This window comes from Malania oleifera, chromosome 11 (assembly GCF_029873635.1).
Source record: "Malania oleifera isolate guangnan ecotype guangnan chromosome 11, ASM2987363v1, whole genome shotgun sequence".
Classification (NCBI taxonomy): Eukaryota; Viridiplantae; Streptophyta; class Magnoliopsida; order Santalales; family Ximeniaceae; genus Malania; species Malania oleifera.
In genome coordinates this window covers 37208175-37280263 of record NC_080427.1, presented here as the reverse complement: position 1 = coordinate 37280263, position 72089 = coordinate 37208175, and the positions used below count along the sequence as shown (strand labels likewise).

General features: G+C 35.6%; 1 protein-coding gene across 6 annotated transcripts; it reads right to left on the bottom strand.

Annotated features, from left to right (window-relative positions):
- Positions 1-19123: 19123 nt before the first annotated feature.
- Positions 19124-53628, bottom strand: LOC131167350 (uncharacterized). 6 transcript variants are annotated; one of them, XR_009140102.1, is made up of 7 exons: positions 53530-53627; positions 53225-53352; positions 51371-51426; positions 51101-51179; positions 41863-41963; positions 36859-36913; positions 19518-19583 (listed from the first exon to the last, which is right to left on the bottom strand). XR_009140102.1 is itself a non-coding variant. In XM_058126130.1 (6 exons), the coding sequence occupies exons 1-6, from the start codon at positions 53591-53593 to the stop codon at positions 19573-19575; spliced, it is 393 nt and encodes a 130-aa protein (XP_057982113.1). In that variant the 5' UTR covers positions 53594-53627; the 3' UTR covers positions 19124-19572. The 6 variants fall into 6 exon arrangements, 2 of the variants coding, with proteins under 2 accessions (XP_057982113.1, XP_057982114.1); XR_009140103.1 differs by lacking the exon at positions 19518-19583 and adding an exon at positions 37299-37356 and having other exon boundaries at positions 36862-36913; positions 53225-53310; positions 53530-53623; XM_058126130.1 differs by lacking the exon at positions 41863-41963 and having other exon boundaries at positions 19124-19583.
- Between the last annotated feature and the right edge of the window lie 18461 nt (positions 53629-72089).

The following is a 72089-nucleotide window of genomic DNA, read 5'->3' as shown; positions in this document are numbered from 1 at the left end:
GAGGCCATAGACTTCATCGACGACATTGCATTTCGGAAGAGAAAAACAAAAAGGGGGAGTTTCAGGGCTTCGTCAACAAATCCCCTGTATTTGTTGACGAAGGCTTAAGAGAATTCGTCGACAAACACAGGGGGCACGTTGATGAAAAAAATACCAAGAGAGGTTCTGAGGCAGCCTGAATTTCATCGACGAACACAGGGTTTCGTCGACGAAATTTGTGAAGGATTCGTCGACGAAGGTCGGGCTCGTTGACGAAATCCTATTTTATAAGAATGAAAAATCCGAGAGAAATATCATTTTTTTACGAAACCTCTCTCTCTCTCTCTCTCTCTCTCTCTCTCTCTCTCTCTCTCTCTCTCTCTACGGTTCTCTCTCCCTTCTCTCTACGTTTCCAACCCCACCAGTCGTCAAATCGACGATCTGAAGTCACCACAACGCTCCTTGCGGAATTCTCTCCAAATTTGCTGGAGCGGATAGTGGGAGAAAGCTAGTTGGAAATCATCCCAAAGTTGAGGTAAGGTTTTTTAAGTCATATTTGGTCTTGCGCTAGTTAGAAGAAATGTTGTGCGCATGAAAATACTGAAGTTTAATACTAGAGGTTTTCAGTTTTAGAGTATTGGTCGGGGAACCCCTCAGGTGTTAAACTTGAATGCGTTTGGGTGAAAACTTTCTACTCAATATGCGGGTTTTTGACAGTTGAGGAAAATATTGTATGCTTAGAAATACAGAACTTTAATTCTGGAATTTTTCATTTTCAGGGTGTTGAGTTAGGAACCCTGCAGGTACGGGGCAATTTTATTAGGGGCTTTCCAGGAATCAGGTAAGGGGATAAACTAAGCTAGTATTGTTTTGGAAAATGTTATATATATATGTAGTTATCATTTGATTTATGGAAAATGTATATGATTATATATATATATATATGTGTGTGTGTGTGTGTGTGTGTGTGTGTGTGTCTTATATTTGCAAAATATTGTGAAAAGATCGTATGGGGAATGTGGATGAGATGAATTTTTTTTATGATGGAAAACCGGCGTACGGGCCGAGATGTTTTACATATATATATATATATATGGATGTGATTTGTCGACGTACGGGCCGTGCTATGTGATTTGCCGGCGTACGGGCCGTGCTATGTGATTTGTCGGCGTACGGGCCGTGCTATGTGGTTTGCCAGCGTACGGGTTGTGCTATGTGATTTGCCGACATACGGGCCGTGCTATGTGGTTTGCCAGCGTACAGGCTGTGCTATGTGATTTGCTGGCGTATGAGCCATGCTATGTGGTTTGCCAGCTTACAGGCTGTGCTATGTGATTTGTCGGCATACGAGCCGTGCTATGTTAAAATGTGTAATACCGGCATATGGGTCGATGATTTTCACGGTACACACACACACACACACACACACACACATATATATATATATATATGTGTAAATGATATGATCGATGTGAAAATGATTGATATAAGATATTTATGTATCACGATTTTAGTATATGTATATGATATCCGAACCTGGTTGGCTTGGTTTAGGTTAGCACTTGCACGGTACCGTTGCTATGTGTCCATGGTCCTCGTGATCATGATATCTGTGTTAACGCCGCTATACGGAGTGGTGTAAGATTAGATGGTCGATGTGGTTATGTTCGAGGAGTGTGCTGTTATTGCCCCTGGTGTATGGACCAGTTTGGGTAGACCCATCGGACCTACAGACTAGACTATTGACTTGGCAATGGTCGGCCAACCATTGTCAGGTCCCGCCTTTGGGCCACACAACCCAGTCATGTGGAGGTAATACATGACAATAGCCAGCTAACCTACCAGGATAGTTTTATGTTATTATTATTATTATGACATGAGTTAAGATATATATATATATATGTTTTCCCAGACTTGATGAAACAATACTAAATGTGTTATATATGATATATGTTGAACACAAATTGCTTATGTTGCCACACACTATTATTAGTTTATTTCCTTTACTGAGAGGTGTCTCACCCCTAAATTTCATTAACTTTTCAGGAGCCCAGGATAGGAGAGCGGGAAAAGCCCCGCAGAATTAGTATTGTTTATCTGCCCTCTACGAAGGGTAAGTTTTGATAGGGACAGTTAGATTTTGAGAGAATTGTCCATAGATTTATTTTTGGGTCGTATACACTAAGAGTTAGTGGTTGTAGTACTCTGGTATATTGTATTGCACATTATGATGAGATGTATATGATTTTATACTTTCTGCTGCGTAGGCTTTTTCTGTATATTCTAATGTATCCCTAGTACCCACGGGTCCAGGTGGATTGTGGCCTGCAGTGTTCGGAAATGAGATGTGTGTGGTAATTATTATAATATATATATATATATATATATATATATATGTGGAAAATGAGCAGGTCATGACAAAAATTCTAGGATTGTTGCTTTGAAAGAAACGATCCTCAAGATCTAGCCATACATCACAAGGGCATTCATGATAGATTAGATTGTGAACAATGGATTTATCAATGGAGTTGAAGACCCATGATAAGATTATATCACTGCAACGTTCTCACAATTTAGTTTTTGCAGATGATGACATTGGTTTGGGGAGGGTACCATTAATGAAACCAAACTTATTTTTGGCATTCAAGGCCATTTTCATGGCTCTCTTCCAAGTAGGATAGTTGTCACCATCGAGAAAGGTGGAGATTAGGTTGACATCTGGTGTGATGACCCAAAAATATATATACGATTAAAGCATAGTAATAATAATAATAATAAATTAATAAAAATGGTCATTAAGTTAATATCAATACAGAAGTGTTTTTCTGTAGTATCCTTGATTCCATGTTTGATGTCTAAGAAAGACCTTATCTTAGCAAGTGCTCAGAGACCATTGCGGCTTAGTCGTTTCCTAGAGGTCAGTTTGGTCAAAATGGAATTTCATAAGATAAACATGATAGATACTATTTGTACACGTAAATAAGTACATATACATAAAATAATAATTTGATAGACATAATTTGTAAAAATACACGGTAAAATAATAATAATAATATAGGTATCCTATATGGGGCCCACAAGACTGTGCGGGGTCCTTAAGACTATGTGGGACCCACATGAGTCCCGAAGTTGTGTAGTAAGTCCCGAAACTATGTAGGGCTCATAAAATCGTGTGAGAACTAATGCAGTTACGCAGGACCCACTTGGGTCTCGAAGTTGTGTGGGGTCCACATGAGTTTTCAAATTTTGAATTTAATTTAAAAAAAAAAATACTAAAACATGGCTTAAAAATAATAGTAATGATAATAATAAAAAAATAATAATAATGATTTTAAAAAATTCAAAAAAAATAAAATAATTAATTAGTTAATTAATTAATTAAGTAATTAATTAAAAATTAATTAAATGGGAGTGGTGGCAAGTACCCCCACATGACTTTCATTCCTATCCCATACCTAACTCATGTCTAATCTATCTCATGTCAATTCCTTAATTTTAAAAAATTATAATTTCACCCCTTTCCCCACACTTTTACAAATTCAATTTTCTTCTCCAAAATTTTTCTATAAATAGGAAGCTCTCAACTTTCATTTTTTACAAAAAATTTTCAAAAAAAGAAATGGATTAGCGAGTGAAAAAATTAGTGGTGGAGGGAGAATTTTTGCTATAATTAAAATTCTTACTCACCCACTCTTTCCGATATCATTTTTTAGAGATATTCGTTATGATCATAGCACAAGGTTAAATAAGAGGTAAGTAAATTTGATTATGTTAAATTTTTATTTAAAATTCATACTTGAATTTATTTGTAAGTAAATTTTGATTATATTAGTTAATTTTATAAAATTCTTTTGAGTTTATTTTTACGCATATTTAATTATACTAGTTTTATCTTTAATATACTTGCATTTATTTTTGAATTAATAAATGTTCTAAACCCTATTTTACATCGTTAAATTCTATTCAAGAAAATATTTTTAATATGAAAATTGTGTGGCATGAGTTTATTTATACGTTACATATTTCACGAAAATATGAGTAAAAATAAAATGTTCATGATATTATTTTTATTATAGAAATTATATAATAAAAATATTTTTAAAACCTCTTATGGCTCAGACGATACAAAAAATTACGAATGCTCGGTACCACAGTTTAAAGTTTAAACAGATCAGAGTGCACCTACACTGTTTACAAAGTGATTTTATATGGTAGTGGATTTCTCTTGAGTGCACACCTAGGTCGGACCAGGGTTTAATAGAGAAAATCTCACTTAATGATGATATACGTTGATTTAGTTTGGCCGACCAACTAGTTAAATCCGGTCTTCGAACAGTACAATCGAGTCATGGGGGTAAACATGACTTACGATTAACAAGCCTATGAGTGATTTTTACAGTATATGTATATACATATTTAATTACGTATACAGAATTATTAATGATTTGAAGGTAAAGTATAAGTTTATATGAATATAATCATTATTGTACCTAAATGTTGATCTAAAGGAAACGTATAAACAAAATATATATATATATATATATATATATATATATATACATATATATATGTATATAATTAAAAATTATAATTATAGTTTTTAAAGTTAAAAGTTTAATTTAACAGTTATAGTATATGATGATAAACTTTTACTGTTATAGTTGATGAAAAAATTTTTATGCAGAAATTTTTAAATTCATATTTATTTTAAAAGTATTTTTTGAAGTTGTAGTATTAAATATTATTTTACAAAATTATGAAAACTCATTTTGACCACACACTAATAATAATCTTATTTACTTACTGAGTGTCATCTCACCCCAATCATTATTTTACATTTTAGATCATTTTGAAGAGTGTATCAGAAATCTGACGTAACAAGTGTATAGGCGAGAATAGAAAGAGTAGAGTAGAATAAAAAAATTAGCATAATACAATTTAGAATATGTTTGTATATTTTAAAATTTTAGAAATTTGCATTTTAATAGTTGAGACGTATTTGTAATAAAGCTAATTAGTGCTCTGGTAATAAAAATAATTTAGATTTATTTGCGTCCACTAAAAAATTTATATGTAGGAACCCACTTAGATTCGGGTCCTTACAATTGGTATCAGAGAATAAGATATAGATTCTGCATACTATAGCATATATATTTTACCAGAGTTTAGACATAAAACATGATTTGGATAGGATTGGGTAGTTTAGGATATTTCTTTTAATTTGTTTTATTATAATACATTAATAATAAATTTATAATTTTAAAATAACATTTTATCATTGTTTAAGAATGTATCCTAAAGATAGTAACATTGGAGTAAATGAGATTAACGTGAATACTCCCAAGGAAAGGTAAACAATCATATATTCTCTAAGAAAAATGGTAGTATTATTGAAATCACTTTAATTAAGTTAAATATGTTATTTATGTTTGTAGAAACACGTACCCATATTGATGACTCATAATTAATTGCTAGATCATATGCATTAATAATTTAAAATTTTCATATATATATATATATATATATATATAATATCTAAGATTTATTTATTTTTGTTGTTATTATTTTCACCAAAAATATAAAAAGTAGCACATTAGACCCTACTGGGTTTGGAGGTGCTACACATACAAATGGATATGAACAAACAGTTTATTCTGAAATATGGATTTATCCAAAATTTCTTTGCATGTGTAACTTGAATATGAATATGTAATTTTACATTACATATTCAGTTATCATCAAAACATTCAAGCTTAATTTAGAAATATATATTTTGACGAAATCTTTAATTTTAGTTTTGTATTAATTTATAAGGAATTAAATATAATTTAAATGTTACTGTATTATATTTAAATTCAAAAAAAAAATCTCTTAGCATGTGCAAGTTAAATATGAATATATATATTTATTGCATATTTAATTCCCATCTAGTATCCAAGTTTGATTTAGTATATATATATATATTCATTGCATATTCAATTCCCATCAAGTATCCAAGTTTGATTTAGGAGTACAAATTTTGACGGAATCTTTAATTTTTATTTTGTATAAATTTATAAAAGTTAATACAACTTAAATTTTACTATATTATATATATATATATATATATATATAATTTATATAGTTAAAAAAAAAAACCTCATGGGTGGAAATCATTGGTTATAGCTCACTTAACCCCGAAGTAAGGTCAGAGCATAAGACCACTTGGGCATAGTGGGGACTCAAACCTGTAATCACATGGATGCACGACCGGTTCCTTACCACTTAGCCACCCACCCAAGTGGTGACTTGAGTATGAAATTAATTATATTTAAAACATTAATAAAATGTAGAAACATGAACAGAGCCTTAAGTCCACAAATTTTGCAATACGCGTTACTTGCTCGATTTCCACAGCACGCGTCACTCTCTCTCGATTTTCGTAACACATATCGCACTCCCTCGATTTTTGCAGTCGCTCGATATCGATGACACGCGTGGCTCTCTCTTGACTCTCGCGGCACACGTCGCTCTCCTCTCGATTTTTGCAAAACGCATCGCTCTCTCTCGATTCTCACGGCACACGTCGCTCTCCCTCGATTTTTGCAAAACGCATCACTCGATATCCAAGACACGCGTCGCTCTCTCTCGATTCTCATAGCACACGCTGCTCTCCCTCGTTTTTTGAAAAATGCATCGCTTGATATTCGTGACACGCTCCGCTTTCCCTCGATTCTCGCGATACACATTGCTCTCCCTCGATCTTTGCAAAACGCGTTGCTCAATATCTGTGACACGCGTCGTTCTCTCTCGATTCTCGCGACACACATCACTCTCTCTTGATTTTCACAACATACGGTCATTCCCCTACAAAAAGGGTCTGCCCTCCTCGAACTCTAAGTATCACTGCTTTCTATCATCTTGAACAACCACATTTCGATTTGTAGAGATTAGCTCTTCCTAACTTTTCTCTTGGTTGTCTCATTACTCAAAAATATTGCCAAATCACCCAACTTCCCAAGTTGCTGAGAGCAACACTAGATCACCAGTCCAAAGATGGAAACCCAGCAAGGCACAATTGGAGATTTTAGAGGAGGCCTTCTGCAGCAGTCAAGGAGAACTCCCTTCTATGGAGCGGGCTATCTTGCTTGCAGCACGACTCCGACGGTATGGTCTAATCGAGCCAAGAAATGTATGCTTTTGGTTTGAAAACCGTAGGCGTAAGCGAGGATCAATTGAAGAAGCCACTATTTCAACTATTGCCCTACCAATTATCCATCTTACCTCCTTCGCCACTACCACCCCAAGCAGTGGCCCTGCCATTTTCCCAACCATTTGTATCCTCATCCCTATCGACAATATTCCGTCTATGAAACTGACAACTAACATCACACCAATGAACCATAACCCTTACAATGGCAGCATCGCAGTCACCACACTAAGGGTTTGTGATAATGCTGACCTACTCCACTATTGCCAAGAGATCCAAAATGCATTGAGACTCATGTATGGGTCACCAATGACTCGTTATGAGCATCCCCACCAAAGGCCACAAGAGGAAGAGGGCAGCTTTTCCTCCCTTGCCAAACAAACGGGTGTTCTGTCCCTTTTTCTGACCCAAGCCGACGACATTACAAGAGATCAACTCTGCCAAGAAAGAACTCAGGCAGTTAGCAGTGACACCGCTAGCAGTTCGATAGATGTTGACGTTGAGTTAAGGCTCTAAAGGCCATATTTCATTTCATTTTGTTTTATATATATATTTTTAATTTATAGGACATGTATAATACACACACACACACACACACACACACACACACACACACACACACATATATATATATATATATATATATATATATATATAATTATCCTTTTCCTCATCTTCTAAATTTCTTTTCCATTTCAACCTTTATTAGACTGACGATTCACACTTCAGTTCTCAAAACAAAATATTTTGTCAAATTGACTCTCAATATATTCTAAGACTTAGCCAAATCGTTCATTAATTTACTCTTTCAAATAGCGCAACCAATTAAAGCATAATAATAATAATAATAATAATAATAATAATAATAATAATAATAATAATAATAATAAAAATAAAAATGGTCATTAAGTTAATGTCAATACAGAAGTGTTTTTCTGTAGTATCCTTGATTTCATGTTTGATGTATAAGAAAGACCTTGTCTTAACGAGTGCTCAAAGACCATTTTGGCTCAGTCGCTCATCGGCCTGGTCATAATGAAATTTCATACGAGAAACATGATAGACACTGTTTGTACACGTAAATAAGTACATATACATAAAATAATATTTTGACAAACATAATTTGTAGAAATACATGGTAAAATAATAATAATAATATAGGTATCCTATGTGGGGCCCACATAAGTCTCGAAACTATGTAATACTCATAAAATCGTGTGAGAACTAATGGAGTTACGTAGGACCCACTTGGGTCTCGAAGTTGTGTGCCCCAAATGAGTTTTCAAAATTCAAATTTAATTTTTTTAAAAAAATATTAAAACATGGCTTAAAAATAATAGCAATGATAATAAGAATAATAAGAATAATGATTTAAAAAATAAAAAAATTAATTAATTAATTAGTTAATTAATTAATTAAGTAATTAATTAAATGGGAGTAGTGGCAAGCACTCCCACATGACCTCCATCCCTATCACATACCTAACACATGCCTAACTCATCCCATGCCTAGGCCTGGCAAAACGGGCGGGCGGGCCGGGTTTCGACGAGTCACTAACGAGCCGGGTCATAAACGGGTCGATGTTAAACGGATCACACACATGCCAACCTTAACCCATCCGTTTATTAAACGAGCAGGTAACGGGTCACCCGTTTATTAAACGGGCAGGTAACGGGTCACCCGTTTAAAAATATATAATTTTTTTATTTTAAAATTTTTTAAAATTTCATATAAAGTGACATTTTTTTTTATAAAAAAACTGCATTTTATTTAAAAAAAAAAAAAACTCCACAACTCCACCTCTTGTCGGCTGCCGGCTGGTCCTCTGCGGAGCTGGGGGGAGGGGGTGAGATTGACGCATGTGGAGAAGTGGTCTATGGAGCTTGGGGGGGGGGGGGTTGATGCTTGTGGCAGTGGTCTGTGGCGCCTGGAGGAGACAATGACTCAATCTGCTCAAGGTGTGGAGTGGTCCGAGTGGATTGTTCGCAGGAGACGACAACTAGCAAGTCAGGCACGGTGGCATGTAGCAGCGCACCAGTCACTAGAGGAGAGGAAAGACTGCCGGACTGGAGAGGAGAGCTGGAGAGGATTGACTGAGAATCTGAGAGATGGAGAGAGTGAGAGCTGAGAGTTGAGAGCCAAGAGGTCAAAGACAACCCAAACGGCTAGTCGCCAGATGAGGAGATTGGAGACTGGAGTGGACTGTGGAGAGGCGCAGCGCGGGTTAGGGACTTGGGGTTACTGGGTTAGGGAGTTGGGAAGGGGAACTTTACATAGCCTTAGGGTTTTTTTTTTTTTTTAAGTGTGTGTGGTTGTGAAGTGTGAACCGTGGGGGTGACTGGTGAGGCGTGTGAGAAGAAGGAAGAAGCACTGAACTGAAATTAACGGGTCACCCGCTGGGTGACCCGCCCAAACCCACTTAACCCATTTATAAACGGGTTAACCCGTGACCCACCCAATTATTAAATGGGTTAACTTTCTTAAACCCGGACCCATTTGAAATGGGTGGGTCCGAATGACCCAACGGGTTATGACCTGTTTTGCCAAGCCTACCCATGCCCTTTCCTTAATTTTAAAAAATTATAATTTCACCCCTCTCCCCATACTTTTGTAAATTCGATTTTCTTCCCCAAAATTTTCTTATAAATAGAAAGCTCTCAACCTTCATTTTTCACAAAAAAATTCCAAAGGAAAAGAAGGTTTAGTGAGTGAAAGAATTAGTGATGGAGGGAAAATTTTTGCTATAATTAAAATTCTCACTCACCCACTCTTTCCGATTTCATTTTAGAGATATTCGTTGTGATCGTAGTACAAGGTTAAATAAGAGGTAAGTAAATTTGATTATATTAGATTTTTATTTAAAATTCATACTTGAATTTATTTGTAAGTAAATTTTGATTATGTTAGTTAGTTTCATAAAATTCTCTTGAAGTTATTTTTACGCATATTTAATTATACTAGTTTTATCTTTAATATACTTGCATTTATTTTTGAGTTAAAAAATGTTTTAAATCCCTCGGGTCTTTTACATCATTAATTTCTATTCAAGAAAATATTTTTAACATGAAAATTGTGTGGCATGAGTTTATTTATACGTTACATATTTCACGAAAATATAAGTAAAGATTACATGAGTTGATTTTTTTTTATGTTGCGTATTTCACGAAAATATGAGTAAAAATGAAATTTTCATGATATTATTTTTATTATAGAAATTATATAATAAAAATGTTTTTAAAACCCCTTATGGCTTTGATTGTTAGAGATGGAATCAGAAGATAGCCAGGAGACAGTTGGAGACGCGTTGCTGAGTCAGAAAACGCGTGGTGCTTTTATTCTCCATTAATCTCTCAGTTTTAACTTCCAATCTATATTGATTTTATTTAATTATCATTTAACTTCCAAGCCCTATAAATAGAGGGCTGTGGAAGATGTAAAAAATAGCACAGAGAGAGTGCAGAAGTATGAGAAGCTCAGAGATAGCTGAGACGAAGAAGGGAGGAAGAGAGAAAGAGAGAATTGTAATATTTTTCGGCGAGATAGTGAATTCTTGGTGTGTGCTCTGTGAACGTAGGTCGTTATTGACCGAACCACATTAAAATTTTGGTGTCACTTTGATTTGGATGCTCACAGGTTCCTAACAAGTGGTATCAAAGCCCGGTTGGAGCGGAAAAGCCAGTTTGGAAGTGATCCCAAAATTCAGCGCTCTGTCCAGTAGATCAAAACTGTGTTTTGAGGCCACCATCCCATTTAGCTCAACGAGATGAAGAGAAGGGTGCAATCCAGAGCTCGAAAAGAGTTCTGTAGAAGTTACACGCGCCCCCACGCGTCTTGTTGGAGCAAGACGCCTCTCCACACGCCGCACGTGTCTTCTTCACCCGATCCGCCTCTCCCCAATTTAGTTTGATAACTGACCCGACCTAGAAAGTGACTCAGACCCGAATGAACCCGAGATCCTATCCCCAACTCACCGCATAGAACTGGCCACGTTAGCGCTGCTGCGTCAGCTGCCACGCCAGTTGGGCCACGTCAGCAGAAGTGTGCCACGTTGGTAGAGGCGCCACGTCAGCGGCGACGTCATCAGTGGCCCCATCCCTACCACGTCAGTGCCACATCATCAGGTGGGTCCCACCTCTGCCATGCCATCGTGCCACGTCAGCAGGTGCACACGTTAGCAAGTTTGACCAGGTTTGACTAAAACTTTGACTGAGCTTTTGGAGTCATTTTGGGTCCGTTTTTCAAGCGACTTGAACCATTACTAGATTTTTTTGATCGTTCTGGATCCAATCGCACTATCCATTTAAGCTAATTTCATCTTTAGATCAGCGAATCGAGATGTCGAATGAAAAGAGCTCAAAAATCAAAATATTCAACGGAAACAATTTCAGTTTTTGGAAGATGCAGATAGAAGATTATTTGTTTGGGAAAGAATTACACTTACCGTTGAAGGGTAAGCCAACATCCATGAATGAGGACGAGTGGGAGTTGCTTGATCGAAAAGCCCGCAGAGCCATCAGAATGACGTTGTCGAAATCTGTGGCGTTCAGTATCAAGCATATAACATCCACCAAGTCTCTGATGGATGCGCTCTCTAATATGTACGAGCAGCTTTCAGCTGCAAATAAGGTACATCTCATGAAAAGACTATTTACGATGAACATGTCCGCAGGTGAGAGTTTCAGCAGGCATTTGAATAACTTCAATGAGTTGTCTAATCAACTTGCCTCAGTTGGGATAACATATGATAATGAGATTCGGGCTCTACTGATTCTCAGTCAGTTGCCTGAAAATTGGAATGTTGTCGTCACTGCCATCAGTAGCTTCGCAGGAAAATCGAAACTTGTATACGATGAGGTCGTCAGCATGATTTTGACAGAGGAAATAAGAATGCAGCCAAACCATAGCTCCAATTCGAGTTCAACCTTGAACATGGAGAGTCGAGGCAGAGGAAACAGGCATAGACGATCAAACAACCGCGGCAGATCTAGGCCTAAGTGGTCTAAATCCGAAAATCCCAGAGGTACTCAGGACATAGGTTCCCAGAGCACAAAAGTTATTGAGTGCTGGAACTATGGAAAGACTGGTCATTACAAGAACCAGTGCAGGAGTCAGAAGAAAGAATTCGAGATGAGCGCAAAGACAGAAGCAAATATTGCTTCCAAGAATGATAAGATGTTGATAAGCTCTTGGGAAAGCAAGCAGGAGTCTTGAGTCTTAGACTCTGGAGCCTCATTTCATGCCACATGCTGCAAAGATTGCCTAGAGGAGTACACACCAGGTAATTTTGGTAAGGTATACCTTGGCAACGATCAATCTTGCGACGTAATCGGCAAGGGAGTTGTGAAGATCAATATAAACAGGTCAGTATGGTAGCTAAAGGATGTCAGGTATATTCTAGACCTAAGAAAGAATTTGATCTCAGTGGGTCAGCTGGCAGATGAGGGATGCATGACGAAATTCATTGGTGATGAATGGAAAGTTTCAAAGGGTGTACTAACGATTGCGCGAGGTAAGAAAAGCGAAACACTTTTTCTAACCTCAAATGCCTCAATGTCTATTTCAGTTGCTGCAGGAAATGACGACAGCAACATGTGGCACCAACGACTTGGTCACATGAGCGAGAAGGGACTCAGGGTGATGCACTCAAAAGAAAAATTGAGTGGTCTACAGTCAGTGCAGGTTGACATGTGTGAGGATTGTATAGTCAGGAAACAGAAGAGGATTAGTTTCCAGATAAACACCCATGCCCCAAAGAAAAAGAAACTAGAACTAGTCCACTCAGAATGTGTTGGGACACATCAGCAGAATACCGAGAATCCTCAGGTGGAGGAACCAGTGGAGCAGATCGTCGCACCACCATTTCCTACTCCAACTGCGGAGCTTAGGAGATCTACTCGGTCACATATACCAGACAGAAGGTATTTTGATTACTTACTTCCTACAGATGAAGGAGAGCCTGAATGCTATGATGAAGCATGTCAGGTGGCAGATACGAGCAAGTGGGAGCTTGCAATGAAGGATGAGATGAAGTCCCTCACCTCCAACAGAATGTGGAAGTTGCCCAAAGGCCTTCACAACAAGTTGGTGTACAAAATCGAAGATGAGCATGACGGCTCCAGGAGGTACAAGCCTCGATTGGTAGTCAAAGGCTTTAAGCAAAAGGAAGGGATTGACTACACTGACATTTTTACACCAGTTGTGAAGATGACAGCCATTATATTAGCCCGCAGGAGTCGAGTAGACAGGAAGATGGTGACTACAGAGAAACTGAAGTTGTGTTCAACTTCAGTTGGTCTTCATGCTTGAAGACACATATTATGAGCACATCATTTATTCATGATGCTCTGGTTAAGGAGGTGTCTCTGTCTCCAAGTGGGAGATTGTTAGAGATGGAGCCAGAAGACAGCTAGGAGACAGCTGGAGACGCGTTGCTGAGTCAAAAAACGCGTGGTGCTTTTATTCTCTATTAATCTCTTAGTTTTAACTTCCAATCTGTATTAATTTATTTAATTATTATTGAACTTCCAAGCCCTATAAATAGAGTGCTGTGGAAGATGTAAAAAATAGCATAGAGAGAGTGCAAAAGTGTGAGAAACTGAGAGAGAGCTGAGAGGAAGAAGGGAGGAAGAGAGAGAGAGAAAGAGAATTGTAATATTTTCCGGCGAGATAGTGAATTCTTGGTGTGTGCTCCATGGACGTAGGTCGTTATTGACCGAACCACGTTAAAATTTTGGTGTTACTTTGATCTGGATGCTCACAGGTTCCTAACATAGACGATACCAAAAATTACGAATGCTCAATAGCATAGCTTAAAGTTTAAACGGATCAGAGTGCACCCACACTGTTTACAAAGTGGTTTTATATGTTAGTGGATTTTTCGTGAGTGCACACCTGGGTCGGACCAGGGTTTAATAAGGAAAATCTCACTTAATGATGATATACGTTAATTTAGTTTGGCCGGCCAACCAGTTAAGTCCAGTCTTCAGACCGCACAACCCAGTCATGGGGGTAAACATGACTTACGATTAATAGGCCTAAAGGTTATTTTTACAGTATATGTATATACATATTTATTTACGTGTACAGAGTTATTGATGATTTGAAGGTAAAGTATAAGTTTATATAAACATGACCATTATTGTGCCTAAATGATGATTTAAAGGAAACGTATAAGGAAAAATATATATATGTATATAATTAAAAATTATAATTACAGTTTTTAAAGTTAAAAGTTTAATTTAACAGTTATAGTATATGATTATAAAATTTTACTGTTGTAGTTGATGACAAAAGTTTTTATGCAGAAATTTTTAAATTTATATTTATTTTAAAAGAATTTTTTTTGAAGTTATAGTATTAAATATTATTTTACAAAATTATAAAAACTCATTTTGGTCATACACTAATAATAATTTTATTTACTTACTAAGTGTCGTCTTACCCCAATAATTATTTTATATTTCAAATTATTTTGAAGAGTGTACCAGAAATCTGACGTAACAAGTGCATGAGTGTGAATAGAAAGAGCAGAGTAGAATAAAAAATTTGCATAATACAATTTAGAATATGTTTGTGTATTTTAGAATTTTAAAAATTTACATTTTAATAGTTGAGACATATATTTGTAATAAAACTAATTAGTGCTCTAATAATAAAAATAATTTAAATTTATTTGCATCCGCTAAATAATTTATATGTAGGAACCCACTTAGGTTCGGATCCTTACACTTGAGTTATCAGCAGAATGGAGAAAATATGCAGAAGATGCATCCGGAATTGATGGGGATGTTGGATTGGAGGAGGAGACCTCTAGAGATGTGATATTGGACATGATTGCAAAAACAAAAAAAAAGTTCAATCGGTGTTGAAAAAAAAGGTATACATTACCTCTCTCATACCATGTCAAAGTTGAAGAAGGACTCTTTTTTATATCAAATATTCAATGTTACAGTTTGTATATAATACATGAGAAAAGGAACAAAATTCCCAAAATAATTCCAAGAATAATACTTAAATATCTGCTAACTAAGAATAATGCCTAAATATCTGCTCTAATAACTGTACAATAATGGATTGATGGAAGGTGAAGATATTCCTCTAATATTTATTACTTATAAATTATTTATAAAATCAAAATCAGGGACACGAATTATGAAATAAGTAATGCATAACTAATTATATTGTTCATGACCGTTAACTTTCGACTTACTACTTATGATTCGGGTTTTTATTGAAATAATTATCCACCTCCTATTTAGATAAAAAAAAATGTTTTGGTTGAAAAAAAAATAATTTTTTTAATTATATTTTCTTTTCATGTCAAATATTATTAAATTTGAAAAGTTGTTTTCACATGACTACAAATTTTAAAATATCAAATACCAATAACATATAAAATTAAGAGTTTATACTCTAAATCCTAAAACCCTAAACCCAAGTTCAAAGATTTAGGAAGCATTTTACTCTATTTTTTTTTTTAATTTTCCCTTGACAAATCAAGTGTAAAAAAGTAAATTTTTTTTTTTGGTTCCGTTCTCTAATATTTTTAATGCTAATAATATAGGATAGGAAAATCTGTTGCGTGGAGTAGTAGGAGAGCTTGAACGAAATAAGTTTGGCCTTTTATTTTTCTAATCAAAGTATAATACGGACCCTTTTTGTGTACACAAAATCTTTTATGGTAAGACTAAGATATTTTACTTAATTAAGGTAAGTTTTGCAATTTAAAAATTATATCAGTTAATAAATTGTGTATGAGTTGTCTTAATTTTGTACTTCCAATTCCTATCTTACCTTTCTTACTATATTAGATTTACATTAATTATAATTAAAAAATCTCATCTGTAGTTCACATAATAAAATAGTGTGAGAACAAAATAGATATTATCTAAGAATTTGATATGTAGTTAATATAAGATTAAATTTTATCCTATTGCAAGTGCACTAAAAATAATTAGTTTTAAAATAATTATTTTCAATTTACTGTTGGATTTATTAGACAATAAAATGTGTTTGGGACTGAAGATTTTAGGTTTTGAATTTTGATTTGCGTAAATTTAGACAAAATTCAGTAATATTTTATATTAAACTTGTTTAAATTTACGTAAATTTAAATTAAAAACCTTGAATTAATTTCAAGCTCCTAGAAGGAAAATTTTTGAACACAAGGTTAAATATGGGATTCATACTTTTGTTGTATATGCATTTACAAGAACGGGTTAATCTTAGTAAGTATATTTATGTGAATATCTTTTTAAAATCTAAGAACATTTATGGACATTAAAGCTTCTTCTTCAAATAGAAATATTTGCATAATGAAAAATAAGAAAATACATATCGAAGTATGGTATGCAGCAATTATGGAAATATTTTTCACAAATAATAATAATAAATATGACTTTCAAATCTAACTCTATATATAATTCCAACAAATTCAAAACTCATGCTCACAAGCAATTTTTTGTTTGAGGAATTCAAAGGTAAGAAAATGATTAGCACTACAGTGTTGAAGTTTTTGGCGTCTATGGTGGATGGTTCGCTCGTTCTAGGGGACTTCAATTACAAAGAGTTTTGCTTCGAGTTAAAGGACGACAAGAAGGTCTTTGCTTATGGCAAGTCGCTCCAATTCACTTAAAGTGTTCAACAATGACAACATGTAACAAACTAGAATAAGTATTGCAAGTAGTCCTTTTCTCTTAGTTTTACTATGCTTTACTAGAAATTTGTTGTAAGATCTTTTTCAATTAACAGTGATGTGGGATCTCGTGATTGATTGAACTTTTCACATTTCAACAAATTGCAGAGCCCAACATTGCTGTGAAATTTTCTTGTGGTTGATCTCTGTTGATGAAGAGATCTTTCTTTCTCTGCTAATTCAAGTACTTTCTTGTTTTGTATGAGTTTGGTTTGTGCTCATCGGCTCAATTAAGGAATGGAGTTGGTTTGGATCTGGAATCTTAATTTTGCTAAGCTATGAACCAAACAAAAAGATAAATAAAATAAACAACACATTGATCTGACATGTATTAGAATGTATGATTATAATTTTTTTTTTTTTTTTGTGAAATTGATTGTATTAACAGTTTCTTAGTTTTTAATGTAGGAGTGAATTTTAAATCTTGAGTCTGAATTTTTGTGAACTTTGATGGAATTTTTTTCAATAAATCAAGGTGGCGGATCAGTCCAAGGAATAAAATACATATCAATTCCATTTTTATAATTTTGAAAAAATTCTTAATATGTGATTTCTTTCAAGTCGTGTTTGGGAGTATGGATTTCAGACATTGAATTTCGATCCGGACAAATTTCAATATAATTTTATAATACATCTTATCTAAATCTAATATAACTTCAAATTCAAGATCTTTTCAAACACAGAGTGAAAAAAAATATCAATAAGTTTATTGTACTTTCTCAATTTTGATTAGCTAGCTACGTACCTAATATATGTATATAGTTGTTATTTTTTATTCACTTAATGCTCAATTAATAATTTTGTTGCAATTTTAAATAAACTAAATATTTATTTATTTGCAACTTGCTTCTAAGTTTATAATTTTATTTTAAAAAATTGTCTTTGAAAATAAGGTCTTATCTTTTAAAAGGTTGACTCCTAGAACTAACATAAAAATCCATTATATTATATTTGTTTCGCAAAATGTTTATTCCTAATAATAGAATAGAATAAGTTGCGAATATAATGAGAATAAATTATATAGAAAATAATACTTCGTATAAAAGTCTTTTTTTTTTTTTTGGTCAATCCGAGGATAACTCCTAAACTACACAATAACAAAGGTTCATTTTTCATTCCACATTCCTCACACCCTTATCCCGATTCGAACTTGAAACTTCTAGTATGGAAATTCTAATATTTAAAATAAGACTAGATGACAATACAATTGATGACACATTTGAATGAGTAGTGAATAAATGAAAACCTTTACCTTGCATTTGAGAGCATAGATTCCGATATTTGAATTTGAATTTGTAAAATTTTGAATAAAATTTAGTATAAGTTGTGTTGAATTTTTTTTTCAAATTCAATCTCCAAAATTCATGCTCTGAAACCTTGCCTCAATATTAGGATATTAAAGATTGGACGTACAAGCTCATGGTAAGAAAAGTAAGAATAAAAATAAAAAATACACCAAATTAATGAAAAAAATGTTAATTTTACACATTTTTAATAGTTGATTTTTCTTAATTTTTAATCATATTAGAACAATTTTTCTTTTTAAATGGTATTTTGATTCAAAAAGAAAATATAATGGAAAATGAATTTCTTTCTTATTTTTCTTTCCTTTTCCTTTTTCTCGAGCAAAATTCTTGATCTAAACTGAGCCTTAACGTTGTGTTTTAGTTAGATGGATTTGATAATTTGGATTTGTATGGATTTAAATAAAATTTATTTTTAGATATAATTTTATCTAAATCGACACAAATCCAAATTCAACACCAAATCCATGCTTTGAATAAGGAGAAAATTGCATTAAAATGCATAAAATCACCCTTTATTGTTGTGAAAGTAATAGTAATAACTTTTTCTAATGTGCTGCTTACTAGTCCAAATAAATTCACCTTGGAACTTTTCCTATTGGAACTTTTTAGGCAGGATCTTATTTCAGACTAATAAAATACATGAGATGCATTGATTATTTATAAATAATTAATAAATTTGTCACGTGTTGTATGTGATTGCACGTAAATAATGGCTAAATTTCATAAAACACCGGATGGCACGCTACTTAATTACATGCTCAGCACAAGCACAGCTAATTCTCCTTTATTGCAATCTATGGAAATTTGTTAGAGGAAAAAAAAAAAGGAAAAAAAAAAAAAAAAAGAGAGGTATGAAAGATAGAAAAAGGACTGAAGCCTCAATGGCTTGGGCTTTTGGGTTTAAGGTTTAGTGTTTAGGGGTTAAACATTTGGCAAGTGATGGCACTGGCAGCGTGTTTAATCAGCTTTATTGGTGATGTGTGGAATGACAACAATAGGGAGTACAGCAAGAATGCACTTAATACAGTTATGTCATGCTTACCAAGAGGCTCAAAAAAATCCCAAGCTTAATTTCTTCAACAGTCTACAGGGTACTAACAAGCAAAAGTATGTCATTTCATTGATCTGGAATGACTCACAATATTATTACCAATGACTTCTTCCCATTCGCTTGGCCAATACTTCCTCATGATCTTTGAAGCCATCTCACCAAGGCCCGGATTTGTCTTCAGGGCTTCAATTTTATGGAATCCACCGATGTCTTTGATCATTTGTGCGTGAATATTGATCCCACCAACCTTGTCAGCATCTCCTGCCTGAAGGATATTTTTGAGCCCCGTAAGACATGGACCAGTGCAATCGAACAATAGATGATTACAAAACCACTTCAATGCAGCCTTCATTCACCATGTACCTGCAAGAATATAGATCAACTTTAGTCTCAATGAATCTCAATTGTCAAGCCAGGTTACCTAAAATAAGCTGCTTGCAACAAAACAAAATTCCATGGACCAATTCAGTGGTTCAAGTAGCTAGCCTATGTATTCATCTACGTAAGAGCATGAGTCTCTGTGCATGGGTACATATTAGGTAATGTTAAATCAGAAGGGAAGGGCAGACAATAACCAAATATGAGAAGTACTTAATCTGCTCAGGAGATCCTCCTCGGGTGGCATTTGAGATTGCACGCAGAACCTCCAATTTCACTTCAATCCAGCAGTCTCTTTCTCGAAGGTGGCGCAGAAGAGATGGGATGATATTAGCCTCAATAACTTTCTGTTTAATAGAAATATTTAAGTTGATAATAAAAGGGTGCTTAACATTTCCTAGGGTGCTGCATCACAAAAGAACCATCAACCTCATGGTCTGCCTATGGCATTTTGTTTCTAGGTGCTCATTTTGCATGGGCTTTTAGCTTAAAATTCTATTCAGTGGGCATGGTTGTTGGCAACAACATATTGAATCCATTGTTAATAAATTAAAAGTTGTTTTTAAAGAGTGGAGGGGACTTAATCACTAGTTGTAATTGAAATTCAGTGAGAATTGCACACAAATACACTAAATTGATTTCAATAATAAACTGGAAATAAATTACACAGAAAAAATCTCAATACAAATCTCTCACTCACTAGTTATTCACCCGCTCTACGCCACACCTTACTGTTGTGAAACTTGAGACTGTTCCACCTAACTTTATCACAGTTACAATTGTACAGGTAAATAGAGAGTGAATAATTGTGTAAAATTACACCAGGTAAATTCCCAGGGAAGTGAGGGGTCACAACGGACCGCTTAAATCCCTCTTTCCTAGACAGAATTTTCCTTAGACATGTAATTAACACAATATATTACTACAACTATACCCGACAAAAGTTAACTACTGAATAGATAAACGGAAGAACACCAGAATTAACGAGGTTCGGCTAAATGTGCCTACGTCCTCGGACACTATCAATCAATATTTCTCTATTGTAGAAATATTACAAAATGAGAGAGAGAGAAGAGAGAATGTGCCTAAGAGAGAAGTAGGCAAATTTGGGGATGAGAATACAAATGGAGGTGATGGGTTTATATAGGTTAGGAAAAACCACTATTACAACCACTAATCACCTACCTTTGAAAAATTAGCCCACCATTGAAGACTTCAATGGCAATTGTAGGCTTCTAGAATGAGCCATATTTCAACAAATCTCCACCTTGGCGAAATTCCATCTCTTAATCATCTCTCATAGACTCCATAATGTCTTCAAACGCGCTTGTAGCGCAAATATTTCAATTTTCAACAATGTTGATCAAGTTCAAGCAATGTTGAAACTTGACCACAGTTACCACTTTTGTCATCATATCAGCAAGATTCTCAGTGGTTCGAATCTTCTGGATTACTACTCCACCTTCTTCCAGAATTTCTCGAACAAAATGATATCGAACGTCGATGTGCTTGGTTCTTGAATGGTAGACTTGGTTCTTTGCTAGATGGATAGCACTTTGGCTATCACAATGCACCTTGATGTGCTTCTGTTCAATTCCCAAATCTTTCATCAACCCTTGAAGCCAAATTGCCTCCTTCACAGCCTCTGTGACTGCCATATACTCTGCCTCTGTAGTGGACAAAGCAACTGTTGACTGTAAAGTAGACCTCCAACTAACTGGCGCTTTTGCAAGAGTAAAAACATAGCCAGTAGTTGACCGACGCTTATCCAAATCACCAGCGTAATCGGAATCACAGTATCCAACAATACTATAATCATCTTGCTTATCCTGCTCAAATATTAGGCCAACATCTACCGTATACAAAATGTATCTTAGAATCCATTTCACAGCTTGCCAATGTTCCTTTCCAGGATCATGCATATACCTGCTCACAACTCCAACAGCTTGTGAAATATCGGGCCTTGTACACACCATGGCATACATCAAGCTACCAACAGCACTTGAATACGGTACTTTTGACATGTATTCTCGTTCTGCTTCAGTTTTTGGAGACATAGATGCATTCAACTTGAAATGAGGAGCAAGCGGAGTACTAACAGGTTTTGACTTCTCATCCATACCAAAACGCTTCAGTACTTTCCTCAAATATTGTTTTTGAGTCAAACAAAGCCTCCCCAATTTCCTTTCTCTACTTATCTCCATACCGAGAATTTTCTTTGCTTCGCCTAGATCTTTCATCTCAAACTCCCTATTCAATCGAGCCTTTAGTTTGTCAATTTCTGTCTGACTCTTGGAGGCTATCAATATATCATCAACATAAAGAAGAAGATATATGAAGGATCTATCTTGTAGCTTGCAAAAATACACACAGTGATCATATTTGCTTCTTCTGTACTTTTGCCCCATCATAAACTTGTCAAATCGTTTGTACCACTGCCTTGGGGATTGCTTTAATCCATACAACGACTTTTCAAGTTTGCACACCATATTTTCTTTTCCAGCAACTTTGAAACCTCCCGACTGAGTCATGTAGATTTCCTCTTCCAAGTCTCCATGTAAAAATGCAGTTTTTACATCTAATTGAACTAGTTCCATATCCAATTTTGCTACCAAAGCCAATAAGATTCTTATGGAGGAATGTTTTACTACTGGAGAAAATACCTCATTGTAATCAATTCCCTCCGTTTGTGCATAGCCTTTAGCCACCAACCTTGCTTTGTAGCGAACACTATTCTTGTCAGGAAATCCATCTTTCTTTGTATATACCCATTTACATCCAATTGCCTTCTTTCCCTTCGGAAGACTAACAAGCTTCCATGTTCGATTCTTATGAAGGGACTGCATTTCTTCATTCATGGCTTCCCTCCACTTTTCTTCTTTCGAACTTTGGATTGCTTCATTGTAAGTAACAGGAGTATCATCGTTTGCAATTGGAGATGCGTAAGCCACCATGTCAACAAAGCGAGCAGGCTTTCTAATTTTTCTCTTTGGCTTACTCAGTGTAATAGATTCATGTTGCTGTGGAGGTTCTTGGGTTGAAACCTCTTCTACAGGCGACTCTTCTTCTACCATAGGAGAGTCTTCATTTTCTGGGTAAACAATTCTTCTATCAAACTCCACCTGTTTTGGAGCACCATCCTTTTGCTCAACACTTTCTGTTGTCACCTTTCTTAAAAAAGTAGATTCATTAAAGGTAACATCCCTGCTGAAGATTATTTTCTTTGTTTCTGGACACCAAAGACGATATCCCTTTACTCCAGAGGTGATTCCCATAAAGATTGCTTTCTTAACTCTCGGATCCAGCTTTGATTCCTTGACATGATAGTAGGCAGCGGAACCAAATACATGTAAGGAATCATAATCTGTAGCAGGCTTTCCAAACCATTTCTCCAATGGTGTTTTACCACAAATAGCAGTAGATGGTAGGCGGTTGATGAGGTGGCAGGCATATGTTACAGCCTCAGCCCAAAATTCTCTACCCAACCCAGCATTGGATAGCATACACCGAACCTTCTCCAACAATGTTCGATTCATACGTTCTGCCACTCCATTCTGTTGTGGTGTACTTCTCACTGTGAAGTGTCGTATAATACCTTCATCTTCGCAGACTTTAAGAAATGGATCACTTCTATATTCTCCACCATTATCTGTACGGAGGCACTTGATCCTTCTGCTTGTTTGAGTTTCCACCATATTTTTCCATTTGAGGAAGACTCCTAACACTTCATCCTTAGTTTTCATAGTATACACCCATACTCTTCGAGAAAAATCATCAACAAAGGTCACATAGTAGTGTTTTCCTCCCAGTGACGTTGTCTTGGAAGGTCCCCACACATCAGAGTGAACATAATCCAAAATACCCTTGGTATTATGGATTGCAGTACCAAATTTCACTCTTGTTTGCTTCCCTTTGATGCAATGTTCACAGAAATCTAGCTTGCAGGTCTTTGCTCCCTTTAATAATCCTTGATTTGTAAGAAGTCCCAAGGATTTTTCACCTGCATGCCCCAAGCGTATATGCCATAACCTAGTTGCTTCTATGGCTTTATCATCAGAAGAAACTGTTGCTGCCGTCCCAATAACTGTACGACCTTGATAGTGATACAAGTTATTGTTCTTCCGAATTCCCTTGATTACCACGAGTGCACCAGAGATGATCTTCATGACTCCGTTTTCTGCTGTTACTTTGAATCCCTTTGATTCTAGGGTTCCCACAGAAATAAGATTCTTCATCAAACTTGGTACATATCTAACGTCCGTCAATATTTTGATTGATCCATCTTGATTTTTCAAGCGGACTGAACCAATCCCATGTGTGGTAAGAGGGACATCATTTGCTGTGTAGACGACTCCACCTTCTAGTTCTTTAAAATCAAAGAACCAATCCCGATTGGGACACATATGATGGCTACACCCAGAATCTAGTAGCCATATACTCGAAGAACTAGTTGATGGCGTAGCAGCAAGCGAAAGATCTGAGCTCCCATCTTCGTACTCAGCCACATTTGAGATGGCCTTTCCTTTATCAGGTTTGCCTTTATTCTTTAGCTTCGGACAGTCTTTCTTCCAGTGCCCTTTTTCCCGACAAAAGGCACATTCATCTTTGTTTGGTCTGGACCTTGACTTGGATCTCTCCTTCTTTCTACTATTCTGGCTTTGTGAACGGCCTCGAACTACTAGAGCCTCGTTGGCTCCACTTGTGCTTTCAAGCTTGTCCTTCTTCCTCAATTCATAGCTGTACAAAGCAGCACAAACCTCGCCAAGAGACACTTTATCCTTTCCATGGAGCAGAGTAGTTTCAAGAAACTCAAACTCCTCAGGAAGGGATCCCAACAACATCAAAGCCAGGTCTTCATCTTTAAAAGTCTCATCCAGATTAACTAGATCAGTAACCAACCTATTAAAGTTGGTGATATGATCATTCATAGTGGTACCCGAGACATAGGTAAAGCGAAATAGTCTCTTCTTCATATGGAGTTTGTTCTGAGAGCTTTTCTTCAAAAACTTCTCCTCCAGTGCCTTCCACAACTTGTTTGCAGAAGTTTCCTTACAGAATGCATACTTCTGCTCTCTTGAAAGACACGATCGAATTGTACCACATGCTAACCGATTTATGGTCCCCCATTCTTTCTTCTCAATATCTTCTGGTTTCTCTTTTTCAATGGCAATGTCTAGACCTTGTTGAAAGAGAGCGTCTAGAACCTCACTTTGCCACATACCAAAATGACCGGTGCCGTCAAAAATCTCCACTGCAAATCTGGCATTTGTCACAGTAGTTCTTGCCAAAATAGACGAGTTTGATGTGGATGCTTTTGCACTATCTGCCATCTCTACCATAGATGCTATTCAATAGCTGCCGATGCGGAATGCCAATAGCCCAAGGAAAACTTTTCTGATGTGGAAGATCAGACTAAGCTGCAACCACAGAGCATACTAAGAATAACCTTGGCTCTGATACCAATTGTTGTGAAACTTGAGACTGTTCCACCTAACTTTATCACAGTTACAATTGTACAGGTAAATAGAGAGTGAATAATTGTGTAAAATTACACCAGGTAAATTCCCAGGGAAGTGGGGGGTCACAACGGACCGCTTAAATCCCTCTTTCCTAGACAGAATTTTCCTTAGACATGTAATTAACACAATATATTACTACAACTATACCCGACAAAAGTTAACTACTGAATAGATAAACGGAAGAACACCAGAATTAACGAGGTTCGGCCTAATGTGCCTACGTCCTCGGACACTATCAATCAATATTTCTCTATTGTAGAAATATTACAAAATGAGAGAGAGAGAAGAGAGAATGTGCCTAAGAGAGAAGTAGGCAAATTTGGGGATGAGAATACAAATGGAGGTGATGGGTTTATATAGGTTAGGAAAAACCACTATTACAACCACTAATCACCTACCTTTGAAAAATTAGCCCACCATTGAAGACTTCAATGGCAATTGTAGGCTTCTAAAATGAGCCATATTTCAACACTTACATTACACACACACACATCTATATATAGCAAAGAATGGACGATAGGTGAAGATTATAATCAACAATGGTGGGCTGAAGTTGGTGAAGAGTTGGTGACTGCCGATTTCCAATGTTAACATAAGCGGCTGGTTGGTGCGGCTGCCAACGACTCCAATCAAGTTTAATTTTCAACATCCCCTCTTAAACTTGACTCTCCTGGGTGTCATTCTGAGCATTGTCTTCAATCTTGCAAAAATATCGTGCCTGAGTGGCTTCGTGAAAATATCAGCAATCTGATCATACGTTCTAGAAGATATCAACTCCACTTCTTTCTTCTTGACATGCTCCCTGATAAAATGATACCGAGTATCAATATGCATGCTTCTTTCATGAAATATTGGATTCTTCGCAAGTGCAATCACTAATCGATTGTCAATATAGACTTTTGTGGGATCATTTTGAAGAAATCTCAAATACTTCAATACATTCCTGATCCATATACCATGACAAATGACTAAACTGGCAGCAACATACTCAACTTCACATGATGACAACGTTACAATGGGTTGCTTCTTTGATGACCATGTAAACGTTGTATCTCCCATGAAGAATGTGAATCCAGTCGTGCTTTTTCTTTCATCAAGATCTCTTCCCCAATTGCTATCTAAAGAGCCAATAAATTTGCAATCAATGATGGTACCCTTGACATAACGGAGTATCCTCTTCGCTGCATTCAAATGGGGCTAGTCATGAGTCTCCATGTAACTGCTGACAAGTCCAATTCCATAGAGTATATCTGATCTGGCGCACGTCAAATACCTCAAGCTTCCAACTAAACTCTTAAAATATGTGGGGTCAACATTTCCTTATTCTTTCTCAACTTTAATCCCATTTCAACCAGAGTTGTCACAGGGTTGCATTTGTCCATCCCAAACTTCTTTAGTACTTCTTTTGCATAGTGGCTCTGAGAGATGAAGATTTCCTTCGCTTTGGACGACTTGCCAAGGAAATGAATCATCTGGTCAATATCTGTCATTTCAAATTCCTTGACCATGCTCCTTTTGAAAGCAGCAAACATCTTTCGATTGTTGCCGGTGAAGATCAAATCATCAACACATAGGCAGGCTATCAGCATACTTCCGTTTGTCTCCATCAATCCTCATGTTCCACACACGAGGTGCCTATTTCAAACCATAGAGTGTTTTCTTCAGCTTGTACCCTCTATTTTCTTTTCCCTTCTTCACATATCCAGGTGGTTGATCGATATAGATCTCTTCTTCTAGAAAACCATTCAGAATGTTGATTTCACGACCAGCTAGTAAATCTTCCATCCATTTTGTGCTTATAGTAAAATTAGTAATCTAATGGTTTCAAACCTGACAATCGAGGTAAAGATTTCTTCATAATTAATCCCTTCTTTTTACTTGTAGCCCTTGGCGACAAGTCTTGTTTTGTATCTCTGAACTTCTCTTTGAGTGTTCTTCTTGGTCTTGTAGACCCATTTCACACCAATAGTTTTGCGGCCTTTCCGGAGATTTGTCAACTCCCAAGTCTTGTTCTTCTCAATGGATTGAATCTCCACATCCATCACTTTTCTCAATTGGTCTTCTTCGTTAGCCTCCTCAAAGCTAACCGAGTCGCTGGTCAACAATAGACAATATAGTGTAACATATTCTTCTATTGGTTCTATAGTTTCATACAGATCAGTTAAATTACGAGCTCCTCTAGGCCTTATTTCTGAGATTTCACGCTCAATTGGTGATGGAGATTCATTCCTCTGTGGTGAACCATGTGAAGGTGTCTACAGCTCGAGAAGTTGTGACTCGATAGCCACTTCTCTTGTCTGTGTGGGTTCTTTTCCTTCAAGCGTCAATTCTGCATCTATGGAAGATTCAACCTGGTCCCACTTCTAGGATTTATTTTCTTTAGAAATGACATCCCTATTGTAAATAACTTTCTTGTTGATGAGATTGTATAGTCGATATCCCGTGGTGTTGTCGCCATATCCAACAAGGATATAATTCTTTCATTTATCTTCCAACTTTGTCTTTCTTGCCTCTGGGATCTTGGCATAGGCTATGGAGCCAAACATCCTAAGATGACTCACATTGGGCTTGTGAGTACTCCAAGCTTCATGTGGCGTCTTTGTATCAAGACTCTTCGTAGGACACCTGTTAAGCAGATAAACTACACATGATACTACTTTTGACTAAAAACTCTTAAGCACATTCTTATCCTTTAACATACTCCTGGCCATGTTAAGAATCGTGCGGTTCTTCCTCTCAGCTATACCGTTCAACTGAGGAGTGTAGGTCGGTGCAAACTGTTTTTGAATCCATTGTTGCCTAAGGAATTCTAGGAAAGTTTCGTCCTTGTACTCTCCTCCTTGGTCTGATCGAAGTGACTTGATGCGATAGCCACTCTATTTCTCCACAAGGGCTTTGAACTCTTTAAACTTGTCGAACACCTCCGACTTCCTTTTCAGAAAGTAGACCCAAGTCTTCCTACTGTAATCGTCAATGAAGGTAAGGAAGTATTGGTTCTATCAATTTGAAAACGGCCTCAGTGGACCACACACGTCTGTGTGAACTAGCTGGAGCAGCATGATAGATCTCCAATCGGCTTGCTTTCCAAAGCTATTTCTGTGTTGCTTGCTCAGAACACAGCTTTCACATATCACATTTGGGTGGTGGGTGTTGGGTAAGCCTTTCACCATCTTCTTGCTTCCCAATTGTTTCAAACTTTCAAAGTTCAGATGTCCGTACCTGAGATGCCATAGCCAGTCTTTGTCTTTGATGATAGCGCTTAAACACCTTAACGTATCATGTTGAATGGCGAGCGGAAATATTCGATTCTTTGCCATTTGTATTCGAGTAACGAGCTTACCTCGACCATCTGTTTATCTTTAAGGCTAATTCGGTAGTCTTTCTCCATAAGCTATCCGAAACTCAATATATTAGTCTTCATGGCTGACACATAGTACACATTGGAGCTAAAAGCATGGTCTCCATCCTTTCTCTTGATTAGGACATTTCCCCTTCCTCGAATTGGGACTTTAGAGAGATCACCAAATGATCTCTCCCTGAACTTTCTCATCAAGTTCAGTAAATAGGTTCTTTTTTCCAGTTATGTGATTGCTGGTCCAAGCTCAAGGTACCAAACATTTTGGCCCTGGTGGGTTGAATTGTGTACCATCAATATCAACAATTCTCCTTTAGCTTTCTCTTTTTCTGCAAAGTTAGCATTTTCATTTACTTCGTGATTTTGGGGATTACCTCTACACTCATTACTATAGTGTTCATACTTGTGACAATTGTAGCACTGAACGTTTCTCTTGTCTACGTTCGGGCGGTTATTGTATCCCCCTCTTCTTCCTTGTCCTCTACCTCATGGAACATAGTTCTGTTGATTGCATCCTTCTCTAGTGGGACCTCTTCTGCCTTTGTAGCCTTCTCTGGATTCAAAATTTCCAGAATTTCTTCCACAAGATCCTCAGTTTCATCCTCTTCCTCGTTGTAACATCCCCCCTTTGTTGTATTTATCTGTAGTGAGGGACAACTTCATTTGGAAGGCTTGCTCCAATGCTTTATCTTCACTCTTTCTGTTGACTCTATGCTCATGGGCTTGGAGTGAACCTACAAGTTCTTTTACAAACATAGTTTCCAAATCTTTTGTTTCTTCCATGGTCACTGCTATATAACCAAATTTTGGATCCAAAGATCGCAAATTATTTTCACAAATTCTCTCGTCATTGAGAGTCTCTCCATTTCTTCTCAATTGATTTGATACTACCATAATTCGTGTATAGTAATCAGCAATAGCTTCAATAAATTTCATTCTTAAGGATTTGAAATCACCTTGCAATGTTTGAAGATGAATCTTCTTCACTTCGTCTGCACCTTTGTGTGTTCGCTAAAAAGAATCCCAAACTTCTTTGGATTTCTTTGCGAAGGCGATGATTTCGAACATTACCTCATTAAGGCCTTGGTAGATTATGGACTTCGCCTTCCAATCCTTCTTTCGATCGGCTCGCAAGATCATTGTTTGGGCGTTAGACATAGTTGCTTTGACTTCTTTTGATGGGCTTTCTCTATACCCATCTTCAACGATGTCCATAACATCCTGAACACCTAGAAAGGCTCTCATTTGAATGGATTAATTGTCATAATTTTTCCGTGTCAACTATGGAATGACAGCTTGGGTAACACCGTTCGCCATCGGGTTTAATATAGCAAAAAACAGAGTGATAAAGATTGATTTTGGCAAATCTGATGCCACCAATGTATTCAGAAGGTTGAAAAGCTTTAGGAACCGATTTTGGGTTGCAAAGAACCGGTCGAAATGACATTGGACCAGCTAAAAGAAGTTCTGGACTGGTTTTTTTAAAAGGATTTGACTTAATAGAGTTTAACGGCGTCAAATAATATCGTTAGGACATGTGGCGGATTCTACGTGTGCCACGTGTCGGCAACTGGACACGGGTTGGGTCGGGTCATGCTCATGGGGGCCGACTCCGGGTTGCTGGTTGCTAGGCCGAGTCACAGATCGGGTTTTCGGGTATCCGGGTTGAATCTCACTAGCCAGGCGAAGAAGACGCGTACAGGTGCATGAGGGGCATGACGTCAGCGGTCAATATCCTTGCTGGCGCGTGTGGCACGTGTGAAGGACACTGTTTCGTTTGTCGGCGTGTGTGAGTGCGTGTAGCTACTCCCGTACTCCGTTTGAAGCACGGTTTTCACCACTGAACTCGTCTCGACGCGAATTTCACAATAGTATGCTCAATTTTGGATTTTGAGCAACTTCAAATCTAAGAGAAAATTTGAATTTCTCTCTGTTCGCCTCTGTTTGGCGAATTTCAGCGAACCTAGGCTCTCTTATACCACTAATGGGAGAAGGGGACTCACTCAATCACTGGTTGTGATTGAAACTCAGTGAAGATTGCACACAAATACACTCAATTGATTTCAATAATAAACTAGAAATAAATTACAGAGGAAAAATCTCAATACAAATCTCTCACTCACTAGTTATTCACCCGCTCTACACCACACCTTACATTATACACACACACATCTATATATAACAAAGGATAGACGATAGGTGAAGATTATAATCAACAATGATGGGCTGAAGTTGGTGAAGAGTTGGTGGTCGCCGATTTCCAATGTCAACAGAAGAGGCTAGTTGATGCAGCTATCGACGACTCCAGTCAAGTTTTAATTTTCAACAGCTTCAGCTACACAACCTAGAGCCTTGATCATTATACAAGGACGCATGTAGGAGTAGTTCATTACCTTCTGGGTGGAACTGCCACAACATGAGTATTCTTCTTAGCAAGAATTATTGCAGTAGGATAATGTATAGGAGGAGCTAGAAGGAAAATATACATGTATTCTATCTTTATTTCCTACTTTGATGGTTGAGATTACCCAACAAATGTCTTTCAAAAGACAATCATTTAGGGCTTCTTGGTTGATAATATTAAGTAGAGCTGGGAATACCTGACACTCAATTAGAACCTGGAACACAAGAATTGTGTTGGACCTACCCCCATTTCATTGGATATATACGTATATGAAGAGAGAGAGAGAGAGAGAGAATAAGACATCAAATTTTCCTAATAGTTTTTTTATGTTAAAATATTCAATATAGTTAAACATATACCAACACCATATTGCCATTTCAAAAAGAATGTGTTCAAACTACCTTTTTTAAAATAATTCAAACTAGGCATTATTTTAATTTTGGGGGAGTGGGAAACCTTATGTTAGAAGCAAGTGGGACTTAATTAGCACCTAGCACATGAATGAACACATTATCACACACAAAAGATGCTGCTGTAAGAACATTTAAACCTATACAAATCAAGAAATACTTGAAACTGAGAATCATTACCCTTAAAGATGTTCCTAATTGTCCAAAGCGCAGCTTAGACAACCTTTCTATTTGTATGAATGGTGTTGCCGAGCGTAAACATCGTCATCTTCTCAATGTGACTCGGTGTTTACGTTTTCAAGCCAATCTTCCCCTCTCCTTTTGGGGTGAATGCATTCTCACAGCCACTTATTTAATTAACCGCACTCCTTCACCCACCCTCAATCATAAGTCCCCTTACGAGCTTCTCTTTCAAAAACCACCATCGTATACACACTTGCGAGTGTTTAGGTGCTTGTGCTATGCCCAAACCGCTAACCAACATCGTGATAAATTCTCTTCTCGTGCTCTTTGATGTGTTTTCTTAGGTTATCCTACTCATCATAAGGCTTATCGTGTATATGATCTTGAAAACAATAAATTTTTCATCTCCCGTGATGTCACTTTTGAAGAAAATGTATTTCCCTATCATCTCATACCTCCAAATCCTACATCTTCTTCAGTCCTTCCACTCCCTATTCCCGATATCCTCCCTTCCTACACTTTACCTACCCAACCAAACAACCCTACCCCTAGCTCCTCATCTCTCCCTCCTTCTCCCTTGGTATCCTCACCGACATCCTCACCCTCACCCCCTTCCCCACCACCTCCTCCACCCATCTCTTCATGACCAAAACAAGCTGTCACACATCCTTTTTACTTGAACGATTATATCTGCCCTTTTTACCAAAGTCCTCCAAGGTTTCACAAGTTTCAAGATTTTCCTCAGGCACGGTTCATTGTCTCTCTTCTTTTTTATCTTATTATCGTTTTTCTAATCAACATTTGGCTTTTCTTTATGTTATGTCTCACCATCTCGAACCCACCTCATATCCTCAAACTCTACCACACCCACATTGGCGTGATGTCATAGCTTCTGAAATCCAAGCCTTAGAAGTCAATTATACATGGGTTATTCAACACCTTCCACCTAAAAAAAAAAAAAAAAAACCAATTGGCTGGAAATGGGTGTTCAAAACAAAAATTCGGATCGATGGATCCATAGAGCGACACAAAGCTCGCTTGGTGACCAAAGCCTACACTCAGGTAGAAGGTTTTGATTATCATGACACTTTTGCTCCTATTACTAAACTCGTTACTATTAGGTGTGTTCTTGCAGTGGCTGCAGCTCGGAATTGACATCTCCTTCAATTAGACATCAACAACACTCTTCTCCATGGTGACCCCAATAAGGAGGTTTATATGACCCCTTCACTAGGTTATTGCAAATAAGGGGAGACTCGTGTTTGTCGTCTTCAGAAATCACTTTATGGCTTTAAGCAAACCCCTCGCAATTGATTCTCTAAATTATCTTTCGTTTTACTTGCTGAGGATTTCACTCAATCTTAGGCCAATCACTCTCTCTTCACCCGCTCTCGGGGTTAGTCTTTTACTCTCATACTTGTTTATGTTGATAACATTCTCATGGCAGGTAATGATCTCTCCGATGTTAGCACTTTCAAAGTCATGCTTGCTCAAAAATTCAAACTAAATGATCTTGACAAACTAAAATATTTCCTTAGCCTCGAAATTGCTCGCTCTCCTACTGACATATTTCTTAATCAGTGAAAATATGTTGTTGACATCTTTACTGATAGCGGTTATCTTGGTGCTCGTCCTGCCAACTTTCCCATAGAACAAAATCTCAAGCTCAATAATACTGAAAAGTAATCTTCTCTCCGATCCAAGCTCGTTTCGGTGACTCGTTGGATGTTTGATATATCTCACCATCACTCGTCCCGACATTGTATTTCCAGTCAACATTCTCAGTCAATTTATGCACCAACCCAAACAACCACATTATGATGCTGCTGTACGTGTTCTTCGATACATTAAGACATCTTCAGGCCAAGGCTTATTTTTTCCTACTGCCAACACTCTTCAAGTCTCAGCATATTCTGATTCGGATTGGGCTAGTTGTCCCCTCACTCGCTGCTCCACCACTGGTTTTTTCATACAGCTAGGCACTAATCCGATTTCTTGGCGCACTAAGAAACAAACTACAGTCTCTCACTCCTCCGCCGAAGCTAAATACTGGGCACTTGCTTCCACTACCAGTGAACTTACATGGCTTAAAACTCTTTTAAATGATCTTTGTGTAACGCAGTCCCATCCTGTACTCTTATATTGTAACAACCAAGCGGCTCTTCACATTGTCCAGAATCCTATTTTCCACGAACGTACAAAACATATAAAAATCAATTGTCATATTGCTCGTGAAAAGTTACGGGTTGGCCTCTTCTTCACTAAACATATTCCTACCCACAATCAACTTGCCAATATCTTCACCAAAACCTTGGGTCGTGAATATTTCCACGACTTATCACGCAAGTTGGGCATTACGGATCTCCATGCTTCAATTTGAGGGGGACTACTAGAGAAATATCCAAACTTTCCATTTTTCAATTATTATATAATTATTATAGAGCAGATATTTAGAAGTAATTTGGGATCTTGTTCCTTGACTCATGTATATATATACACCCTTGTAATGTTGAATAATATAGAGAAAAATGTCTTTAGTCAAATTTAACATTAATAGAAGTGGTTAAAAAAACTGAACATAAAAGGTAACAAACAGAATGCATACACGGGCAAAAAATCATTTGATTTTGACAAATGAAATCATGTTATGAGTCACAGGGCAGCAACAAAGGGAGTGTCATGGGATAGAAGCATTGGGGATAAATATGTATTGGCTGGATCCAACTATGCAGTTCTCTAGGGATTTGTTTTGTAAAATGAATTCTAGAACATGTGGATGTATTGTTGCCTCATTCTATGAATGATACAAGTAGATTCTTTCATACATGTACATTGTGGACATATTTACAAACTTACTCAAGAAGAATCACAAGACTCACAAATATTTGCATCCACCACACACTGAATTTGCTCAATTGGAGCATCTGACAAGTAAGATAGGGCCAAGCACACCTCCCTATATATATCGTCCATTAGGCGATGCGTTTCCAAATGAATTAGTCTATGAAGAACTGGTGCAGACTGCACCTGTAAGGGGAAAAAATATCTTGTACTAGTTCAACAACAGTGAACTTATCAACCTAAACTGCTAGATACTTCAAATCCATTATATTTGCAAACTATCTAACAAATCAATGAGAACCTATAAATATCTCCTTTACCTTATCAAATGGTGGTGCGGGTTTACCATGACAGAGGATGGCTAAAGCATGACTGGCTTTCACTAACATGAAATATGAGTAATCCACAGCAGCTGTTTCTGCGTGCTTCAATATAAAATCAAGAATTGGCATAAGAGCACCAAGACCAAGAACAAGATCTCTATGACCTATGGACATGTTGGCAACAGCTTGCAAACCCCTTACCATCTAACAAGCATAAAAAGACAAATTTAGAGCTGCAAACAGAATTGTAGTCACGGTTCAAGAATTAATATTGTCAACACACCCTGAATAAGTGAATATAGTTAGGCAGGACAACACGCTAAACTTTGTATAACGGAAAAGATATAAAATGTGGTAAAAGGTCCAGAAAACAGTGAAATTTAAGTAACAATGCAATTTAAGTAACAATGCCAACATAGAGCAGTCAACAATGTAAAGTGTTTGAAGCAATGAGAAATTTCCAAGCCACTCAGGCAATGCCATCAGGTTGGGAAAATCTTCAATGCTAAGTATCTGCAGTGTGTTGACAGAAGCCCCTCAAAGAAGCCGCGATTGGGGCAGAGCCACCAACTCTGGAAATCTTCACATCACCAATGATTGAAACTTGCAAAAGCCTTCAATGTCTTGTTGCCAATCATCCTCCTCATTGTCATCCAACTTAATTTTCTCGCTGTACAAAATCATCAGTCTCCAAGGCAGTTAGGTACTTCAAATTCCCAGCAAAGAGACGAGACTTTTACAGTCCATAATGACCAATATTCGGAAAGAAGTGAGGTGTGGTGGCATCCTCTGGAACAGGCATTCTAGATTCTCACATCCTGTGATCCACAAATACCTAAGAGAAGCCAAGCGACCAATCCCATTCGCTGGAAATGCCTTTGGTTTGTGGTTACTATAAAAGCTCTGAGACTGATCAGTCTCCCAATATCTACCGACTACCGGCAACTCTACGATATTCTCACTCACGAAGTGCCAATGTTTGCAAAATCTGCAACTTGCAAATTGAATTGGGGAGTAACTTAATGCTTTGATTCCCCAACAGATTGAAATATCTCAAATGTTTTAAATTTCCAATGGAGCCTGGCAATACCTCAAAATACGAACCACCAAATTTTAGCAATTGCAAGTACCTGAATCATGACACTAATTCATCTATATATCTTTTACCAGTGTCCTCAAGTTCATTTTTATGGGGTGACTGGATCATCAGCCCATATGCAACCCATGACAGGATCAATGACAAACTATTAATTTCGGCATCCTTTGGAAAAATTGAACGAAAAATTGAACAATAACTAAAGCATTGTTTCAAATAGGATGGTAGGTGATCATAACTCAATTTCAATGCAGGCAAAATATCATTTCTGTATTCCTGTTACAATTTCCATATATCATTATCTTTGATTGACAACCATTCCAATTCTTCAGTCATCATATATAGTAGGCTGATAGGCTCCCTAATGTTCTTGCAACTAAAGGAACTCCCTTGCACCTATTTTTCACAGTCTCTTCACCAATTTTTGTGGGGTTTGGATATTATATCTCCTTCCCTTTCACGTGTCCATTTCACAAATACTGACATACACTCTTTGCGGTAAAGACCTTCTAGATCATACACGGGAGCAGTGCCCATCATATTAGCAACTAATTGGTAATGCGTAGTCACAATGATTCTGGTTCCATGGGCACCACTCATTAACAAGCTTCGCAATTCACTCCACTTAACAAGATCATCCCTCCATACATCATCCAAGACAAGTAAGAATTTTCTACTGTTTACGATATCTCGCAGGATACTTAGTAATTGATCCAAGTTCAAATCACCACAAGCTCTATTGCTTGTGGACCTAATAATTTCTTCTCTCACCTTTTTAATAAAGTCAAAGTCCTCAGGTAGACAAATTCTCATACATATATTCATGTGCGCATGCACACACACACCTATCCACATATAAGGGAAAAAGGGGGATAGATGCAATCAGTTTAATTCTCACAGACATTCCTTCTCCCATTCCAGCCAAAGTCAGAAGCATGCCTAAGCAGTAAAATAAAAACTTACATTTAGAAGCTGCAATAATTGCATGAACAATCAAAATATTACTGGAGCATACAAAAATTGATTTTCAAGACATTATCTCACAACTTACAAAACCCATACGTGCTTATCAAAATAAATTATATGACTGCAGCATCATAGGTTGTTTTTTGATGGTCAAAGCACAAACCTGGAGGTCTACCTGCAGTCTCTGAGCAGGCACGAGTGAGACATATGTGATCTATCTGCAAAGCAATACATAACATTGATAGCCTTACCACAATAAAGAAATCAAAGAAAACTTGAAAGTACATATTGACACTGAAATATAGCTCATTGATAGCCAATTTTACATGCTTCCAGGATATAAAAATGTTGAGAATAAAATTCATTTTAATCAACTAGGCAAACTGTAAGCAAGGGAAGGAGGCAAAAAGGATCAACATATAAATTGATAGACCATGAACTCGAATATCCACCCAGTTTCTTATTTCCGTTCCCCACACATTAAACAAAAAAATGCAATGCTCAATAGTTAAAGCCAGGTAGAACTAAGAAAGTCAATTTACATGTAGCAACCAACAAAAGAATAACTTTACATTCCTAATTTTAATGCCACCCAAGGGCTACCTCTCCAGCATTAAAGATAAATCTGTGTATCGTGGGTATCCATTCCAGTCCCCAAAATCTGAAATAAACAGGAAACTATCCAATATCATTAACCACTAACATAAATCATTCTCAGTAAAAAGACCCATGACAAAAGCTGAATAAACCACAAATCTGACATTCCCATGCAACCTGTGCTTCAGTATAAACTTGATTTTCACAGGAATGACTAGAAAAATACATGGCAGATTTGAAAGTTGAACTTTTACCAAAAACTCATCTCCTTAAACCTAAATTAAAAAGATAAAAAAAAATAAAATAAAAAATAAAAAAATAAAATAAAATAAAACCTCACAGCCCACATTCATAAACCTCATATATGTACACACTAAAAACGATATTCACTGTACAACTGTAGTAGATATTTCTGCTTCTCTGCCCAAATTTCTTGCTAATTGCTGGTGTATTTTGATATTATCATATTATTTTATTGTTGTCTTAGAAAAAAAGCATGTACCTTGGATTGGGTGATGCATCCACATTTAATCATGGTCTTTCATTCATGTATTTGATAAATGCATAATTTATTTATATAAATTTATCTTGGGTCTAAGTATGTATTTACTTAAAATATACATATCATATTTATTAAGTATATGGAGAATGAAGGGTCGTTTTGTGCCTATAAATAGACCTTTAAAGTGTTAGCACAATAGACCAATTTCTTCTCTTCATTCTCATCATATATTTCTAATCTCAAATCTAGAGAATTTGGCAAGCAAAGAAAGGTGTTTTTTTGTGGAGCTTTGGACTCCTCTATTTGTGCAGAATTGGAGAGAGTCATACAATTCAAATCGGGCTGTTGTATCCTGGGGGAGACAAGTCTTGAGGATCTGCTGTACCGGTTCGTGGGCTAAGCCAATAAACCGCAGAGGGCTTGAATCTCCTTAAAATTGTTAGAAATACTAATAATATAAAATGATAAATTTATAAATAAATAAATAAATAATTTCCAGATTTTCTTTGTAGAATAAGTATGATACTGAGGAGGCAAGAGCAAAAAAATATACAGCTAGTTGATTCTTCTACTATTGAATGGTGGACGGAAAATCAATTGTGGAGCAAGCACAAGACTTCCAAATGATAGTGCCAGAGGTTATATTGGACGGGATCAAGATTGGAGACAATCTTGTTGTGGCTGGAATTATTGACAAGTTACCCCCATCTTGGAGAGAATTCAAGAAGAGCATGCGCCACAAACAGAAAGATATGTCTCTTGAAGCCTTGATCACTCGAATTCGCATAGAGGAGGAGGCAAGAGGGCAAAATGCAATTATGCAAGAAAGTGGTAATACCAATAACGGTAATACCACAAAGGTAAATTTTATTACTTCCGAACATAATACTTTGCCCAAAGATTTTTTTCCTAAAAGCCCTCAATTAAAGCCTAAAAGGAAAAATATGAAACATAACAATAGACCTCACAAAATGAATAAGGGCAACCCTAATCAAAAGAATTTGAACCAAGGACCCCCTTACAAGCAAAACAACAATGTTTGTACTGTTTGCAGCAAAAGTGGGCATATTGCTCGAATTTGCAAATTCGAAAACGTGAACCTATTCCTCAATCTAATATTATTAAGGAACAATTTGTGGCGATGTTTATTGATATAAATATGGTGCACAATATTGAGGGGTGGTGGGCCGACTCAGGTGCTAATAGGCATGTCTGTTATAATAAATCTTGGTTCAACATGTACACTAATTTTTTAGGAACCAAAAACTATGCTAAAAAAATAATATTCTGAGATGAAAGATTTAAGTGAGGCTATTATTATTTTAGGCATCAAAATTACAAGATGTATATTTCTTGATCAGTCGCATTATATTGACAAAATAATATGACTATAATAATTGCAAGCATGTTACTACTCCTTTTGATTCAAGTAATCACTTATTTCCTGTTAAGAATGAGAATGAACTGGTTAATTAAGAGGAATATAATAGCATTACTAGTAGCCTGAGATATGCAACTGATTTAACTAAACCAGACATTAAATATGCAATAGGAATACTTAGTAGATTTTCGAGCAAGCCGGGAAGAGAACATTGGAATGTCCTTGAACGTGTAATGAAATATTTAGTTGGTACCAAAAAATTATGGCTTATTTTTTACTAAGTATCCTGCTATACTTGAAAGTTTTTTATGCTGATTGGAATACTATGTCAGGTGATTCTCTCTCTACCACAGGTTATATTTTTACTTTAAATGGTGGTACTATTTGTTGGAAATCTAAAAAACAAACTATAATTGCTAACTCAACTATGGAAGCTAAGCTTCTTGCTTTAGCATCAGCTAGTGCAGAAGCAAGTTGGTTAAGAGATATGTTGTATGAAATCCCATTTTGGGAAAAACCAATACCACCTATCCTAATTAATTGTAATAATACTGCTACAATTGGTAGAGTGAACAACCGTTATTATAACGGTAAATCTAGACTTATAAGAAGAAAACACAGTACTATGAGATCATATTTAGTGACATATGTGAATTATATAAAATCTTCTGAAAAATCTTGCGAATCCATTAACTAAGACCTTAGCAAGAGAAAGGGTCTCGAATACATCGAGTGGGATAGGATTAAAGCTCGTATAATCATGAACCACATATGAGGATACCCAACCCAAGGACCAGAGATCCTGTAATTGGGTTCAATAGGAAGAACAAATCATATGGTGGTCGTAAGAAATGCACTATTATTTTTAAAACTCATCCCTATGGTGTAAGTGCATTTATCCTGTAACGGAGGAGGTTGAGTTTTAAAACTCTTAATGATAATCTGTATCTCTTATGAGTGGGGTATTAGAGTTACAAGAGTACCCTTGACAGATTACACCTATGTGAGCATAAGAGTGGGGCCGCTCTTTATGAGAATTGGGCTTATTCTCAAATATGATCATGAAACCGGGATTACCACAAGGCCGAAACGTACTGGCTATTAAAGCTCATGTCAACACCTGAACGGTTATGTGTGAGTAGTAATACTTTATTTCCCTTAAGCAGTCATAGTTCAAGTCTGAGACCACTACTGCTTCTGGAGTAAAGATTATTGTTTGCTAAGTTAAGGTTCAATGCAGAGCACACCTTCATTATGCATAATTGTTCATCTTTGTTTGTTAAACTCTCTACATGCATAGTACATACATAATATTAAAATGAGGGGGGAATTGTTGGTGTATTTTAATATTATTGTATTATTTTATTGTTGTCTTGGAAAAGAAGCATGTACCTTGGATTGGGTGATGCATCCACATTTAATCATGGTTTTTCAATCATGTATTTGATAAATGTATAATTTATTTTATAAATTTATCTTGGATCTAAGTATGCATTTACTTAAAATATACATATCATATTTATTAAGTACATGGAGAATGAAGGGTCATTTTGTGCCTATAAATAAACCCATGAAGTGTTAGCACAATAGACCAATTTCTTCTCTTCATTCTCATCATATATTTCTTATCTCGAATCTAGAGAGACTGACAAGCAAAGAAAGGTGTTTTTTTGTGGAGCTTTAAATTCCTCTGTTTGTACAAAATTGGAGAGAGTCATACAATTCAGATCGGGTTGTTGTATCCTGGGGGAGACAAGTCTTGAAGAAATCTGCTGCACCGGTTCATGGGCTAAGCCAATAAACCGCAGAGGGTTTGAATCTCCTTAAAAAAAGCGAGATATCCGTGCATCAGCCTATTTGTGAATCGTGATTTATTTTTTTGTTTTTTATTTATAAATTTAACATTTTATATTATTAGTATTTCTAACACTAATAGAATATAACTACTTCATGTATACCAGTAAAGAGTATTCCTCTGTCCTAAATAGCATAATAGCAATAATAACGCTAGTGGACTAATTGTTGACACATCCCAAACTGAGATCGACCCAAACCATCTAGACTCAAAGGTGACCAAGAGAGTATGATTGAAATTATGTGTCTTTAGGCTTAATGAAGTTACCACTACTATGTTATTTGCCCTAGGTGTGGCTAGATCACCTAATTCGATTTTCTTAAGGTAAACCGAAGTCAGAACCAAGAGTAGCCTTGGTTTGAGTAACCTCCACCTAGATAAGGGCAGCAGAAGGGTAAAAGCTTTAATGACCCATCCTCCATCTCTTTGAATTGAAAGGGGGGTAGCTGTATGTTTACGCTGTCACTCATGGCCTCAAATAGGCAGGCAGCTTCCCGAACTATGGTTCGAAAGTAGGTTTATGTGAAGGGAAAAATATCAGCATCCCCTACACAAAACCACCTCTAATTTTTTTAAAAATACAAACAGCATGGAATTAAAATCAACATGATTTCACTGTTTTCACATGGTTGTTGTTTTGAGAAATTCATGAACAATAATACTAAGACGCAACTTTTAAGACTTTCAAAGTGATAACTTGGAAAATTCTAACGAAGATGTTCAACCGAGACAATGACAGGAATATCCAAATATGCACAATTGTTAATCTTCAAATAAATATTTGAAAAGAGACTGCCTAATTCACAAAAACACCTCTAATGTTGAAAATTACCAGCACATAGGCACACGTATTGCGGTTGCTGCGATCATTCCGCTGTAACTTCTTCTTGGGCTTGCCAACGTCGCCGCGGCTCTGTATTCCCTCGGCCCTCGCTTCAGACGGGAGAAGAATCAAGAACATGTTGGGAAATGATCGACCAAGCAACAATCATACAAGCAAAATTTTAGCAACCAAAAATGAGACCAGATTTACGTGATTCGGTCCACTGTGACCTACGTCCACGGGAGAGCTCAAATCCACTAAAATTACGGGGAAATTTACACAAGGAGAAGGAGGAGGCTACTGCCCTCAACTCCTCTCTCACTCTCACAAGGATTTACTCTTCCTCACACACAGCCCTCTGCACACACAACTCTCTGCACTCTGCACCTCACAACACAGCACCACACAGTTACACTTCTGCAACTCACCACACACACTGCTGCAATTCACTACTCCATCCACACACACATACATTACATATATATACACAAGGTGAGGGGGAAGAAGTCAAACAAAGGCTGCTGCAAAGTCACAAGAGGTGGGCAGATTTGGTGGCCGTCCATCTCCAGTTCAACATTTCCTGCTGGGTGGTGCGGCTGCTAATACCCATACGAGCCACACATCCTAACAGAACAAGTTTGGAACGACTGGATTTAGATATCAGTCGTAACATTAGTAGTTAAGCCTCAGCTGTTAGAACAAATATCTCATTGATTGATTAGCAAATAAATTCAGAGACCGACAAAGAAGAAAACAGAGTGAATAAGAAGAGCTAAGGGATAAAATGGAACTGAAGTTGGCAGAGAGAAAAAGAAGACGAAGAGCACCGCCTGATGCTGTAGCCGATGGCGATTCACGGTCTCCGGCGTCTAGGTTAATGCTGGGGATCATTAGCGCGGGGCTGTAGAAATTGAAATGGATTCCGAGTGCGGGAAGAAAACCGAGATGAGTTGGGTTGGGTCTGGGTGGGGCTGGGTCTTGCTATATCCCGTGGGCCGTGGCCCTGAATTGCACCTGCATAGTTTCTTGGGTTGGGCCTGGGTGACTGTGAGTGGGTTAGCCAGGCCCAATATCTGTAGCCCGACCATCATTTATAAAAAAACTCGAAGGAAAAGGAAGAAAAATATAAAAATATATATATCTTGAATCATGAAGAAAGTGAAAAAAATAAAATATAGAATAAATCGATATATAATTATATTTATATACATAATTATTAATTATTTTTTAAAATTTTAAATTATATTAAAGAAATATTTTTGACAATATCCAATATAAAAGAATATTATGAAAATTTGATTTTTTTTTCTTATTTCCCTTTACTTCTCTAAAAGAAAATATATTAATATAAAGAGAACCTTGTTGGCCCAAGAGTAGAGTTTAGAGGGGAGGTGAATAGACTCTTTTGCGTATTTAGTCTTTTCTCGACAAAATATAATTCTTGACAAGATACAAACAATTATATCACAATAAATAAAATGTAAATCATGCACAAGACGTAAATTAAAGAATATAGGGAGGATAAGCTTAACACCGATATTTAACGTGGTTCAACCTCTTGTCTACGTCCACGCCTTGAGACACACTCAAGAATTTCACAATCCACTATAAAACTCCTTCACCGGCGAAGAAGCCTTTACAACCAGGAACAAATCTCTTTCGTTCACCAAAAGCCGCAAGATTCACCAAGAATCCTTACACTTTGGTTCACCAATAACCTTCAGCCATGGTTCACCTAGAACCTTTTACAACTTGAAGATGGAATACAAAACAAAAGCTCCTTGAATGAGCTAATAATTAATACAATCAAAACTTCACACAACTCTCTCAAAGTAATGATTCACAACAAAGTTAAGAAGCAAGAGAGAAGTTAAGCACTTGAAATATGAATTAAAATGTGGTGTGCTTGGGAATGATATATGAACTACTAAATCAATATTTAAAACAAGTTTTTGGACTTCTATTTATAGGTAAAATGGGCTAGTAGCCATTGTATGATCATTAGGATAATATATTATATGTTTACTTTGAAAACTAGTCGTTTATAGCCATTGAGGAATGAATCCCAACACAAACTATCAACTGCTTAACTCAATTAGTCGACTGATTACCCCAATTAGTTGATTGATTACCCCAATTAATTGACTGATTTCCCCAATTAGTCAATTGATTCATCATATTTAGCTACTGCTTCAATTAGTCAACTGATTGCCCAAATTAGTCGACTGTTTGCCCAACTAATTGCCCTTAAATTGAAAATTTCTTCAACATGAAAGTTGTGAGATTTTTTCTTAACTTTCCGTAGATACTAAGATCACATTTTTTGAAGTTTTCTAACAAAATTTATGCTCCAAATACTAAAGGGTGTTCGGGAAATTTGAGAGGTGCATAAATGAGGTTTTAATCCCAACCAAGACCAAACTTTTAAAAGATTATAACACTAATATAATTTAAAACTTATCTCATATAAAAATATATTTGAGTATAGGATATTTTCACAAAATTCTTATTTGTACTTTGAAAACTCATAAGTATGAAACTTATGATTTGGGGAAATACTCTATACTCTTTAAATAATATAGTAGTTTATGCAATTGCTTAACTCTTTGTTTTTGTCTTTGAAAAACTCATATGAGTAAAACTGTATGTTTTATGAACTAGTATGCATATGTAATTGCTCAACTCCTGCTCAATAATCCTACGTGAAACAATACTGCAAAAGTTACAGTAGTTCATACTTCAAACACTCCTTATTACATATGATTTTACACTTGCTTCATTTAGATGTGTTTGAATTCTTCCGAGTGAGTGTCCACCTTGATTTTTCCTACTTGAACATCCATTCGGTTTGATCTTTGCCGTTGATTCAGTATATTCATGTATTTTTCACTTGTATCTGTACTAACTTGATCTGGAAAGACATGTTACACTTAGAATTACAAATACGTTAATATCATCAAAACAAATTAAATATGATTATGTAGCAACTAAGGCTAACAAACCGTAATCAAGAGGATGACATAATATAATATTTTTTGTTACTAGTTAAGATTGTGAATCCTCTACTTGTCAGGGGCAAATGATAGGTCAACCTTTTATTATGTTACTTATGTAATCTTGGAATAGAGTGATAAGTGCCTAATGATCAGTCATGTGATAGATAGAAAATTAGGCATTCAAAAGATTATAAGGGGCTACTCAAGAGAGACTAGAGGGAGAAGTAAATTATAATAAATAAGCTCATTACAACTCAATTCAACTTATTTAAATGACCTAGTACCACTACCCATTTCCCCTTATCTCTCTTATTTTTTTCATTTGTCCTTGCTCTAATCTCCTTTATCTACTTCTTATCTCTTCTAACATGTGCTTGTTCACCTCCCTCCTTTCTTTTCCTCTTTCCATGAATTCCTACTTCTAAATCTCTACGTCACAACTCACAAGAGACTTCCCCTTGTGTAATAGGACTCTTCCCAACACTTCTGACAAGAGTTGGCATCATGAGTTCGTTATCACATAACTCTCCATGTTCATAACAAATCACCAACCTCTAAATCATCAAAATGGTGCTTGTACGCATTTGTTATAAACACCTTATCTTTTTAGCACACCTAGTGGGACGACCTTTTATATGTCATCTACCAGAAGTAGATGATAGATTATCAGTAAATAAACTATATTGATAATGTTAACCAAACTCACCAATGTTGGTTTGGTGCCATTTGGTAACAAAATATCAAAGAAAATCTTCGTGTAATTCCTCACACCTCTCACAAGATAGCAAGTACAATAAAGACAATGATTGACGAATCATTACCAATAACTATTGTGATCTATATGAGTTTCAACCAACTTGCTCTTTTTTAGGTGTACACTTGGGCATGTGTCGATCTCTTCACGATTTTCTTCTAGTTAAGCTATTGTCCATGATGATTTTGGCCACACTCTATAGCACAGGAAACATAAGAATCCATTGATAGATGTTGCTGACTATAAGGATTATAAGACTCTCATGCTGATTGATTATATACAAGGAGATGAAGAATTAGGTTTCACCATTGATGAATGTTTTAATGATCTTTGAGGTAAAGAATATCTTAATGATCACAAAAGTGTTAGGGATTTATATTGAAAACATGCTTTATGTAATCAGTTTTAGATTTATTAAATAACTTCAATTATTCAATTTTAATGAGAATCTCTATGAGCATTGTTTGCCTGACATTATTTATTTAATTATTATGTATGTGTATCTTTTATTCTATATAGTAGGTATCTAGTGTGTAGAGAAGATTAGATCATCAGTTCTTATAGAATATACGTTTATTGTTCACAGTTTTAAATGAAATTGGACACACCATTGGTAGGACTATAGCACAAGGTTTTAATAGGTCTGTCTTGACTATTGGGAATGGTACAATTTGAACTCCTTGTGCTAGTACAATTTGTATGTATTGAATAGGATCGTCTTGGGGTAATTGCTTGTATACCGACTATATAAAACAATTGATACCTCATGGTTATTATGAGTGCTTATGTTCTTAATCCTGATATGATTATTGGACATATGCATATAATGTTTAGTACTTTGATTCATAGAAAAGTGAGATTCTTTATAGGTCAAAAAACTCAGTGAGTTGGGTGATGACATTATGTGTATGATGAACGTTAATTATTGATGGAATCCACGTCCCAGTATCGGGATTGATGATACCCCCTTGAGGAAACTTATAAGTTTTGATTGTGTCAAACCCTGCAGGTGGATTTTGAATCCGACTCATCAAATAAGTTAAGTAGAAGGTCTTAGGGAATTAATATATCAATTAATTAAATTTTCAGTAATTTAATTTAATAGACGAGTATCTGTAATCTTTACGTGAGGAGATAAATAAGCATTAAATAATAGGAGTTCAAAATTTAATTTCGAATATGACAGAAAGTGCAATTATAATTCTTTAGTGGTATGAATTATAATTAACGTAATTAAGGATGAATTCAGGTCGGATTAAGAATTCTTAATTACGTGGGAAGTCCTAGTCATATTTGCCCAGAGGTCTCTGTTGTAGCCTATATACATGCGCTCCATTTAGCAACTAGGGTGAGACGAGCGAACTCTCACAGAGGTAGACATTTTCGTGAGAGAAGAAAACCCTAGCAACCATTTACGAGGCCACTCTCTTAGGAGCAAGGCGTGTTCAAGGAATACAGTAGAAGATTATTGGTCGTCTTCAAGAGCTCGTCTTCGTATTTGCAGATTCGGGATCAAATCAGACAGATCTCGCAGGTATAATCATAATCACGTAATTAAGGTTTGTAAGATCAGATTATATTTTTTTGTCATCCTTATGCACTACAGCCAGATCTTAAGGCTATTCCGCAAGTCCCTTAAAAAGTGCCCCAAGTAGGCCAATTGTGCAAACTTAACTCCTTATGTTAAGACTAGGATTATTAAGGTAATACTAAACGCATATATGGATGCATTCAATGGTGAAACTATTGAGTCAAGTAAGGATTAGTCTTTGCCTTGGCCTAAATATAGTATATGGATTCTTATTCTCGATCCTTCATTAGTCAAGTGTACTCTCAGGCTAACATACTAGGATGCCTCATTTATAACTTGGTTAATCATGAAACTATTTGACCTAAGAAGACACTGAAGGTAGTACATACTTCAAGGCCAAAGGGTATAATAATAATAATAATAATAATAATAATAATAATAATAATAATAAATGTTATGTTACTTATTTATGAACATTAAATTCAAAAAAATGAAGCAATAATTGAGGGTATTGTTTGTGTAATCTTTGCACACCCTTTTAAAATATGGTAATAGGGCTTAACCATTAGTCATGTGACAAACAAAAATCTAGGAGGCGAACCACTTATCGTTTAAGTGTCTAATAAATTACAAGGGACCACCAAGCGAGACTAGAAAAAAGAAGTTAATTGTAGTAATTAGGTTCCTTAATATTTAGAAACTTCCTGAATTCATGATTATGTTTTTTTATGATTAGGATTAATGTCCTGAATGTATGATTTATAGTTGTATAATTGATATAAGTTGACCGGTACGAAGTATATATATGTGTAATTTTTGGGGTAAAATAGACCTCCAATTCAATCCAACATATCAATTTACATTTAGTCCAGTGCTAAATTACCCAATGCCACTATCCTCTCTTTCTATATCTTATTTTTCCTCTATCCTTATTCAATTCTGCTCAATCTTCTTCTTCCCTCTTCTAATCGCGTATGTTCACCTCCCTCCTTATCTTTCCCCTTCTACGGATTTCTACAATATTTTATGATTCCCTTCCTTAAATTTTCTATTTGATTGAGGTACCCTTTGTAAAATAAAGCATCTACCTAACACCTCCGATGGGGCTAGCGTAACGAGCTTGCTTCATTCACATTCAATCATCTCCATATCCTTATTTCTCTTACAACATCATTTAAAAGGTGTTTGTACATAAAATTAACACTCCTTTAAATTGGTTGGGGATTTGATTCACGACTACCCTTGTCCCACAGTGTATGATACCAAACAAAGCCCGAAAATGCTTTACTTAAACTAATCTAGCCAAACAACAAAAAATAAAAACACAATTCTATAACACGACTCCAAAAAGAAAGTTCTCATTTATTTTGACTCAAAAAAAATAATGTATGACTCTGTCTTGGAACATAAATTTTAATTATGGATTTGAATTTACATAAATTTATATAAAATGTAATGTGTTTTTTTATTCTATTTTATAAAAAAAATCATTTTAAATTTAGCATTTTCATTCTAAACTTCTAAATGCAATGTATGTATGTTTAAATAAATAAATAAATAAACCTTTGTATACTGGGAGTTAGAAGATAAACCATTGATCCAAATGCACAAATTCAATTGAATAGTCCCTTTGAACTTTGAACTTTATGTTTTATTTTATTTTTAAAAAAAATTTGAAATGGTTCTCATCTTTGAATATATATTTTGCTAATCCTTTATTAGATCTAAATTATTTTTAAATCAAAAATTCAATGTCATGAATTTTAAAATATTAATGTGTAATTAATTATATTGTATATGATAGATAACTTTCAATCTATCACTTAAAAGTACAGCTTTTTATTGAAAAAATTATTTACCCTCTGTTTAGATAAAAGTTTTGGTTGAAAAAAGAAAAAAAAATAAAATTTATTCTTCAATATATTTCTTTCAATATCAAATATTATTACATTTGAAAAGTTGTTTTCACATGATTAAAAATTTTAAAAATCAAATATTAATCATGTGCAAAATTATATTTTTGTTCAATAGATTTACGATATATTTACTTCATTTTTCTTGAACTTTTCTTTGATAAATCAAAGGTACATTTTTTTTGTTCATATTCTTTTGTTCCATTCTTTAATTTTTTTTTAATATTTCTAGGGGTAACTTTAATGTTAATAATTCAAAATAGGAAAATTTGTTTCATGGAATAGTAGGAGAAGAACTTGAAAACAAAAGGAAAAAGTACGAACATTTAAACATGTGATTAATTGAGCATGGCATTTGAGTAATACAATGGAAATTCATATATAAATAAGTTCGGTTTTTTGCGTATGCAAAGTCTTTTATGGTAATACTAAGATATTTTGCGTAATTAAGGAAAGTTTAGTAATTTAGAAATCATATTAGTTAATAAATTGTGTATGAGGTTATTTTAATTTTGCATTTTTAATTCCTATGTTACTATATTAGATTTGTATTAATTATTATTTTAGCAGTTCAAAAATATTTTGTGTTTAAATTTAATGGACTTTACAAAAATAAAATGAAATCTTATCTGTAGTTCAAAAAGAGAAGAACGTGGAAACGAAATACGTATATCTAAGAATTTAACATATAACTAATATAAAAAAATTTTATCCTATTGCAAGTGAATTAAAAGTAATTAGGGCTGTGCCAACCATTTTCGATTATCTTACAATAAATGCACATTTACAAAAAAAGAAAATTGAAATAATTATTTCTAATTTACAATTGCATTTATTTGACACTAAGCATATGTTTAATTAGTAGCATGATTTTTTTTTTTTATAACCCGAGGACTTCAGCCACCATCGCACCACTTTGGATACTATGATGCAACACCAAACCCGAGAGGGTGAAAGCCGCCCACCCGTTAATGCACTCCTGTTAATTCACCGGCATAATGCTTCAAGCGGGAATCGAACCCGTGATCTTGGGGTTACCAAATTCATAAGTTGTTTTTACCATTTGAGTTGTCCCGATCGGGGCATATCATCGATTTTATGTTTGGGACTTGGAGTTGTGTGAATTCAAACAAAATCCAATAATATTAATTTTTTCTAAATTTACACAAATTTAATTCAAAATTTTGAACGCTTATATTTGTCGAACACAAAAAAATCTTCTTTAATTTATGTACATTTAGAAGAACCATGTAATCCTAGTAAGTATATTTCTATGGAAAATTTTTTCAATTTGAGTACATTTATGCACATTAAAGGTTTTGTAAGGTTGTAATAACTAAAAATAGAAATATTTCATACGATGATGAAAAAAAGGAAAATGCATAGCCAAGTATGGTATTCAACAATAATGGAAATATTTTCATACTAATAATAATAATAAATATGACTTTCAAATCTAAGTCTATAAAAATCCCGAGACATCAAAGCTAATGCTCATGTGTAATTTGTTTGAAGGAGTGAAGAATAGGAAAATGATTCTCACTGCAGTATTGAAGTTCCCCACATCAATGATCGATGGCTCGCTCATTTTAGGAGATTTCAACTGCAAAGAGTTTTGCTGGAAGCTAAAGGATGAGAGGAAGGTCTTTGCTTGTGGCAAGTCGCTAAAACTCTCCTAGACTATTCAATTATATCTTACTATGCAATAGAAATGAAGTATTGCATTCATCTTCCCTCACTTTCTCTCTCTTTCTCCTAAATAATCACAAGATTTTTGCACAAGTGAAGCAAGTTCTCACAATTAGTTGAGCTTTTTACACTCAACTAATTCTAGCAAACTACAAGATGCTTGTAAAAAATTCTTGTGAGAGTTATAGAACTATTTTTTTTTTCTCAAGTACTTGTAACACATACATAGTTTCCTTTTGTTTTAATATGATTTTGATTTGACTACATAATTTTTTTGTTCATTTGTTATAATCTATTTTTAAGTTTTGCATTGTTGTGAACTTCGCAAAAATATAAATAAAATAAAAACATGTTTGGGTCTCACCATTTCCTCCAACTGATTGAAATGCTCATAGACGTTCCTTCTCCCATTCCAGCCAAAATTAGAAGCAAGCCTCAGCAGTCTAATAAAAACATACATTTAGAAGCTGCAATAATTGCATGAACAACCAAAATATTACTGGAGCATACTAAAATTGATTTTCGAGACATTATCTCACAACTTACCAAACTTATATGTGCTTATAACTTAAAAAAAAAAGAAATTATATGACTGAAACATCATAGGTTATTTCTTGAGAGTCGAAGCACAAACCTGGGAGTCCACCTGCAGTCTCTGAGCAGGCACGAGTGAGAGACTATGTGATCTATCTGCAAATCAATCTAGCATCGATAGCTTTACCACAAGAAAGAAAACAAAGAAAATTTTAAAGTACATATTGACACTGAAATATAGCTTATGCCTTTGATAGCTTAATCAAGCAAATCAAAGGGATTGTTAAGTTTCAAAAATACTTGTTTGCCTTAAAAATATCATCTTTTTTGTTTCATCTTTCTCTGTCATATTTATGTTATTTTCACTTGATAACTGTTCTGAATCTTCTGATGATGATATCATGTTTTATTTACCATTCATCCCTCATTTACTGCTTTTAAGGTTCTACAACTCAATCAGCATAGAGTTGAATCATCAAGAGGCCAATTTTACATGCTTCTAGGGTATAAAAATGTTGAGAATAAAATTCATTTTAGTCAACAAGGCAAACTGCAAGCAAGGGAGGGAAGCAAAGAGGATCAACATATAAATTGACAGACCATGATAGTACCATTCTAACTTTGAATATCCACCCAATTTCTTATTTATGTTCCCCACACATTAAAAACAAAAAAAAATGCAATGCTCAATAGTTAAAGCCAGGTTGAACTAAGAAAATCAATTTACATGTAGCAACCAACGAAAGAATAACTATACATTCCTAATTTTAGTGCCACCCAAGGGCTACCTCTCCAGCATTAAAGATAAATCTGTGTATCATGGGTATGCATTCCAGTCCCCAAAATCTGAAATAAACAGGAAACTATCCAATATCATTAACCACTAACATAAATCATTCTCAGTAAAAAGACCCATGACTCTAACAATGAAAAGCTGAATATATCACTAATCGGACATTCCCATGCAACCTGTGCTTCAGTATAATCTTGATTTTCACAGGAATGACTAGCAAAATACATGGCAGATTTGAAAGTTGAACTCTTACCAAAAACTCATCTCCTTAAACCTGAAATAAAAAAATAAAAAAATAAAACCTCACAGCCCACATTCATAAACCTCGTATATGTACACACTAAAAACGATATTCACCGTACAACTGTAGTAGATATTTCTGCTTCTCTGCCCAAATTTCTTGCTAATAGAATATAACTACTTCATGTATACCAGTAAAGAGTATTCCTCTGTCCTAAATAGCATAATAGCAATAATAACGCTAGTGGACTAATTGTTGACACATCCCAGACTGAGATCGACCCAAACCATCTCGACTCAAAGTTGACCAAGAGAGTATGATTGAAATTATGTGTCTTTAGGCTTAACGAAGTTACCACTAATATGTTATTTGCCCTAGGTGTGGCTAGATCACCTAATTCGATTTTCTTAAGCTAGACTGAAGTCAGAACCAAGAGTAGCCTTGGTTTGAGTAACCTCCACCTAGATAAGGGCAGCAGAAGGGTAAAAGCTTTAATGAGCCGTCCTCCATCTCTTTGAATTGACAGGGGCGTAGCTGTATGTTTACGCTGTCACTCATGGCCTCAAATAGGCAGGCAGCTTCCGGAACTATGGTTCGAAAGTAGGTTTATGTGAGGGGAAAAATATCAGCATCCCCTGCACAAAACCACCTCCATTTTTTAAAAAATACAAACAGCATGGAATTAAAATCAACATTGATTTCACTGTTTTCACATGGTTGTTGTTTTGAGAAATTCATGAACAATAATACTAAGACACAACTTTTAAGACTTTCAAAGTGATAACTTGGAAAATTCTAACGAAGATGTTCAACCGAGACAATGACAAGAATATCCAAATATGCGCAATTGTTAATCTTCAAATGAATATTTGAAAAGAGACTGCCTAATTCACAAAACACCCTCTAATGTTGAAAATTACCAGCACATAGGCACGCGTATTGCGGTTGCTGCGATCATTCCGCTGTAACTTCTTCTTGGGCTTGCCGACGTCGCCGCGGCTCAGCCCTGCTTCAGACGGGAGAAGAATCAAGAACAAGTTTGGAACGACTGGATTTAGATATCAGTCGTAACATCAGTAGTTAAGCCTCAGCTGTTAGAACAAATATCTCATTGATTGATTAGCAAATAAATTCAGAGACCGACAAAGAAGAAAACAGAGTGAATAAGAAGAGCTAAGGGTTAAAATGGAACTGAAGTTGGCAGAGAGAAAAAGAAGAAGAGCACCGCCTGATGCCGTAGCCGACGGCGATACGCGGTCTCCGGCGTCTAGGTTAATTCTGGGGATCATTAGCGCGGGGCTGTAGAAATTGAAATGGATTCCGAGTGCGGGAAGAAAACCGAGATGAGTTGGGTTGGGTCTGGGTGGGGCTGAGTCTTGCTGTAGCCCGTCGGCCGTGGCCCTGAATTGCACCTGAATAGTTTCTTGGGTTGGGCCTGGGTGAGCGTGGGTGGGTTAGCGAGGCCCAATGTCCGTAGCCCGACCGTCATTTATGATAAAACTTGAAGGAAAATGAAGAAAAATATAAAATATATATATATATCTTTACTCATGAAGAAAGTGAAAAAAATAAAATATAGAACAAATCAATATATAATTACATTTATATACATAATTATTAATTATTTTTTTAATTTTTAATTATATTAAATAAATATTTTTGACAATATCCAATATAAAAGAATATTATGAAAATTTGATTTTTTTTCTTATTTCCCTTTGCTTCCCTAAAAAAATATATATTAATATAAAGAGAACCTTGTCGGCCCAAGAGTAGAGTCTAAAGGGGAGGTGAATAAACTCTTTTGCGTATTTAGCCTTTTCCCTACAAAATGTAATTTTTGACAAGATACAAACAATTATATCACAATAAATAAAATGTAAATCATGCACAAGACGTAAATTAAATAATATAGAGAGGATAAGCTTAACACCGATATTTAACGTGGTTACGTCTTTTGCTTACGTCCATGCCTTGAGACACAGTCAAGGATTCCACAATCTACTATAAAACTCCTTTACCGGCGAAGAAACCTTTACAACTGGGAACAAATCTCTTTCGCTCACCAAGAGCCGCAAGGTTCACCAAGAATCCTAACACTTTGGTTCACCAAGAATCCTTACACTTTGGTTCACCAATAACCTTCAACCATGGTTCACCAAGAACCCTTTGCGATCCGAATCACCTAGAACCTTTTACAACTTGAAGATGGAATACAAAACAAAAGCTCCTTGAATGAGCTAATAATTAATACAATCAAAACCTCACACAACTCTCTCAAAGTAATGATCCACAACAAAGTTAAGGAGCAAGAGAGAAGTTGAGCACTTGAAATATGAATTAAAATGTGGTGTGCTTATGAATGATATATGAACTACTAAATCAATGTTTAAAACAAGTCTTAGACTTATATTTATAGGTAAAATGGGCTACTAGTTGTTTGCATAATCGTTGGGATGATATATTATATGTTTACTTTGAAGTCGTTTATAGCCATTAGGGACTGAATTCCAACGCAAACGATCGATTGTTTAACCCAATTAGTCAACTGATTCATCATATTTAGCTACTGCCTCAATTAGTCAACCGATTGCCCAAATTAGTCGACTAATTGCCCCTAAATTAAAAAATTCTTCAACATGAAAGTTGTGAGATTTTTTCTTAACTTTCCGTAGATACTAAGATCACCCCTTTTTGGAGTTTTCTAACAAAATTTATGCTCCAAATACTAAAAGGTGTTTGGGAAATTTGAGAGGTGCATAAATGAGGTTTTAAACCCAACCAAGACCAAGCTTTTAAAAGATTATAACACTAATATAATTTAAAACTTATCTCCTATAAAAATACATTTGAGTATAAGATATTTTTACAAAACTCTTTATTTTGTACTTTGAAAACTCATAAGTACGAAACTTATGATTTGGGGAAATATTCTATACTCTTTCAATAATATAGTAGTTTATGCAATTGCTTAACTCTTTGTTTTTGTCTTTGAAAAACTCATACGAGTAAAACTGTATGCTTTATAAACTAGTATGCATATGCAATTGTTCAACTCCGGCTCAATAATCCTATATGAAACAATACTGCAAAAGTTACAGTAGTTCCTATGTCAAACACTCCTTATTACATATGATTTTACAGTTTCTTCATTTAGATGTGCTTGAATTCTCCTGAGTTAGTGTCCGCCTTGATTTTTCCTACTTGAACGTCCACTCGGTTCAATCTTTGCCTTTGATCCAGTATCTTCATGTATTTGTCACTTGTACCTGTACTAACTTAATCTGGAAAAACGTATTACACTTGGAAATACAAATAGGTTAATATCATCAAAACATTTTAAATATGATTATGTAGCCACTAAGGCTAACAAACCTTAATCAAGAGGATGACATAATATAATATTTTTTTGTTACTAATTAAGATTGTGAATCCTACACTAGTCAGAGGCAAATGATAGGTCAACCTTTTATTATGTTGCTTATGTAATCATGGAATAGAGTGAGAAGTGCCTAATGATCAGTCAAGTGATAGATAGAAATTAGGCATTCGAAAGATTATAAGAAGCAACTCAAGAGGGACTAGAGGGAGAAGTAAATTATAGTAAATAGGCTTATTACAACTCAATTCAACTTATTTAAATGACCTAGTACCACTACCCATTTCCCCTTATCTCTCTTATTTTTTTCATTTGTCCGTGCTCTAATCTCCTTTATCTACTTCTTCTCTCTTCTAACATGTGCTTGTTCACCTCCCTCCTTTCTTTTCCTCTTTCCATGAATTCCTACTTCTAAATCTCTACGTCACAACTCACAAAAGACTTCCCCTTGTGTTATAGGACTCTTCCCAACACTTCTGACAAGAGTTAGCATCATGAGTTTGTTATCACATAATTCTCCATGTTCATAACAAATCACCAACCTCTAAATCATCAAAATGGTGCTTGTACGCATTTTTTACAAACACCTTATCTTTTTAGCACACCTAGTGGGACCTTTTATATGTCATCTACCAAAGTAGATGATAGATTATCAATAAATAAACTATATTGCTAATGTTAACCAAACTCACCAATGTTGGTTTGGTGCCATTTGGTAACAAAATATCAAAGAAAATCTTCATGTAATTTCTCACACCTCTCACAAGATAGCAAGTACAATAAAGACAATGATTGACGAATCAATACTAACAACTATTGTGATCTATATGAGTTTCAACCAACTTGCTCTTTGTCAGGTATACACTTGGAGGCATATGTCGATCTCTTCATGATTTTCTTCTAGCTGAGCTATTGTCCATGATGATTTTGGCCACACTCTATAGCACGGGAAACATAAGAATCCATTGATAGATGTTGCTGACTATGAGGATTATAAGACTCTCATGTTGATTGATTATATACAAGGAGATGAAGAATTAGGTTTCACCATTGATGAATGTTTTAATGATCTTTGAGGTAAAGAATATCTTAATGATCACAAAGGTGTTAGGGATTTATACTAAAAGACATGCTTTATGTAATCGGTTTTAGTACTTATTAATAACTTCAATTATTCAATTTTAATGAGAATCTCTATGAGCAATGTTTTCCTGACATTATTTATTTAATTATTATGCACGTGTGTCTTTTATTTTATATACTAGGTGATCTAGTGTGTAGAGTACGACTTATACACAGAAGATTAGATCATCAGTTCTTATAGAATATAAGTTTATTATTCACAGTTTTAAATGAGATTGGACACACCATTGGTAGGACTATAGCACAAGGTTTTAATAGGTCTGCCTTGACTATTGGGAATGGTATAGTTCCAGCTCCTTGTGTTAATACACTTTGTGTGTATTGAATAAGATCGTCTTGGGGTATTTGTTTTTATATTGACTATATAAAACAATTAATACCTCATGGTTATTATGAGTGCTTATGTTCTTAATTCTGATATGATTATTGGACACTTGCGTATAGTGTTTATTACTTTGATTCATAAAAAAGTGAGATTCTTTATGGGTCAAAAAACTCAGTGAGTTGGGTGATGACATTATGTGTATGGTGAACATTAATAATTGATGGGATTCATGTCCCGGTATCGAGATTGATGATACTCCTTTGAGGAAACTTATAAGTTTTGATTGTGTCAAACCCTGTAGGTGGATTTTGAATCCAATACATCAAATAAGTTAAATGGAACGTCTCAGGAAATTAATATGTTAATTAATTAAAATTTCAGTAATTTAATTTAATAGACGGGTATCTGTAATCTTTATGTGGGGAGATAAATAAGCATTTAATAATAGGAGCTTGAAATTTAATTTCAAATATGACAAAGAGTGCAATTATAATTCTTTAGTGGTATGAATTATAATTAATGTAATTGAGGATGAATTCAGATCGGATTAGGAATTCTTAATTATGTGGGAAGCCCTAATTATATTTGTCCAGAGGTCTCTGTTGTAGCCTATATACATGCGCTCCATTTAGCAGCTAGGGTGAGATGAACGAACTCTTGCAGAGGCATACATTTTTGTGAGAGAAGAAAACCCTAGTAGCCACTTATGAGCCCACTTTATCAAGAGTAAGGCGTGTTCAAGGAATACAGCAGAAGATTACTGGTCTTCTTCAAGAGCTCATTTTCGTATTTGCAGTTTCAGGATCAAACCAAACAGATCTCACAGGTATAATTCTAATCACGTAATTAAGGTTTGCATGATTAGATTATATTTTTTTGTCATCCTTAGCACTACAGCCGGATTTTAAGGCTATTCCGCAAGTCCCTTAAAAAGGTGCCCCAAGTAGGCCGATTGTGCAAACTTAACTCCTTATGTTAAGGCTAGGATTATAAAGGTAATACTTAACATAGATATAAATGCATCCAACGGTGAAACTATTGAGTCACGTAAGGATTAGTTTTTGGCTTAGCCTAAATATAGTATATGGATTCTTATTCTCGATCCTTGATTAGTCAAGTGTACTCTCAGGCTAACATACTAGGATGCCTCATTTATAACTTGGTTAATTGTGAAACTATTTGACCTAAGAAGACACTGAAGGTAGTACATACTTCACGGCTGAAGGGTATAATAATAATAATAATAATAATAATAATAATAAATGTTATGTTGCTTATTTTTGAACATTAAATTCAAAAAAATGAAGCAATAATTGAGGGTATTGTTTGTGTAATCTTTGTACACCCTCTTAAAATATGGTATTAGGGCTTAACCATTAGTCATGTGACAAACAAAAATCTAGGAGGCGAACCACTTATCATTTAAGTGTCTGATAAGTTAGGATCCTATGAGCAATCAGAAAAATATGGCACCAGAAATTTAACGTGATTCGGTCAATATCGACCTACGTCCACGGAGCACACCACAAATTCACTATTCGCCGAAAAAATACAAGTCTCTCTTTCTCTCACTCTCTTCCTCCTCTCTTTCTTCTCTCTGCTCTCTGAGCTTTTCTTGTGTTTTTCTCAACTCCACAGCTCCTCTATTTATAGGGCTTTGGAATCAATTACAAATTTACTACAATAAATTACAAATGGAAGTTTCATCCATCAAGATGAAATCAAGATAAATGGAGATAAATGCAAACCGCATTTCCAACTCTTCACACGTCTCCAGCTATATCTCCTGTCTCCAGCTACAACATGATAAATTACAAGGGACCACCAAGCGAGACTAGAAAAAAGAAGTTAATTGTAGTAATTAGGTTCCTTAGTATTTAGAATCTTCTTGAATTCATGATTATGTTTTTTATGATTAGGATTAATGTCCTGAATGTATGATTTATAATTGTATAATTGATATAAGTTGATCCATAAGAAGTATAAATATGTGTAATTTTTGGGGTAAAACGAACCTCCAACTCAATCCAACATATCAATATACAATTAGTCCAATGCTAAATTACCCAATGTCACTATCCTCTCTTCCTATACCTTATTTTTCCTCTATCCTTATTCTATTCCGCTCAATCTTCTTCTTCCATCTTCTAATCGCATATATTCACCTCCCTCCTTATCTTTCCCTTCTGTGAATTTCTACAATATTTTATGATTCCCTTAAATTTTCTATTTGATTGAGGTACCCTTTGTAAAATAAAGCATCTACCTAACAGCTCCGATGGGGCTAGCATAATGAGCTTGCTTCATTCACATTCAATCATCTCCATATCCTTCTTTCTCTTAAAAGGTGTTTGTACATAAAATTAACACTCCTTTAAGTTGGTTGAGGATTTGATTCACGACTAGCCCTGTCCCCCACAGTGTATGATACCAAACAAAGCCCGAAAATGCTTCAAATAACCTAATCTAGCCAAACAACAAAAAATAAAAACACACTTCTGTAATACGACTCCAAAAAGAAAGTTCTCATTTATTTTAACTCAAAAAATTAATGTATGACTCTGTCTTGGAACATAAATTTTAATTATGGATTTGAATTTATATAAATTTATAAAAAATGTAATGTGTTTTTTATTCTATTTTATATAAAAAAATCATTTTAAATTTAGCATTTTCATTCTAAACTTCTAAATGCATTGTATGTATGTTTATAAAAATAAATAAATAAATAAACCTTTGTATAGTGGGAGTTTGAAGATAAACCATTGACCCAAAGGCGCAAATTCAATTGAATAGCCCCTTTGAACTTTGAACTTTGCATTTTATTTTATTTAAAAAAAAAATTGAAATGGTTCTCATCTTTGAATATATATTTTGCTAATCCTTTATTAGATCTAAATTATTTTTAAATAAAAAAAACAAGGTCATGAATTTTAAAATAATAATGTGTAATTAGTTATATTGTATATGATAGATAACTTTCAATCTATCACTTAAAAGATTTAGTTTTTTATTGAAAAAATTATTTACCCTTTGTTTAGATAAAAATTTTGGTTGAAAAAAGAAAAAAAGAAATTTATTCTTCAATATATTTCTTTCAAAATTAAATAGTATTAAATTCGAAAAGTTGTTTTCACATGATTAAAAATTTTAAAAATCAAATATTAATCATGTGCTAAATTATATTTTTGTTCAATAGATTTATGATATATTTACTTCATTTTTCTTCAACTTTTCTTTGATAAATCAAAGGTACATTTTTTTTTTGTTCATATTCTTTTGTTCCTTTCTTTAATATTTTTTTTTTTTATATTTCTAGGTGGAACTTTAATGTTAATAATTTAAAATAGGAAAATTTGTTTCATGGAATAGTAGGAGAAGAACTTGAAAACAAAAATAAAAAGTATGAACATTTAAACATGTGATTAATTGAGCATGGCATTTGAGTAATAAAATGGAAATTCATATATAAATAAGTTCGATTTTTTTTTTCTTTTGTATTATTCAATATTTTTCTTAATATTATTTTTTTCTAATTAAAATTACAATACAGGTTTTTTTGTGTGCGCAAAATCTTTTATGGTAATAGTAAGATATTTTGCATAATTAAGGAAAGTTTAGTAATTTAGAAATCATATTAGTTAATAAATTGTGTATGAGGTTATTTTAATTTTGCATTTTTAATTCCTATGTTACTATATGAGATTTGTATTAATTATTATTTTAGCAATTCAAAAATCTTTTGTGTTTCAATTTAATGGACTTTACAAAATTAAAATGAACTCTTATCTGTGGTTCAAAAATAGAAGAATGTGGAAACGAAATACATATATCTAAGAATTTAAAAAATTTCTTTTTGCAAGTGAATTAAAAATAATTGAGGTTGTGCCAAACATTTTCGATTATCTTACTGTCGACACCCCAATTTTAACCAGGCCTTTCCGAGGAGACCTCATGTCAAAACCTTTCCACACTGGTTGTGGACCCCACATATTCTAGTAGGTCCCACATTGGTTGTGGACCCCACACACCCTTGTAGGTCCCACACTGCTTGTGGACCCCACACATTCTAGTAGGTCCCACATTGGTTGTGGACCCCACACACCCTTGTAGGTCCCACACTGCTTGTGGACCCCACACATTCTATAGTCCCATGGTGTTCGTGGATCCCGCACATCCTTTGAGGTTCCCACATGGCTTGTGGGCCCCACATATCTCAATGTGGGCCCCACATGGTTTGTGTACCCCACTTCTCCTGTAACGCTAGGCTCGGATTCCTACATCCGATGCACGTTACCCTCCTTTTGGCATGCTTGTGCCTGCTAGCTCGAGTCCCTATAACCCTTAAATGGCTTGTGGACCCCACCATCTTTTTAGGTCCCACAGGCTTGTGGGCCCCCACATATCTCAAAATTGGGTCCCACACGGTTGGTGGACCCCACTTCTCCCTGGTACGCTAGCTTGGATTCCTACATCCGATGCACGTTACCCCTTTGGTACGCTAGCTCGGATTCCTACAATCCGGTGCACGTTACCCCCTTTGGTACGCTAGCTCGGATTCCTACATCCGATGCACGTTACCCGCTCTAGTACGCTAGCTCGGATTCCTACATCCGATGCACGTTACCTCTTTTGGCATGCTTGTGCCTGCTAGCTCGGGTCCCTATAACCCTTAAATGGCTTGTGGACCCCACACATCTTTTTAGGTCCCACATGGCTTGTGGGCCCCACATATCTCAAATTGGGTCTCACACGGTTTGTGGACCCCACTTCTCCTGGTACGCTAGCTTGGATTCCTACATCCGATGCACGTTACCATCTTTGGTACGATTCCTACATCCGGTACACGTTACCCCCTTTGGTACGCTAGCTCGGATTCCTACATCCGATGCACGTTACCCGCTCTAGTACGCTAGCTCGGATTCCTACATCCGGTGCACGTTACCCTCTTTTGGCATGCTTGTGCCTGCTAGCTCGGGTCCCTATAACCCTTAAATGGCTTGTGGACCTCACACATCTTTTTAGGTCCCACATGGCTTGTGGCCCCACATATCTCAAATTGGGTCCCACACGGTTTGTGGACCCCACTTCTCCTGGTACGCTAGCTTGGATTCCTACATCCGATGCACGTTACCCCTCTTTGGTACGCTAGCTCGGATTCCTACATCCGGTGCACGTTACCCCCTTTGGTACGCTAGCTCGGATTCCTACATCCGATGCACGTTACCCGCTCTAGTACGCTAGCTCGGATTCCTACATCCGATGCATGTTACCTCTTTTGGCATGCTTGTGCCTGCTAGCTCGGGTCCCTATAACCCTTAAATGGCTTGTGGACCCCACACATCTTTTTAGGTCCCACATGGCTTGTGGGCCCCACATATCTCAATTGGGCCCCCACACGGTTTGTGGGGCCCACTTCTCCTGGTACGCTAGCTTGGATTCCTACATCCGATGCACGTTACCCTCTTTGGTACGCTAGCTCGGATTCCTACATCCGGTGCACGTTACCCCCTCTGGTACGCTAGCTCGGATTCCTACATCCGATGCACGTTACCTCTTTTGGCATGCTTGTGCCTGCTAGCTCGGGTCCCTATAACCCTTAAATGGCTTGTGGACCCCACACATCTTTTTAGGTCCCACATGGCTTGTGGGCCCCACATATCTCAAATTGGGTCCCACACGGTTTGTGGACCCCACTTCTCCTGGTACGCTAGCTTGGATTCCTACATCCGATGCACGTTACCATCTTTGGTACGATTCCTACATCCGGTACACGTTACCCCCTTTGGTACGCTAGCTCGGATTCCTACATCCGATCCACGTACCAACATCAAGTACGCTAGCTCGGATTCCTACATCCGATGCACGTTACCTCTTTTGGCATGCTTGTGCCTGCTAGCTCGGGTCCCTATAACCCTTAAATGGCTTGTGGACCTCACACATCTTTTTAGGTCCCACATGGCTTGTGGGCCCCACATATCTCAAATTGGGCCCCACACGGTTTGTGGACCCCACTTCTCCTGGTACGCTAGCTTGGATTCCTACATCCGATGCACGTTACCCTCTTTGGTACGCTAGCTCGGATTCCTACATCCGGTGCACGTTACCCCCTCTGGTACGCTAGCTCGGATTCCTACATCCGATGCACGTTACCTCTTTTGGCATGCTTGTGTCTACTGGCTCGGGTTCCTATAACCCTTAAATGGCTTGTGGACCCCACACATCTTTTTAGGTCCCACATGGCTTGTGGGCCCCACATATCCCATTTGTGCCACACACTGTTTTTTGGACCCCATTCTCCTGGTACGCTAGCTCGGATTCCTACATCCGGTGCACGTTACCCCCTCTGGTATGCTAGTTCGGATCCACATATCCGGTGCCTTGCTAGCTCGGGCTTTTGTAACCCTCAAACGGCTTGTGGACCCCACATGGCGCGTGGGACCCACACATCTCCGATGGGCTCCACACAGCTTCTAGAACCCTCATGTTATTATTATTATTATTATTATTATTATTATTATTATTATTATTATTATTATTATTATTATTACTATTATTATTATTATTATTATTATTATTATTATTATTATTATTTATTTTAATTTGTCAAATGCAAGCATATTTTGTTCCCCCATCATCACTCACCACATGTCATGTTTCTTCCCTTTACCAATCTTCCCATACTATATTCCCTTCATAATTCTTCATCCCATACTTTGTCCCCCCATCATCACTCACCACATGTCATGTTTCCTCCCTTTATCAATCTTCCCATACTATATTCCCTTCATAATTCTTCATCCCATACTTTGTTCCCCCATCATCACTCACCACATGTCATGTTTCTTCCCTTTACCATCTTCCATACTATATTCCCTTCATAATTCTCATCCCATACTTTGTCCCCCCATCATCACTCACCACATGTCATGTTTCCTCCCCTTTATTCATCTTCCCATGCTATATTCTCTTCATTATTCTTTATCCCATACTTTGTCTCCCTCCAATCATCACTCACCACATGTCATGTTTATTCCCTTTACCAATCTTCCCCTACTATATTCCCTTCATTATTCTTCATCCCATACTTTGTTCCCCTCCATCATCACTCACCACATGTCATGTTTTCTCCTTTTATCATTCTTCCCCATGCTAATTTCCCTTCATCATTCTTCCTCACCATACTTGTTTCCCCCCATCATGACTCCCCTAGGTCTTCTTTCCTATGCTTGCCCCAAGCTAAGCCTATATAACTAGCCCCTCATTTCAATGCACAAGGGAAGGAGCTCTTGGTGGTGGTAAGGAGAAGATTTCAAATATGAAGTTTTCTATCACAAGTTTGTTGAAGTTAGTCTTTTTTTTAGTAAAAATCAAGAGGTCGACTAATCCCGTTTCCTATCGGTGTTGAGTCACTCCATTTGAAGAAGGCACCCCGTAGTGCCTCAAATCAGAGCTCAAGAACAACTCTCGGGAAGACGTTGTAGAGCGGCCCTAGTAGACTCATCAACAGGAAAAGAAGACCAGAGCAGAGGAAAACGAAAGAAGATCAAGCGATCGATTGATCCCTTTTCCTACCGATACCGGGTCACTCCATTTGAAGAAGGTATTCCCTAGTGCCTCGAGTCGAAACTCAAGAACAACCCTCGGGAAGGCGCTGTAGACTAACCTTGCGGATTCACAGACAGGAGAAGAAGACCGAAGGAGAGAAAGACGATAGGTAAGACCAATGAACTTTCTCTTCCTATGTTACATTTCCATCCCCCTTTCCCTAATCGGCCTCTGTTGGTTTATTTGACTTTATTTCACTTTTCTTTACTTTAAATAGCTTCCTTTTAACTCATAAAAAAAACAAAAAAATAAAAAAAAATTTCATAAAAGACACAAAAATTCAGAAAAATTTTCAAAGAAAATTCAAAAATTTTTAAAGCTTTGAAACTTATTTACCTTTGAAAATTTTTGAAGAAAATCCAAGAAAGTTTCTAACATGTTTGGCAAAGGTTAGATTTGTTTCCCTACATTCAAGATTTTCAAAAATACATTCTAAAGTCATATCTTTAAAACCATGACTTTCGTGATTGTTGTCTAAAATTCTGTTGTATTCGGAAGGACATTGGAAGATTCCGGAAAATCATTGGTCTCGACCAAGACCTTAAACTGGTTTTTCCCCCCCACACTGGTCAACGTTTGACCGGCTCACCATTCCCAAACTGGTTCACCCCAGTTTTCTCCATTTCGCTTGTATATTATTGTTGTATCCATAAAATTCACAAAAAATCATGAAATTTTCAAAAATTCCCAAAGTATTTTCACATTTTGGTTTCAATTGATTTCATTTGTGTTATTTTGAAAATTCGGGAAAAATATCAAAAATCATTTTCACACTTAGGAAAAATCACAAAAATATCTTTTTAGGCACAAGAAAAATTCATTCCAATCCCGAACCAATCCCAAAAACCTCCCGAAATAGTATTTTTGATACTTAAAAAAAAAAAAAACCTATAGATTTCAAAATCCTCGGGAGCGTATTTTGTATCCTATTTTCGATTTTCCTTCCCGATGATTGCCAACGAGAACATTGACTCTTCGGAGTACTAGATTGCCCCGGTTCTGAGGGAATACCTATATAGTATTTTCATTTTGTTTTTGACTTTTGAAAGGGAGTGATCTTTAAAGGCTTATTACATTTATTTCAGGAAAACTCTTTATTAATCTGGTACCATTCGTAAGAACGGGCGTGTAGGGGGTGCTAATACCTTCCCCTTGCGTAACCATACTCCCGAGCCTAACTTTGGTGACGTAGACCGATTCTACCCCTAACGGGGTAGTAATCAAGTGTTCTAACCACACTTCAAAAAGTTAGTGGCGACTCCACCACACATCGTTTTTTCACGAAAATTCACATTTTCAAAATACACATTCATTTTTCCCAGTTCGCAAGCCGAACCCATTTTTAAACCAGAGATTGGTTCTCTGGGCCGGGTCCGGGACGTCGCGACACTTACAATAAATGCATATTTACGAGAAAAAAATTTGAAATAATTATTTGTAATTTACAATTGGATTTATTTGACACTAAGCATATGTTTAATTAGTAGCATGGATTTTCTCTTTTGATAACCAGGAAACTCCAGCCACCATCGCATCACTTTGGACATTATGGTGCGACACCAAAACTGGGAGGGTGAAAGCCGCCAACCCGTTGACGCATCCATGTTAATTCACCGGCATAATGCCTCAAGGGAGAATTGAACTCATGATCTTCGGGTCACCAAAGTCATAAGTTGTTTTTACCACTTGAGTTGTTCCGACTTGGCATAGCATGAATTTTATGTTTGGGACTTGGAGTTGTGTGAATTCAAACAAAATCCAATAGTATTAATTTTTTTTAAATTTAATTCAAAATTTTGAACGTGATAATGTTGTAGAATTTTTTTTAAAAAAAATTGTATAATTTTGTTGTAGGAGCTTAATTTCTTGAAAAACTTTGAAAAACTATATTTGTTGAACATCAAAAAATCTTCTTTAATTTATGTACATTTAGAAGAACCATGTAATTCTAGTAAGTATATTTCTATGGAAATCTTTTTCAATTTGAGTACATTTATGGACATTAAAGGTTTTGTAAGGTTGTAATAACTTGAAATAGAAATATTTTCATACCATGATGAAAAAAAGGAAAATGCATAGCCAAGTATGGTATTCAACAATAATGGAAATATTTTTATAATAATAATAATAATAATAATAATAATAATAATAAATATAACTTTCAAATTTAAGCCTATATAAATTCCGAGACATCAAAGCTAATGCTCATGTGCAATTTGTTTGAAGAAGTGAAGAGTAGGAAAATGATTCTCACTGCAGTATTAAAGTTCCTGACATCAATGATTGATGGCTCGCTCATTTTAGGAGATTTCAACTACAAAGAGTTTTGCTGGAAGCTGAAGGATGAGAGGAAGGTCTTTGCTTGTGGCAAGTCGCTGAAACTCTCATAGAATAATCAATCACTATTATATGGTATTTTTTATGATCTATTTTTTAGGTTTTGCATTGTTGTAAACTTTGCAAAAATATAAATAAAATGAAAACAACATGTTTGGGTCTCACAATTTCCTCTAGCGGATTGAAATGCACGGAATGAGAGTTTTTTTTTAGTGAAATTGATTGTATTAACCTTTTCCAATGTGTGGATCATGATGTTAGTAATAATAATTAATTACATTATATAAGCATAGAATAGTCTTTTTCCCTTTTATTCTTGTAGATTATATAAATCATCTTTTATCTCCTATAGAATCCTAATGATAATTCAATGAAAACTTTTTCTTTTCCCAATCTTTTGCCCATCTTTGATTCTATCACATGAATGCAAATACATTTGGCCCACTAGACTTCAAAGTTATTCTATGCGGTGGAGTTCAAATTTTTTAAGAAAGATAGTATTCTCAAAAAAAATCAAATGAAGGTTTCTTAATTTTACTTTGAATAAGTTGGATGCATTGATTATTTATAAATACCGAATAAATATGACATGTATCACACGTAAATAATGACTAAATTTCATAAAGCACCGAACAAAACCGCACTTACATGCCGGGAAGCAGTGCATCTAAATTTCCAATGTTACAATCTTCCGATTTTTTTTATAATAAATATCTGTATTTGAACTTAATATTGATAAGAATATAAATGATAATTTCATTTTTTTTAGTCGATCAGGAGCGAAATCCTAAACTATACAACACGAGGAAGTCCATTTCCCAATTCTCATTCCATACCTCTACCTAGCCTCACCAATATGCAAACTTGAGACCTCTAATATAAAAGTTCTGGTGTCACAAATTAGAGAGACACATTTATATTTTGTTTGGTCTGCAAAATAATTATTTTTTAGAATAAGATGGAGTTTAATATAAAATTTTTTATTCTTGTTGCGGAATTAAATACCAAAGGAACATACATGTCCATCATAAGACAAACAAGCATTTTAGGATCAATAAATTAATGGAAGCATATAAGACAAACATGTTCATCTTGAATGAATGCATATTTACGAATTTGCCATATTATTAGAAATGTTTTAAATGTTTGTGCTTGGCTGATAAATGTTTTACTATTTACTTAGATTATAGATTCAAATAGAAGTTAAATTATTATTTTACAAAATAAATTATCTAAAATATTATTGTTAGGATCGATAAGATCTATTATCCGTGTGGATCTGATCCTAATTGTCATTAATCCGTCACTTAATTGAGTTACATTAGAAATATAATTTGTTCATTTGATTATCTATATAATCTAGTTGGAAAATGAAAATTTGAGGAGGAATCTCAATACAAAAATACACCTTATTGTACAAACATATAGGTTTAATTTTTTTTTCTAATTTTTTAATAAAAGTAAATATTCAAAGAGCATTCCAAATTCTCTACGTTTCCTAGCTATTGTCTTATAATACAATACAAACATAAATTCGAAGTTTATAGCAAGTCATTAACTGAAGAAGACGGAAGGAAAGGAAAATAAGAAAAAAAAATTAATTTTTACAAAAACAATTTTCTATATCAAATACCATTAAAAATAAAAAATAAAAAACTTATTCTAACATGATTAAAAATTAAAAAAAAATATTAAAAATTTTGAATTGGGTTGTTTGGAAATTTCTAGAATTTTGGATGGGATGGGAGTTGTAATTCTTTCTACTTCTTGAGGTATAATGATAGACCGAGAGGCCCGACTATAAAAAATCAGCAAAATTTTTTGTCTAACAATCTCATAGATAGAAGGAAATAGATCCAATTTAGTCCACACTCTCAATATTATGCCTTGAAGCTAACCTTCCCCCCCGCGGGGGGGGTTTGATATGATTTGAGAAAGAATGACCGAAAAATTAATATGACACTTTCAATGACAAGAAAGTATTAGGTAAAGCGGGTCTATCACATAAATTATGGATTAAACCAATTAAAACTTAACAATGCATACAAGTGCAAATAAGTAATTTTTTACATTTAATTTTAATTCTTTTGAAAACCCTAACTCTTTAGTGTTTTCTACCTTCACCCTCTCCTTAACGGCAGCAGCCGTGAATTTTTCGCTTCTCCAGTTTCAAATTCCTCTTCTGCAAAAGTTTTCAATTTCTGCTTCTCCATTTTTGAATTTTTTTAACCTATGTGATAGTTTTGGCCTTCACCATATATGCATATACATTAATATCTCCATCATCTTAAAATAAGTTCACAGACTTCAACTTATCTTATTCACCCATCATTTGATCAAAACACTATCATTACACCCATTAGACACTAACCACAATTAAGATTAAAAAGGCAAGAGACCCTACTCATGGATCTCATCAAGAGGTACACATAACATCATGCATAATACTTTTCCACAACATCTAAATTAATAGGGTGTGGCAGGTCATCTCCATCCATATTGGCTAACAACGATGCTCCTCCTAAAAATTCCTTCTTTACAACACAAGGCACTTTATAGTTTGGAATCCATTTCTCACGAGGATCCTTATAAATTGGAAAAATCTTCTTTAGGACTAGTTCTGCTTCCTGAAACTATCGAGAACGCATTGTACCCAATTTGACTATTGAAGTGGGATCTTTATTAGGTACAATTTTTTTTTTCCTCGACATTTTTAATATTTCAGGAGGTAGGTCCACCTTTTCTTTTTTATACTTTTTGCCTTATTGACTAGATTCTCAAAGCCAATTATCAGTTCGGGTCATTTCTACTGTTAAAATCATTTCTTGTACTCTCATACGAAACACAAGCAAAACAAGATAAGATTCGACAAAAGTGATAGGTAAAGTATGATGTAATTTGATGGACACATGTATTGAAATGTATTTTATTCAAATTTAAAATAATCTAAACAGGAAGAATTTATGGGGCACCGCCCTTTTATAAAAAACAAAAATGAGGAAATTCATAAACACCCCTAGGATTAAATTGATCTCATCACCACTGGGTACTTAAGCACAGACCAAATATTTAATTTAGTATCTACAAAGATAGGATAAACCTAATTTTCCATTGCCTGTGCCAGATTGATCCCCCACCAAAGTTGACAACTAGTCGATTTTCCAACCTAGTATGGAATTCTACTAATTGAGTATCCATTAAATTCTATAAAAATTCACGAAATGTATTGCATTCCTCTATTGAAAAATCTTATCTTTCCTCATAACAACAACAATGTGATCCTACATCGCAGAGTTCCCTTTCCATTAATATTCCCACTTGATGTAATTCTTTAAAGACATCATACAACGAGATTCGGACTTGCCCTATCCTTTCTTTCATATCTTCACTAGTTTCCTTTCCTATGGTATTTATTGCAACCCCTCTATGGTTGGGCAATGGATTACAATGCACATGGGTTCCTTTTCATCATCAAAAGTCAACCACCCTGCATCCCTCAAAGCTTGCACTTTATATTTAAAGAGCCAACACTTTTCAATCGAATGGCTTGGCGCCCTAGCATGATACTCACATCAAGCATTAGAGTCGTACCCTTTTGGGTGAGGAGGTTGCAAAGGTGCCTTTGGTATTGAAGCAACTAGCTAAATTTTTATCAGTTGTGGGAACAACTCTGTATAAGTCATCAAGATGGGGTGAATTTTCATTCTCCTTGTCTCCCTTGGAACTCTTCTTTCTGAGGCTTGAACATTTTGCTATTGGCGAGCCCAAAAAAATCATTTGTGGTCACACAACCTGCTAGATGTTTACTGTGGGGCTATGCATTGTACTATAATTAATCCATCCAACATTATTTTCTCTATAAGGGTGACCTTGTATTGCTTGTACCTCCCCATCCTTCTTTTTGTCCATTCCATCTTTCACGGCTTCCTACTCAATACTGGAGCTGCCCATCATTCCCATATTGAATGCTCCTTCAATTCTCTCCCTAATATTTACCAATGACTGAAATATGGATCTTTAAGGGTGTTGACAAAAAAAGAGATCGTCTCTTTATCCTTAACCGAGGTATAAACTTGTACTGCTACTTCCCTTCATCGATAGGTATACTCCTTGAATAACTCGTTCATTTTCTTCTATATTTTTTGTAAGGTCAACCTTTTAGGAGCCATTTCGATTATAAGCCTACACTGAGCAATGAAGGTGTTGGCCTTACAAGGCTTAACATCTTGTTTTGATGCTAAAAAACAAGTGGAACTTAACATATTTGTTTAAGTGATGTATTTTTAGGACTCAATAATGAATGCAAGGTTAAAAAACCCATGACTCTAACAATGAAAAGCTATTGACCACAAATCTGACATTCCCATGCAACCTGTGCTTCTGTATAATCTTGATTTTGCCCAGGAATGACTAGAAAAATACATGGCAGATTTGAAAGTTGAACTTTTACCAAAAACTCGTCTCCTTAAACCCAAAATAAAAAAATAAGAATAATAAAAAAATAAAAATAAAAAAATAAAACCTCACAACCCACATTCATAAACCTCATATATGCACACACTAAAAACGATATTCATTGTACAACTGTAGTAGATATTTCTGCTTCTTCGCCCAAATTTCTTGCTAATTGTTGGTGTATTTTAATATTATCGTATTATTTTATTGTTGTCTTGGAAAAGAAGCATGTACCTTGGATTGGGTGATGCATCCACATTTAATCATGATCTTTCATTCATGTATTTGATAAATGCATAATTTATTATATAAATTTATCTTGGGTCTAAGTATGTATTTACTTAAATTATACATATCATATTTATTAAGTACATGGAGAATAAGGGTCATTTTCTGCCTATAAATAGACCCTTGAAGTGTTAGCATAATAGACCAATTTCTTCTTTTCATTCTCATCATATTTTTCTTATTTCGAATCCAAAGAGCATGTGCCACAAATAGAAAGATATGTCTTTAAAACCTTGATCACTCGAATTCG

What these genes read in the sequence shown, in the direction of transcription:
- LOC131167350 (XM_058126130.1), bottom strand. Translation starts at nt 53,593, where the DNA reads ATGATCCCCAGAATTAACCTAGACGCCGGAGACCGCGTATCGCCGTCG. An exon ending in GTCGGCTACGGCATCAGGCG is followed by an intron (nt 53,353 to 53,529) that starts GTGCTCTTCTTC and finishes ATCTAAATCCAG; the next exon opens with TCGTTCCAAACTTGTTCTTG. An exon ending in TCAATCAGTTGGAGGAAATG is followed by an intron (nt 36,914 to 51,100) that starts GTGAGACCCAAA and finishes ATTGCTTTGCAG; the next exon opens with ATAGATCACATATGTCTCAC.